Here is a 72,089-nt window from a genome sequence, read left to right as displayed (position 1 = left end):
TTCGGTTTTTTCTGATTTATTAATTAGCTCACAGCCTTCGCCTGCAGCCACGCTGGTGATCCTCTGTAGGCTTGTCCAGCACGCAGAGCTGAAGCCAAGCCTCTGCACACCTGTCCGACTCACATTCCTGCACTCACAGTTGACAAACTGCTGCGGATTCCCACCCACCCACACACACACACAGCAACACACACACACACACACACACACACAAACAGTGTTGTAGATCACAGAGTAAATTTCACTGGTGCTGATCTGACTTTAAGAGGCTTTAAGATAAATATACGTTTCTGAATGGGTCCATCAACAGCAGTCCATATCTGAGCTGATGTTCTATAATCTGGGCCTCCTGGTCCAGTACTGCCAGTAGAGGCTGTAGTACTACAGAGTCTCACACTTTCTGTTAAGAGTACTTTAAACAAGGAATGAGGAGGTTTTCCTATTTGTTTTATACTGAAAGAATCAAACTGAAATATTTGCCATTTCATTTGGTTTAAATGTGACTTCAAAAAAAAAAAATATATATATATGCTATAAATATGCTGAAGGAAGGAAACAGAAGTTGATAGGAACTGTGGTGTTTGCACTTGTGTGTGTGTGTGTGTGTGTTAAAGTGTGTTCTTTGCCTTAAATGTTTGTACATGTGAAGTGTATCCAAAGAAATGTGTGGCGATGTGGGGAAAGAAAAAAGAAGTTGATTTACTAATGCACAGATATTTGCATCACATTCTGGTGACAGTGAATCGTTTCAAATAAGTAAGTTAAAGTAGCACGTTAACAAATTTTCATTGACTTTCTGTCTAACTTTGTCCAAGTTGACAATATACAGATATACTATTAACTACAGCACATGTGCATTCATTCATGATGCTTTTATTTTGTAGTTTGGGCCACTGTTAACCAGGCAGAGTGAACTTTCCCTCCATCTTTCACCTTAAAGACCTTCCTCAGCATCTCTCGGTTGTCGTGGCGCTCAGGGTCTACTCTCCTCACACACCGAGATGAACTGTGTGAAAGAGGTGCGCTGGGTCGCTCTGGGGACACCCTTGAGAGGTGTCGCCGTGTGGCTTGTGACGCTTTCTCCGGGAGCGGGGAACAATAGGTGGAACCAGCTGCTGTGGGAGTGGGTGTGACTCAGTGGAGGGGCTGTTTACAGGCGCTTGGCCGCTCGGCTCAGGCCGGACATCGGCCCACGTCAGCTCTCCCACAGTTTGTCGCAGCCCCTGCAGAGCTGCAGGCCTGTGTGTGTTCGCTGGCTCTTGGGGAAAAAGGTCAGCCTTCATCACAAGGTCCCTGCTGCTGAAGGTCTCCATATGAGGCTCTGAACACAATGAAGTTTATCTGCAGCTACTGTTTGATGGATCGCACAGAAACCAATCGGCTGCAGGTTTTGCATCTGCGACATTTTAGTCCAGAGACTCAAGGCTCAAAGAGCACTGAGTCAGGTTGTTATTGTTGAGTGTGGTCATTGTTCTGTTTTAGATTGAATCACCTCTTTTTAAAGCATAAAATCCCCTAAAGTCGCTCACTATTTAAAAAGGTAGTATTGTGTACAGAATAAGTGACTTTACAGTGAGGGAGGATGTAATGACCCAACTTTTCCTCTTCACTCATCTGATCCCAGCGCCGACGAAACCCGACAGTGGAAACGCTGACCTTTATGATGACATCCACACAGAAACTGTATTTATTGTGGACTGACGAGTAATTTTATCAGTCCAGTAGACTGGAACATCCTGAACTTTGCAAACTTGGTTGGTTGCCATGCATTTCATTCATTTTAATTCTAATTATTAATTCTTTTGTATATTGTTTTTTTGGCATGTGTATTGTAAATGAAATAGCATTAATGCACTTTTCTGTACTTTCCAGGATCTACATTGAGTGAGCGAACATCCATCAACTCACACCAACCAGCAATTTACAGTAAAAACCAAATTAAGCTGCATGTCTTTGCACTGTGGGTGGAAGCCAGAGAGAACCCACACCATGCTAAGTGTTGACTGCAGTGCAGGGCACATGACTGGTCTTCCTCTTTGGTAATTTACCCACCAGAGAAGTTACAGTAAACTCTTTTCTTACGCAATTTCGGTTGAACAAAATGAAACCCAGGATTGCAACAGCAGAAGCACCAAATCTCTGCTTTCCTCTGCAAATTCCAGGAAACCAGGCGCATCTCTTTATGGAACTGTCCGACCAGCCCCGGTAACTCCCATGATTCATAGCTGTCCTCCCGACCTCGGCCTGTATGAGCGTGTTTATAGTTTGTGGACGGGCAGCTGTCCCCGTTTTGTGACAGGTATGTGTTGTGTTTCACCTTCCTCTCAAACTGTTGATTCAAAAATAGGTTCTTCTAAACGCCGCTGTCTTGAGCTGCGGGTAAACAACGCGTGCCGCAGATACCCGGGGGTTGGGTTACTCCGGTCCGTCTTTCCCACCTCACCTATTAAAGGACTGATGCCCATTAACAATCTCAGATGGGAATAACGAAATATTTGCACCTCCTGTTGCACAGTTTTCCACGTCTGTAATAACTTTCGCGCTGATGTCGAGTCAGCAGGGATCAAGTTTTTTTCAAGCGCTCACTCTCACTGTCATCGGTGATTATTGGGCGAAGGTCAGATTTGTCAGTAGGTGGTAAATGTCATGTCAATCACACAGAAGTGATTATGACCACGAGATTAAGCTGTGCGCCATATCGAGGCTCAAAACGAGGCATGCGGAGTCATCTCTGTGCCAGCGACACCAGGAGGATCACGCACGAGTCCCACAAACTATAGATGTCCTGAGCTGATCCTCGGTGATGTATCGGGGCAGATCAGGGACCAGACTTTGCTCTGCTCAATACTGTGAAGCACTTCACTACATACAACTTAACATTAATTATGTGACTACGTCTGTCCAAAGATCATCTGTCCACTAACAGAGGCCTCACAGTGCAATTACAGGCTTTTTGTGATTCTCCTTTGTAAATGATTGCTCTTCTAGGATATTATGATTTTCACTGAGAGATGTTCTGCTTTTTAGCTTACTAACTTTGAAAGATCAATAGTTTTATTCATAAATCAGTAAATGAATCAGCTAATAATTTCAGCACTACATGGGAATAAAATAGGAGCCAGTGCTGTTTTCAACCCACAAGTAAGTAAGTCAGTCAAAGTGACAGCTTGGCAAAATGTGGAAGTCAATGATTTCATACGTCAGCATGCAGGGCAACAGAAAAGTGCTTGAAAGCACAATGTTCCACACCTCGTAATAACAGAAGGACCTTCTCATTTATCTAGTGACAATAATCTCTATAATCCTTACTTACATTATCCTACAGTTCACCACCGCGCAGAGACGTCGTGGTTAAACCGTCGGCCCATCAATCAAGATCAACCCTTCCCTCCTCACTGCTATTTGCAGGGACACAAATAAGGACAGCGGGACAGATGCACCCTCCCCAGCACTTGCAGACGGGTATAGTCTCCAGGTAGATATTCAGTCAATCTAAATTTACCCCCCCAATGCTTCTATTCTCTCTTTAACAAGGGGAAACAAGCTGCAATCAAGGAACATGATCGGCCCGAGTTCAGATGGAAAAAACCTGATGAGTCAACGTAGCAGAAGGGAAAAAAACAAAAACATGATCTCTAGTCTCTTTTTATCCATTCAGCAATTTCCCTTTGATGTTTCAATTTTACCCTGAGCCCCCGCCAGCTGTGTTGTGTGGTCTTGAGTTACACAGAGGAAGAGTGAGTGGAAAGAAAGGAGGGCCGGGGACACTCGGCACAATGAAATCACAAGAGGAGGAACAGCACGGAAGGCTGCCACCACCCCTTCTTCAACACTCCACACACTCCTGGTCTTAAACACTCTCCCAGTTAGTCTGAGGAGGTTGTGCTGCTGGGATCAGAATTTAAGTCCTCAGCGGCCCCCCCACACACCACTCTTTTCTTCTGAGAAGACAAAGACAAACCCCCTGGTGTTGACATGATCTTTATGTAGGATGGAAACCTATTTTAAAAGATGTTTCTTTTGGCCCCGGTCACCTGGATGCCTCCTAGAATATGACAGTCCTCTAACTGTGTAATGTCGAACATGTGGACCTGTTGTGAAGCTGATAAATGTCATCTTAAATCAATATGAGGTCAACATGCAGTAAGAGACTGATTTATTTCCCACTTTCAAACTTTTAAAATACTCATCTCAAATTTCCTGCTGACTTTGACCACTAAAAACAAGATTATACCATTTGTGATATTCTGTTGGTGAATACAGTACAATACATTCATACATACAAACCAATGCACCAAAAGCCATTAACACAGACCCTCAACCTGTTTTGGGTCACAACACTGAACGTTAACAGCAGAACCAAACTGTGAACACAACATCGTCATATTATCTCCTATCAGATGTTGGCAGGTGATGTTGGTCAACACCAGCTCCTTTCACTGGAGGCAGCACCATGAGAGCAGTGACAGTGAACCAGGACAGTGAAGCTGTGAGCTGGACAGATAAAAAATGAGCTTAAATTCACACTAAAGCACCACAGAGCCGAGAGGAGCTGCAGATTCAGGTGATAATTCTCAGGTTTATCACTTTTTTCAGTGCCACACAGTTTTTATTAAAATAGTAAATTATAGCTGCTTTAAGAAAAATGTCCTGCAATCCTGAAACAAATCATTATCAGCCAAAATATCATTATTCTCAAAAATCCTGTATCTCAAAGGTCACTTACGAACTTATGGAACTGTTTTTTTTACTTACATCTTTGACTTTGTGAAAACTTTTAAACTATTGAGGTCATAAAAAAAGTCGTTTTCCTCTCTGACGTTTGGTTTTGATTGTGCAAAACTCAAACCATAAAGACGGGCTGGTAGCCCCCCGTGTTGGTCTGGTGTCTCCTGGCGTCATGCTTCTATATCAAGACGCAGCCTGTGAAGGAAACCTGCACGAGACGACTCTTTAAGTTTGTCACTCCACGTGCTGTTTACATTTTAAAGCCTGAAGGAGCTTTATTGAGGCCGCTGACCCACTTCATGCAATGCCACTGTGCCGGGAGCCTCCAGCGGGCCAGTCAGTGTGACCTCCACATTGTTTCTTCAAGCAGGGAGATGCCACGTTGTTACCGGGTAGAGCTTCTTGTTCAAAACAAGGCACGGTGGCATTGCGATGAATAACTTTCCACTGAAGTTAATCCTCAGTTCCTACAGCAGCGGCCCTGAACCTTTAAAACCTCGGGGCAGCGGCTGGACGGCTTCCCTGCGTGTCAGTATCAGGTTGGTCACACTCGCTGGTCGGTAAATCGTCTGCGTGAAGGTCGACACTGATGGAGAATGTCTACAGCTATTCAGTATTAAAGGAGCATTAACATATCTGTGATACAGTTCAGATAGGAAACTTGTGTGGATAGAGAGTGTGTGTCGGCGTCAACGTTTCAGGTTACAAAACCCAACGAGCCGCATGTTGTAGCTAAACCTGAATGCAGCATGTTTTTATGCCTCCATTCATGTTCTCAAACGTGTCCTGATTTCCATGCACATCACCTCTGATCTGCTACTGAACACACACTTCCTGAGGAGCCAGGTGATGTGTGCGATCTTTAGACGATCAGTGACGTGGAATGCTGTCAAAGTTTTAGCATCTGAAAACAACAGCATTTACAGTAATCGAAGTGTGTATCCGTGATAAATAGCAAAATCTGTACGACAGCACACCTCTACTACCTGCAAGAACACACGAGTTCAGCCCCGAGGAGAACAGAGCCGACAGGTGGATGCTCAGGTGGAGGCTGGGACTGAAGCCACGTTCAGACAGAAATCCAGCCAATTCTTTCATTTCAGTGGGACCACCGGGGTAAAAACAACAAATACAAACTTAAACTGGCTCAACTTCCACTGCAACACAACATGATGTCACCTAACAAGGCACCACGTTAGCAATCAAGAGTGTGCAGTGTTCTACGTCATGTTTTTACTGTTTACCTGTCGATCCAAACACTTTCCACAATATTGTAAACCACTGCCCAGTATTGTGTTCCCTAATAAGCTTTTAAACTCATGGATCTGTCACTCAACTAGTCCTCCACAGCGGCCAACGCGGCCCCCTGCGGTTTGTTAATGCCGGATCGTACATACACACAGAAAGAGAAGCTGTTCGAGCAGCAGCATCGCAGCAGTGCAGCAAAGCAAGCAGGCAATTTATGTCAGAATCAATACATCAATCTTGTTCTTGGCCTCTTATCCACGAGCACAGCGAAGCACAAACTGAGGACTGACAGTAGAAAACATTTCCCCACAGAACTACAGACAGACCTCAGATCACACGGGAACGGATCAACGGAAACCCAGAGATCAATCTGCAGCCGTTCCAAACATCCCAGCTACCACAAACATTAACCAACTATTATAATTATGGAATAATTCTAAAACAAACTATCTCTTCTTCTAGTCAGTATCTGCAGGAAAGTCACAGAAAATTTTCCAGCAGAAATATTTCTCACTAGGAGCCGAACATTAAGTGTTAAAAGAGTAACACTGTAAAATAATCAGCCAATAATCAATAAAGGAGAGTGTCACATTAACAATAAACCAAAGCAGCTGATGCTAATTTACAGTGAACCAAATCAGCAAGAGGCCACAAACTGACGTCAGTGAACAGGTGACAGATAAATACTCAGATTTCAGCACAAGAAAAGCAAAAAGTGAGAATAAAAGCAGAAGCGAGCAGATGAGGATGAAGATGAAGATGAAGATGAAGACAGTTCAGTCACAACAGCGCAGTACGAGAGCAGCAAACCTCACCTGGTTGTCAGCAGCGTCAGGTGGACTTCCGGTCCGACCTGAAGGGGTCACAGGTGAGGAGGAAGAGGAAGAGGAGGAGGAGGAAGGAGGAAGGAGCTCCACACGTGATTATCTCCGCCATTAAGTGTCCGAGCTGACGTCAGGCTGCTTTGTGAAACAGAGAATCAACAGCTGGTTTAACTAGCAGGCGGCGCACGTGCAGTTTAATTAACCTGTGCGTTTGATTTACACAGCAGAGAGTCCAGCAGGGCGGTGACGGGAAGTATTCAGATCTCCTGCAAAAGTAGAAATACTGTTTCTGCATCCAGCATTTTCTTTTTGTCTGGATTATAATCAGTGTGTAGCTACATGACTCTGATGCTGCAGCCGCTAAATGTGGACTTTGACTTTATACTCTGCTGGATAAGACATCATATAGTTTGTGTTATTAACCTGGATCTTTAAAGTAGACCAGATGTAGTAGGAAAGAAACAAGTGCAGTAGTTTTCTTTGAGATGTGCTGCAGTAAAAGTCTAAAGCAGCAGAAAGTACAAAAGTAAAAGTCTCACAAACTTGATCATAAGTATATTATGTAAATAAATGAATAAATGTAAGAAAGTTGGCTAGATTTACTGCAGTACTGTACTTAAGTATAAATTAGAGGAACTAGTTTACTTTAAGCTATGAAATGTGGGGAAATAGTGGAAAAACAATATCTTTTATATCTTAGAATTACTTTTTACAGTCCTAAATGTAAAAATATGAAATATTATATACGATATAAGTTTATACTAGTATAGAAGAGACTCAACAGTGGCCTCACAGTTATGAGATACAAAATATATCAATGAAAATAGTCCACTGATGTGAGCAGGCATTGCATGACCAATGTTATGTAACTGTCATGTCCTGAATTTAGCAATAAATTCTTGTATATCTCCACTGCTTTAATCTGGTGTCTTTTTCACGAAGGAGGAACCATGTTGGTGTCCCGTCTGTAGTGATGATGGAGGAGCTGCTCTAACAGAATCTCAAGACTTCACCACCTCCCAGATGCTGCAGGCTCTGCGGCCGCTGCACATCCACCGCACAAAGAGATCTCTAATTATCTGTTCCAGAGCGGCCGGTGTAGTTTGTATGATCTCGGTGAAAGAGAGTTAGGTAAGTAAGTAAGTTTCCTTTTTAAAGAGATAGTTTGGATTTTTTTTAGTGTATTGTGGAGAAGCAGACAGCATTAGTGATGGAGGCTAAGTAGTGGACTACTGTGGATAGGGCACATTTAGCTGCTGCTAAAATAATATATATGTATGTTGTATTAAGAATATTTCATTTCATTCACAAATTTAATAATTGATTAATAATAATTTGCAACTTACTGGTGTAGTTGCAGTGACTGTGGTGTTTTAACACAAGCGATCGAGGCAGGTAAGGTAAAATTACTGAACTTGTCATTAGGTTTTGGTTGCTTCTGACGAGCGCATGGATGGACATAATAAATAAAACACTTAAACCGTGCCTGTAATTCTGACTGCTGCTGAAAGCCATTTACTGGTAAAACACTGATCCTCTTTGAAAAATTGGATGAATATTTATTTTATTTCTTTGTGAAGTGAGTGGATTTGAATCCTGAATTCATGTTGCCCCCTTTGCGACTTCAGACAGCTGCAGCATCCAGCTTCACACTGGATGCTATTTACCACGCGGGGACAAATGATTGATGACAGCGAGAGAGAGAGGGGGGGAATAGCAGAGGGTGAACCTGGTATGTGTTGTGTGCGCCCTCCTCTCGCTGTCGGGTGGGTTGTGCCAGAGGTGAAATTGCCACAAGATGGTTAATAACAGCTGAACCTGTCAATGCCAATTGACAAAACAAAAGCCAGAGGGGTGGTTTCAAGGGATGCGGCCTTGGGCAGAGGTGGGGCAAATGTTTGGCACTGGGGCACATCACGTAGGCACAACGGAGGCACCTCTGCCCACTTTGGAGCAGACAGACAGACAGAACTGCCTGAACACGTCTGAGCTGCACTCAGGAATAGACTCACTTAGAGAGGACGGCTTTAGGAACCAGACGGCCGTGGTACCACAGATCTGGGGCACTGTCTAATTAAAGCCCCCATGTTGTGCAAAATGCCCTTTTTAATGTCTTTTCCACACAAGTGTGTGTCGCCAGTCTGCCTGACGACCAAACTATGAACATAGACCATCCTCTCTATTTTTCAGTGCAGATCCCCTCATGACGTCATCAGGCCGACTGTCCTCGCCCACTGAAGACCTCCCCGGTCCACCACGGTGTCCCTGATTGTCTCCGCCTCACTGACACAAGCTCCTGGTAGCACGAAGATACTGAAGATTCTGAAAATAGTCTGGTATGAGAAAAGAACATTAAACCATGCAGACCTACTCTAGTAAGATCTCCAAGCACACGTAGAAGCTTGAGAAAGAACTTTAAACTTCTACCAGTGAAATTTGCACTTAAAGTGACTATAAAACAGTTTTAAAAAGTCTGCTGTGGCCCATCAGGAGCTGACGGGGTGCCAAATTATTTTTATGCCTTTATTAAGCAGCTGATAATATAGAGACAGGCAGGAAAGGAGGGGGGAGAGAGATGGTAGTAAAAGCTCCTCCGTCTCTGTCCTCAGACTCACTGAGGCTCTATGTAAGAAAGCAGTTATTTTGAAGGTTATTTCCTTGTTGAGCAGAAAAGGTAGTGCTGTACAGCTGCTGTCTGCTTGTGAAACTCTTCCTTCCTCTTCTAGATTAGTTTTGATTTTGTTTCCATTTCAGGGAATTTCCTGTAATTGAATCTCTATTTATATAGATTTCACACAAACAAAATAATGTCTCAAAGAATCTGGAGTTGTTTTGTCTTCTGCAGGATGAAACTCAATTTGAAAACATAAGAATTCTTAAAACAATGAGTAAAGGTTAAATCGTGTAGTGAGGACAGGAGCAAACACAGACAAGCTGAGGACCTTAAATGTTCTCCTGGACTTCTGATTGAATGGTTCATCTTTATTTTCTTTACTTGATTACTTGTATTTCATTCTTGTGCATTGAAATGAAGCACTATAAAGTACCTTGTGGCTGAAAGGTATAATTTATAAATAAGTTACCTTCCCTCGCCATTGGTCTGATTGGTTATTCCTCTGTAAGCGCATGTGAGGTTCTTCCAACGCTTTACTGTAAGTACAAAATAACTTTTCTTGCATTGCATTCTTAATCCGTAAAACCTTCACCCCAAAATCTGGGCCACCGGGCCAAAGCGACCGGTTTCACAGCAGCACGGAGGTGCGTCTGTCCAGATGGCAGGAGGGATGAAAACATGCTGCGCTTATTATTTCGATTTTGATGAGCCTCGTCGGATCACTGTCATGTTTGGCGTGGGGAAAGTGGAGGCTCAGGTACGGCAGGCGGAGAGCCAGGAACAGGCTTTGTCAAGCCTGCTGCCCTGTTGCATCACAGATTTTACTCAATAATTTCATAATGTGCAGTAATCTGATGTTCTTTTGAGTATAACAAGCTATTCGTGCCTCATGTCAGAAGGGGCCCCATCGTGTGTGTGTGCAGGAATGTGCCTGCTAAAATGAAAAACATGAATTTTCCATTGAGGAGTTGGAGGACCTCTATAGGAGCTCGCTGTATAGATAGAGGGGCAGCCTTCTGGGGAGTAGCTGTATTTTCCTGAGGGCACCATATAGTTTCCACCTGTGTTTAGTTGTGGGCAGGTTCACATGTCAGAAGGTTTAAGGTCTCAGTTTCCCTCCATGCCCCGCTCCACTCTCCCTGCCCTCCCTCTGTGCTTGTTTTGTGGCGCTGGACGCAGGAGCAGGAAGCATTTGTTGTGCACAGGATGCCCCCTAAATGCACCGCTCCCACTCGGCTAATAACTTTAACACTTCTTCTTCCCCTTGCCCGCGCACACAAACGGGACATGTTCACTTCCTCTTTGGCAGTCACTTCCTCCCCCGTCAGCAGACACGACGCTCACTCCGAGTGTCTGTGGTCAGACCAGTCGACTGTAGCAATGCCATCTTATGAAAGCTGCGTCTCCCCAGAGAAAAGCAACTGGATTCTGTTTCTACTGGGTTTGTTCCACTTGGTTTTATTCTCCAGACATTTAAACATTTAACTAAACGCTAGGCAGGGATTATTATACAACAGTCTGTCTCATACAACCGGGTGCATCCAAGGAAGAGTTTGGACAAACTGTATGTTGGCAGGTTTTATCAGAACTTCCACCACTGCTCTGCTCCGAATGGGCAAAATTAATGGTTGTATGAAAATAATGGGGGGAAAGGCGTGTTCAGCAGAGGGGGGGTGTTGTGTATACTTTCTTACTAAAAGGAAGGTGGTCTGAACATTTTTCAAGGCGGATCTTTAAGTTTCCTTTGCCCCACATATGTTTTATTTCCCTCTCTTGCAGTATTTTGTGCACAAAGTATGAAATAGATCGGTGAGTCTGTGCTGAAGCTGACGGCACGGTGTCCAGTTTTATGAGCTGTGTATTTCCACCTCTCTGTGCACACAATCACAATCACAATCACAGCGTTTATCTTTTCCTGTCTCGTCCATCTGCAAAACAGGGATACATGAAGGAAGGAAGAAGGGCAGATAACTGCACCAGGAAGCACGCGAGCTCCTCTACATCATCCAACTCTACAATATTGGGGGATTTTTTTTTTTTTATTAATTCAAGGGAATTTCCTCTCTTTCAAAACTTCCCGAAATGGAGCGGAATTTACAATAAGAGAGCTGATTTTAGTCACAGTCAGCAGTTACGTTTAAAGATTAAAGAAGAAAAGACGGATTACAGTTTTCATTCAGTAGAACAGGATCTGATGAGCTCTTGTTCCCAGAATGACTTTGAATAAAACAGATGAATGAATAGGAAATCTACTAGCGTACCGGTAGGAGATGAGCAGAAGGAAGTACCTCACACGCCTCACCCCCCCAGTCCCATCCTTACACACACCTCACTCTGACTGATTCATCCCTTTCCCATTTTCTACACAGAGGAGCAGGAAAAACAGCATAAACACTTCTGGGATGGGGGGAGGAGGGGGTTGGAAGGAGGTAGGGGGGTTTACAGGATGTTGTTTGAGTTTTAGATCCTGTTTTCTTCCCTTTTCCCAAGGAGCTGCTGTAACGCAGGTGCACAAGCAACCCCCCCCCCTTTGTCCCCTCCACCTCCACCTCCACCTCCACCTCCACCTCCACCTCCACCTCTGCCCTCCTGCTGCTAAGCCCCGCCCTCCTTTTGCCCAAACAAGTGCAGCTCTCCACCTTTTAGGTGGCGGCTCTGCTCCTCATAAAGCCTTTTTGGCCGCGCTGATCTATTAGCAGCCTGAGCAGATTGAGCAGGACAGCAGGATCAGAGATTTCCGTGAGGACTTTTTATCTTTTTTGTTCTCTTAACAGGATGAAAATATCCACTTGTCAGTTGTGTCATACAGTTGCAAAGCCTGAGGCCTGACTGGTTTGCTATTATGCTCCAGAGGCTTTTCTCCTGCTCTGCTTCCAAAACAGGTCAAGTAAGGCTTTTCTGCACAACGTTCAGAGTCAGGAGCTGTGGGGCTCCAGAGGTAAAATCTGCATTAAGGCCCCGCATGTCTGCAAGCATGACAACATAAAAGAAATTCTGTTGCTGGACATGACAGGATGTAATGGCTGCTTTTGGTTACTTAGAGACATAAATGTCAAAAGTTTTAATGGACATAAAAGCCACCCCACTCGAGTCCAGAGCCGAACCCAAACCTCTCATCTCCCCCTGAAAAAAAAAACTCAGGGGCTGCAATTCATTATAAATCATTCTCCAGTTTTTAAGGGCGCTGCTCAGAGGAGTTTCCATGAGATCATCAGCTGTCAGTTTGGGAAGCCAGTCACTTATATTCTGAAATTCAAACCAGGGCACGCAGCAGCAACATGGCAGGCATGCGGCAAGGAATCTCCCGCTGGGCCCGATGTATAAATGGTGGCACAAACCCGGCAACATGAATACTGTACAGGACCGTGACCTGCCAGACGGGCTCTGTGGAGAGTAAATATATAAAGTGTGTGTTGGGAGGTGGAGGTGGAGTCGGGAGGGTTTTTACCTTGAGGGGGAAAAAGGCTTAAGAAGGAAGTCCCAGCAGCAGGAAAGCAACACGTCCCACAGTAAATGTTTATTGAGTTAACAGGTGTGGCTGCTGTTTGTTCATAAAGGCTCAACCTGTCATCTAAACATGAAACGCTGAGTTCATTTTTACAGAAGGAGGGAAACAAAACGTGTTTCTTTTTTAGCCAAAAGACTCTTTAAAAGAATCTGCACTTTAACTTGGTGGCTTCACAGCGATAACGTCACCTTGACTAAATGGACGGATGATGGATTGAACAGCTCCGCCTGCAAAGGCACATTTGAAAATGGTCAGCAAACAGTGAGTGTTTATGATTTGTTGTTGTCACACATCAGAACATGTTTTCTGATGATTAAAATGAGCAAAAATTAAAGGAATAAATAAATAATGCATTCATTTTCTGCACTGATTTGAATATTTTATGAGATATTCCATTAAAACATATTGTAACTTATTTAAAGACACTTTTTCTCAATGGGACACTCAACACAAAGTTTTCTCGAGTTCTGACGTGTTGTGAAACAATGGAAGCTAATTATTTAGTGGATGGTCAGTTAATATATTGTCATTTTTTCATATGGAGTTTTTTCTTAGTAATTTTATGCTTGAGGAAGTTATTGATTTTTCCCAACAGCCTCACGTTTCTGCATTAATTGTTATGTTACCTGCTCACTAGCAAGCTAAGTGGCTTCCCTGTGTGGTGACCACACACCATGATGCATTCAAAACGGCAGTGATCATAAGCATTTTCTGCAGGAAATGTTCCTATTTTTTTTTCTAATTGTTGTTATTTAATTTTTGTTTGCAGTATTAATGTTTGTAAATGAGCTGAAGAAGTCCACAGATCAGTTTAGAAACACTAAATGCTAATTAAGTGATGTGAAGTGAGTTCTCCTGTGATTCATAAGGTCATGAAACACACTGACGGCCTTAAATCAAGGTGTTGTGTAACAGTGAGACAGTAAACAGAGCCGACCCCCCCCCACCCCCACCCCCCACCCGCAGTCAGGTGAAGGTGCTGTGAGAGGAAACTCAAATGACGACGGAGGATCAAGAAGAAAACACATTGTTGAGGTAAAAAAAACAGAGCAGCATTCCAGTGACAGCGGATAGTGTGGGGCCTGACCTCCGCCTGAAGAGGGGGCCTGATGTTCACAGAGCGGCCGGGGGGAGCAGACCTCCAGCCCCCGTAAATAATACCTATATAAAACATAAACGTGTCACATGTCATTTTAAGTTACTTTCTAAGAATCCAGGATGGGGGTTTTCAAAACTGTAGCACGACCTCTGTCCCCCACCCCCCCGGTCTGAGAGATGGTTGTGAAAGGAAGGAAGACGCTGTGCGGTGCAGCATAGAGCTAAAAATATCCACCTCCAGACTTAAAAGTCTGAGTCTAAGAATTGACTTCAGGGGAGGAGGGATGTGCGTCAAAACACAGAGTACATGAGAGCAGGTGGTGTGTGAGAAACCAGGCCGGACAGGTAGTTTGCTTTGCCGTGGGGCTCCTCACACACCCGCCCAGTCGTCTCTCAGCTCACTGTTTAGGTTTTCTGGGGTTTGTTTTGCTCCTCACTCTCTCATCTTGCTTTTGTTTGCCAGGGTGTGCAGGAGATTCTGTGTTTTTATTTTCTTTTTTTTTTTTGCACGCAATATCCTCGTACTGTACAGTGTGCAGAGGTTCAACGGGTGCAGTTCCCAGCCCTGAAGCATCACCGCTGTAGAGCCACTGCACTACGTGACATTTGTCTGGCCTCCAAAGGGGAGTTTACTAACCAAACACATCAGTCCCAGGCTGCGGCGGCCAGAGACAAAGAAACCAGTGACTGATTTGGTGATACGCACATCCAGACACATCCAGACATGTAGGTTAGAATTAGGAGAGATTTGTCTGTGCAGCAAAACTGTTGGTTTTAAAACCATTCAAATGATGTCTGAAAGCTATTTTACACTAGAATAAGGCGACTTTAATTCTGCTGAATCTAAAAATCCTCAAAATCCAAACTTCTTTTGACCAGCAAATCAGTGCTAAGAAAGAAAGAAAGAAAGTCACATGTAACAATGTTTGAAGGGAACTTAAATGTCATGTTTCTAAGACCTGCTTCACCTGAATGTAGCTTTCAAATACAAAAAGTTTTCTTCTTTATCGATTGATCACTTTGGTCAGCCGTCAGATGTCAAATGTTCACGGTCGCCACAGAATCCCACCAGCAGGTCAAAGTTTTCACTCTTCCTGTGACTTCCTGTGTCATCAGGTCAAATTTTCTTTATGGTTTACGACCAAATACCTGCAAAAGTACTGACATTTCCTTCAGACCTCGCTGTACTGTTTAGTTCTAATGTTAGCATGCTGATGAACATGCTGTAATAATAAACCTACTAAACATCAGCGTAGCTCGGTTAGCATACTGACGTTAACTTTTAGGTCAAAACTAACAGTGCGTCTGAAACCCCCCCCCACACCTCTTCAGAGTGGGAATACGGGGAGTCGTGTCTGATCATTTGTTAAACTTTCTGAAACAAAGTTTCTTCAAATCTTCATGTTAGAAAACATTTGAGAGGAATCATGTCAAGACTGCAGGGACATGCAAACTCCTTTTTTTTTTATCTTTAGATGTACGTCCTAGTTCGTTTGAAGCATAGCTTTAGTAATTTGACCATTTGGCCTCCCAAAATAAGAAAACAAGCTGAAACAACAGAGCAGACACTGAGCTTATTGTGTAAAAATACCTCTTTTTTATTGAATTTCCATCATAATTGCACATAATCAGTTTGAGCAATCTAAAATATTTTTAGAAATTCATTGAGCTCTAAATGAACAGTCATCAGTCTTTAGCAGAGGCTTTAGAGATGTGTAAATATACTGAGAACTTCACTTCCCATGGGGCAAGGAGCTGTAGCCACGGTAACCCTCCCCGAACCCACCCAACAGCAACGAAAGACCCTCTTCCACGTACAGTAGCATCTCTGGATACGTCTTACTCTGGAAAAAATAAAAACAGCCACGAACCCCCACCCCGAATAACAGAACACAACACCGCAACATCAGAAGTCACATACAGCCGTATGTACCAGCAGTTTACCACCTGCAACAGAGAAACACAAAGCTCCACGGGTCACAAGTCATCTTGTAGAAATTCAACCTCGAGAACGCTCGAAGCGAGAAGAGTTGTGCAATAGATGGGCGAAAACAAAGCGTTCAAGAAACCTCAGCAAGGTTCACACATGAACAGCAGGTTTACACTCCGTCTGGCAGGACACGGTTTGTAAAGGGCTGGAAGTGTCACACGTGAGCTCTTTGAGTCATCCCCTGGCACATTTTGAGGATGAGGAAGAAGGTGAGCTGAATTTCCTTTGATTCTTGAGTCTGTATCAGACCTTCAAACACTTTAAAGAACGAGAGGCGTCTCGTTCCAGTAAAAGCTGCTCGCCTACTGGATGCATTCAACGCATCATCCAGAAATACGTGCCTGTTGTTGGGTGCTCAGATAAACTCAGAGGTCAAGAGGGGAATCGTGATGGGATGTGACAATAATTGCCCACGAAGGACAGTTTCCAGTCGGACGTCCTGCCCCTGTTCACCCCAGTGACTGAGGTTTACTCAGCAGGTGAGTGGGAGCCACAAATAGACTTGCGGACGGGAGTTCCCACATGCAAGCAGACACATACATGACTGCTCACACAGGAAACACAAATGTAAGAGAAGCTGGGACAGAAGAGGAGCTTTCCTTGATGCAGGTTCTGAGGCAGGAGGAGGGCGATGGCTGTTGTATCTGTGTGAGCGACGTGACTCGCTTCGTTGTCTCCCCAGAGAGGAACAGCAGGGTAAAGATAGCACTGCCCTCTGGCCAGCACTCTGACTGGGACAGACAAATGCACACACACACACACACACGCACACGAAAATGCCATGTGATGGGTGATTAGACTCGACTCTTTTCTCATTACAACCTAATGAAAACGGACTATGAGTCAACTCTGACCAGAAGCAGAAGAAGTGAACAGTGAGAGTGGAGTTATAAGGTTTGGTACTGAGTGTTGAAGTACTTTAATAAACCATACAGGTATTTACTATCGCATTAGCAGGTGGAGACTGTAAATTCTCAAATAACAGCCAGAGCGTGGTCTGTCAGTTGCTCCTGAATAAAAGACCAGACTCACACTTTCACTGAGCTCTGTGAAATCAGCACAAAGCACATTTCTGCAGCATTAATCCCCCAAAGTTTCCTGGAGCTTCCTCAACTACTATTTTTGATTTCTCCCAGCTGGCATCTTTTTTTTTCCTAGATGACTTCTTTGAGAATTTAGTCAATTCTTCAGTATTGATTGCACAACAAAAAATACTACAAATGTATAAAGTTGACTCATTAGTTCACCATTTACTGTCGACAGATGTTTAATTAAACTGCACATTTGGAAAGCTGCTGCCAACTGAAGACAAAGGTTCAAATATTCTCTCTTGTTGTTTAGTGTTATGAAATCTTGATAGAAACAGATACTAGAATAGAAGCTTTCCATCTGTGAGGAACTCCTGCTTCTACTTTACACACTGCCTTGTGAGACAATAGTGTCCCTTCACAGAAATTTAATTCACAAATTAAGCCACTTTGGCATGCAAACCAGCGGCTTTGAAAATTCTGTCTGAATTAAATGCAACATAAATTACTGTGCACAAACAAACTGTAGGATCAAAGTGAGACACAGATTCTTTTTCTTTCATTGCTGATTGCTTCAGTTCTGTTGCACTTTTATGTTAAAGGATCCCTGTGGAGTTTTTGTCCACAAGAGGCAATACTTCATTTTTCTTTTGTATCTCGTGCACATGCATGAGTACTCATGCGCACCAACATGTGCCAACACGATGCACACTATTCCACTGATTGTTAGCTGGTGGTGGAAATGTGTCAAGACCCCCAGCGATGTGCAAGCAAAGGCAGTGAAGAAGAAGAAGAAGACTGCGAGCCACTAAACATGGATGTAAACAAAGCAGGATTCAAAACATTTTGAAAATCGACACACACGATGAGTTTTGGGGAAAGTCCTTCCTTTAAACGGCTGCTAGTGAAGCTGAACACTTCCAGCAAATGAGACTTTACATTATCAACAAACTATTGGGAGCAGATTTACTTCTTGTACTTCTCTTTATGGGAGGAAAACACAGCTGCTATTTGAGAATTTACAGTGTTGCTATTTCATTTAAAGTAGAGTAAAGTCAGAACCGTAGAACTCCATGCTCTCTCAAAAAAGCCAAAAATCCCTTGCTGAAACTGAATCAGTGTCCTCGCAGGCTGCAACCTTCCGTGGTTTTCTTACAGTAACACACCTACAATGTGACTATGTGATATGGCTCCTCGGTACAGTGCAAAACATCACAGCAACATGCAGTGTCAATGTGTCCCAAAGAGGAACTGAAGAACAAAAACAGTGTTCAAGCATCGTTCACTAAGACAGAGAAATGTTTAAATGTTAAAGTTCACCACAGAAATGCATCGTCAGGCACTTAAAAGACCAACAAACACTACATACACCGACATCACTGCTAATGAACATGCATGTGTAGATGGATGAAAGCTGAGCATCAGGTGGGATGTCTGAGCGTCTGGACTAGTTCTCTCCTGGACGCTCATCATGCACACACTGTTCCCCTCCTCGAAGACCCCCCCGCCCCCTGACCCTCACCCTGGCTGCTTGCGAGCCCTCACTTTTCCACTCCGGCTCTTTGGTCACGTTCCCTAAATTAGTGAAAATGATGGTGATTATCTGAGGAACAAAGATGAGTCTGGTACGCAGCTCATCATGGGATGTTCAGGGGCTCGCCAGGGTCTTTTCCAGAGGGAAAAAACAGCATGCAGGACTTAACACCATAGAACACAACAGACCTGTGACAGGCTAAACAACCTCACTCTGCTGAGGAAATGTGTGACTTGAATTTGGTTAATTTCATTATGCAATAAAACTCTAAGGGCAGTTAAAGTTTCCATCCTTGGCAGATAATGGACTAATGAAGGAGCCCTTGTCGTTGTGGTTACGGTGGCTGCCACCTCCCCTCGCCTTCGTTACAACGCAAAAGTTAGGAAAGATGCAAAATGAGATGCATGTAGGAGTACAAACGCAATCACATCCACTGCGTGTGTCATCTGCTTTCAGCAGAATCGGCCGTGGTGAAATGTTTGGTAACCGTGATGAGAGGAACTAATGAGCACAGCGAACAGAGAGAGGAGGAAGCGGCCAATCAGGAGCTACCTGGAGGACAGTGAGCTAAAGGCTGTGGGACCTGAGCCCAGCAGGGAGCAGATTATGGTGTGAGAGGTGAAAGTAACATCGGTCGTCTGCTACAAAACAGGAAACTCCCTGGTGAACACATCTAAATGACAGAACAGTCTGTACTGGACTACAGACATAAAGGAGCTGGCAACAAAACAGCAACAACAGATTATTATTATTTCAAGAAACGCAAATGTTGATGACCTGATCAACCTGCTGTAGTTTGTTAAAGGCCCAATCTGTATTCGATAGGTGTGTTAAAACTATATTTACTGTGTATTTGGCATTTTTACTTGCTTATAGCATCTTTTTAATTATTCTGACAGTTTTATCAGGATCCTTTTTTCAGGTACTCCTCTTGTGGTGTGTCGGCGTGTCAAAGTGCCTCAAATTCTACATGTGGTCACTTTAATAACGATGAAAAAAGATGATAACTTGAATTGTAAGCCTTTCTTCCTGTTTCTTCCTGTTTCGCTTACAAACGTGCTGAAGAAACCAAACATTTCATTTGAGAAATGATGAGTTGAAGCTACACTAATCAATAGTTTTACATTAACAAAGGATCAAATGACAATGTGCTGCTGAAGCCACAGATAATTATTATTAAACCTTGTAGTTCTCTGCTCTCCAGAACAACTTAGCTTCTCTCAGTTCTTTGTTTTGGTTTTTGCAGCCCTGCAACTTTTCTGTTTTGGTTTGCTTGTTCTGCTGCCCAAAAAAAAGTAGCTGTTGTCTAATGTTTCTCCTGTAACACTTCTCCTCATATAGACTTCAATATTTTTATCTTAAATGTTTGCATTGTTAACTTTTTCTTCGCGCTGACAGTTCGTCAAAGTCTTCTACAGTGGTAGCGTCCCGTGGACTTCAAAGATTAAAACGTCCTTAATTTGAGATCCGTAGCAGATTCCAGTCCAGTTTTTGTCTTCTTTTACATCACTAATTGAGCCTTTAAGCAACAAACTACTTCAGCTCAGCTAAAGCGGCTCAAACTCACCAAAAATGAACTCAAGAGCGACACAAATGCAGAAAACATCAAGTGTTAACCCAGCAACAAAATATTTATAGGCAAGAGGATGATGTAAATTCTCCAACTGTGACAATACCCTGCCGTCCTGCCACATACAGTATTTCAAGTTTCCCATTTTGTCATTAGAGTAGTACTTGCATAACAACTAAAGGCGTCAGCTGAGCTTTGTGGAGACGGCCCGTCGCTTTGTGCCGTCAAAAAACCGCCATGAGAAAAAAAAGCCAAGAACCAAGACAAGAGCAGAGCACAAAGAAAAAATACTGACAATCTGGAGCTCCATCTACGACGAGACACACAGAGCGATGACAACAAACAGGAAGTGGAATTACGATGCCATGCAGAGTGTGAAGAGGGAGGAAGCTGATGTGATGGGAGAGGCAGAGATCCCTGCATCATCCTTATTACAACATACTATTTTCCTTAGTTGTATTCTACAGAGAGGCACATAGAAGGCTTGCGAGATACAGTTTAAAAGCAATTATGTGTTTGAGCCAAGAAGAACACGACAAAAACATACACGGCCCACACAAACACACGAGAGAAGTCTCTAATGGATCGATGGTCAAGTCTTCAGAGGGAAAACAGCAGTTGTAATAAATAAGAAAAACTGCAGTAAATATGTCTGGGGAAAAAAACCTGGATCTAAATAATAACAACAATAATTAATATAATATTATCAATAATTATAGTAAGAATATCCAGTTCTTCTCATGTTGAACACGGAGTGGAGAGGGTTGTGATTGGCTCAGTACAGACAACAAGGAGAACGTGGGCAATCTTCTCCCACAACTGACCACAATGTCACACACCTCATGTAAAGACGTGCTCGTGTCGAGCAGGGCTGCATGATTGGTTGGATTTACAAGAGCAATTCCACCTCGTACCTTTTTGTGCAATCTCATTACACTGTTTAAATTAGCGGGGCGGTCCCAAATTAAGCGCTTAACTTTTTTCAAAAGCATCCACAAGTAACAGCTGATGGCCTTGTTAGGAAAATAAATCAAAAGTAAGGTTCGAACAAAGTGCTCGCCGGATTGTGGGACAGCGTCTGAATGATTGGGGGTCCTTCAGTTTAGCCCACCTCACCCTGTGACTGGCCAGGTGTGGGGAGCGAGAGGAGGGATCTAGATTCACAAAAGCCTCCATCACTGTCCACATGAACCCCATCGGTACGTCTCGTCTCTCTGTGGCAGCAGGGTTTCTGTCTGGTGTTCACGTGTGTTAGTTTGCGTCGACCACAGAGTGGCACAATTCATTTGTACATCCTCATGACACACGTTGAGCTGGAGACCTGGTGACATATCAAGCTGTGTGAAATGCTGCTGTGACGGAGTCCTTAAAGGGACAACATGTATTTATACCACCGTTGTTGCAGCAGGCTCTCCGCACACGTGGTCCCAACATTTCAGCTTTGTGTTGATTGCTCACGTGGGAAATTACCACTGCAGACAGTACATTTACACTTGATATCATCTTAATTACTGTTAGTATCAAGGAGATAAAGGTACCAGCCAAACTTAGCCACCTGAAACACCACCAGAAAGCCTCTGCCTGGAGGCCACAACCCGCTGGGATCCAGGCGTTGGTGGGATCCAACTGAAATCAGAATAAATCCCAGTTCAAAATGTTTGGCCTGAAGACGGTGACAAGAGCAGTCACGGGCAAACAAAAGTGAAAAACAAAGAGGAAGAATCATGACAAAAAAGTTGCAAACATTTGAAAAACACCTCAGGTTGTTTTGTGAGGAACGTTTTCTGATTTTAACACAGCGAGCACACGAGCTCTGCAGCAGCACACACTGCATCAGCGCTGCAACCGAGGGCAACATGAAATAACAGGAACTTCATTCAGAGAGACTCTAACCTACATGTACTCGTGTAGGCACCGGAAAAATGTCCTTATTGTTTGTTGTTTCAGTATTGTGACAGAAAGTCATTTCAACTTATCTTGAAAAAGTTCAGTTAATTTCTTTCAGTTTCATCCGAAAACCGTGCAGCCCTACAAACACACAGACACACATCAAGGACCAGCTCACACACACACACACACACACACACACACACACACTCACACACTCACAGGCAGCCAGAGCCCAAAATGTGTAGTAGACCTCTGCTGTAATCAGTTGAAGTGCAGTACCTATCTGCGACCACCAGGAGGGCCTTGAGGTGAGGCCTGTCAGACTCTACTGCTCCTCACTGACCGTCTGAGCCGCTCGCTCTCTCCCACATATATTCTGTACATGCAGTCAATTAATAAACCAATGCAACACTTGCTTTGAGTATACAAACATTTAGATTATACATAGATAGTATTATATCATTCATCTTTTTTATATAATCTGCACCTCTTTTCACTTCTGTTTTCAGCAAAAAGAAAAAAAAAAAAAACCTTGAGTTTGACCATTATGACAAGTTGAACTCCACACACAGTCAAACTGACTAACAACAACAATGTTGAATAGCAGGCGGAGCACACAGGCCGGACAAACCAAGGAGGGAGTTTTTGCATACAGACATCTTAAATTATTCCAGATTATGTGTGAGGCCCCCCATCTCCCGCACCCCTCCCATGTCAGGTAATGTGTAGAGGACATGGAGGCCAGGTGGGGGTGGGGACAAGCTTCTCCTCCTGCTCCATCAGCGTCTCCTCTGGGCTCTGCGTGGCGTCTGTCTGCTTCCGGAGGGAGGGATGAGAGAGCGGAGAGGCAGGGGGGGGGTCCTGCAGGTAACAGGGGCTGCGATTGGTGCTTGTTGTTGTTTTTTTTGTTGTTTTTCTTCTTTTTAATACATCCTCCCTCCTTCCTGTGCAAGTGTGGCAACTCAGTCCCCCAAGATGATTTTCACAAAGCTAGCCACGTCGGTTTCTTTGGCCTCGTGGGAGGTGAAGAAGGGATGTTGCTGAGGAGGACAGCGGCATTAATTTAGTCACCAGAAATAACATGTGTAATATGACATCTGATTTATGCACAGAAGCATCACAGCTCGCCCGGGAGGGAGAGGAGGAAGTGATGGTCGTAGTACGCCCCCCAGTGTCTGATTAACAGTATTACAAGGAGCATGCAGGTCATTCATCAACCTGCTGTGGTAAAGAAGCAGGAGAATAACAAGCAAACAAAAAGAATCATAAAAAGACAAACCCTCACCATGAGTTCTGTGTATGTCGGCCGCTCTTTGGAAACTTTCTTTAAGCTGCAGAAGCAAAAAGCGACATCAACATTAATCCACAACAAATGTGACCAAACACTGGCACCACAGTCACGTACTGAACGGAGCCTTTGGTCTGAGAACGCAGCTCTCAGTTCAGTATATCATTCCTCTGCTGACTTTGAGCTGAGATTCTGGCTGTTACCTTCTGATAAACCACCTTTTTCCTAAGAATCAGACCACAATACTGTGTTTTATGTTACAGAACAACGTCCTGGCGACACTGTAACAGTGCATTAGTAGTTAGGAATACTCATTCAACACATTCCTGCACTCATCTGACATTATTTTAGTTCAACACACTGGTTTCCTCATCATGCAAAGGTGTGTGTGTGTGTGTGTGTGTCAGACTCCCAATGGACACGTGTGCCCCAAACATGTGCTGCACTAGTTCTTTTGTTTTGTTTCTATGACTTTATTTTGGAATACAGAGTGCCTGCACATGCTGTCAGGTCAACAGCGACAACAAAAGGCCGTCCCAATAATTTCCATCTGATTAAAGAGGAAATAAAGCGAAGCCCGCACACTGTCTCGTTTATTTTGGCTTTGTTCAAGGGCACCGCGACTCCACCGGCTTCTTGACTAAAGAGTTCAGCCTTCAGTGGGTTATTTGTACAGAGAAGAAAAAGAATACAATAAAAACATTTTTTGGAAAAGTGTCTCTGGCTGGAGAGAAATGGGACAAAACCAGAGAAGAGAGACGCACCACTGAGAGCTGAAGTCCACAAACTCGGGGGAAAACTGGTCGGCAGGAAGTTGGGGTGAAGGCTCTTCCACCACCTGCTTCAGCTGCTGGAAGGGCGTGCCCCACGAGTCGTACGGGAAGCGCAGGATGGCGAGCTCGATCTGGGCCACAAAGAGAGGAAAAGAGGTCACCAGACTGGGCTACCTGCAGGGGAGGATGAGCCCCTCTGTCCCATCACTGGGACTGGACTCTGGATCTAGTTCTGGTTCATCTCATCTCCAGTAATGAGACACAATACAATCTGTCCTACAGCCGAGAAGCTTTAACTAACCACTAATATAACAGCGTTAGCAGTAAAACGATTAGTCGAGCAATCGATTGTATTATGAGAAAACTAATCATCAAAAATCGTCTGTTTTTCTCACTTTGGATTGATATCGTCTTTATACTTTAGAGCTTAGGGATGTCATGAGACACTTTATAGACTTAACAATTAATCAGAATGATGAAACAACAGATCAGTCAATCCTAACTGGTATGTTCAGATCTAAAACCTGAGTGAGCCAGTTTAGACTTTATTATTATTAATTATGTCTCAATGTTTATTTTAGTTTTTATTCTGATATGATTGGAGATATTTGATCATTTAATATTCTAAGTTCGGCTCGACTGATGTGAAGATGAATACAGAAGAAACGTCCCTCTGGAATGTGTGGCAGCTTGTGTTTTATGTATTCACATCACTTCACATCAACACTGGCACACTTGTGTGTGTTTACCTCACTTCAAATAATATCTTTCACTCGTTATTCACATTTTCCATCAACGTTACTGCACAACACAACACAACATGTTAATGATAACAGTTTTAGGGCTTCTTGTTTTCCTCCCTGCAGACCAAGTGATTCAAATCAAACTGCTTCACTTATTTTAGTATTTATTGTTCAAGTGGCTCTTAAGTACAGTTTTCAGCGAGCAACAGATTCTCCAAAAATCAGCCCCAAACCACCCAAAGTGTGTGTTTTTCTTCCACACACTGATTGCTGGTGCTGTATTGTCCAATTTTTGATGATATCTAAGAGTCAAGACACAAAAAAGCCTCCCTCCCACCACTCAGAATTCATAATGAAACCGTTTCTGAGAAATCTGAACTTTTCTTTTCACCTTCATCACTTAAAACCGCTCTCTTCTACCCACCAAACATTTAGCGTTCCTATTAGCATCCACATTAGACTTGTGCTGGAACATTTTCTGCTCCTATGTAAAAGCCGAAACCCAAGAACGAGCCAGGTTCAAATGATGGGCAATTGCCACAGATTGCTGAATCCTTGAAGCCAAAATATTCTCTGGTCTGAGTTGGAAATGTGCAAATGAGAAAGCTATGAATATTTAACAACTAATAATAAAAGGTCTAGACAGTACTTTGTATTGAGCCATGCCTCATAGAACACCAGATTTATTTTTTCATTATGAATCATTTTTACCCTTCAGTTACTTTTACTCTTTTGCAATAATGAGGGCGTTTGGAAAAACTGAGATGAACAAATTACGGAAATTAAATGTGTGCAGGAGAGTGAGAAAAAAGCCAATAGAAATTTCCACTGAAATGAAAAATAAAAGGTCATTAAGGCCGGTTTACCATCGTGATTCCTAAACTCCAGATGTCCGATTTGACATTGTAGCCCTTCTGGTTTGTCTCGGGGTTGATCCTCTCCGGCTGCGGGACAGAAGGTCACATGATGTCACTTATGGCGGCGGTTGTCAAGGACAACCTGCACACTGCACCGTCATCCTAAACTTCTTGTACACACACAGGCCGCTGTGTTCCCCGAGCGCTAACCTGGCCCTAAAACCCACTCAGCCAATCAGCAGCAGCGCAAACACGGTTCATTAAATGTGCGGATGATAATGAGAGGCAGAGACGTGAACCTGTTCACCCGTCGATTAACGAGCGGAGGCCTCGCTCATAAAAAGGCTTTTCATGCTCACAGCTTGTACGTGTCATCAAATCTGACCAAAGCTGTGATATGCAAATTGGATCTTCAGATTTTCACTCCAACTTTAACCTGCTGTAGAAAAGATCCCATCATGTGAAATAAAATGAACGATTACCAAGTGGCTAACAACTTGTGAACGTAACACGCTCAATACATGTTATCACCTCACAGAATGCACTTGGATGGATGGCCGATGGAGTTTTTCACTGCTCGTATTACTACAGACCCATGATTTTACTAGTAGGTTCCTCTTTTGTTTGCATTGTCGCATGCACAATGATGGGCACGTAGGTGCAAGCATGCAGACAACACAATACAAATTCCTGCTGCCCTAATTCACAGTTAACAGCCATAAGGCACAAAGAAACGTACTAATGTGCCAAAAAGGGCAAGGTGGGAAAAGACTGTGAGCAAAGGACAATTTAAAATGAACCAAAAGGAATTAAGGACACACACCATGTTTTGGGGAACGCAAACATTTGTTTTTTGACAAGAAAGCTATTTGTTTCTGTTCTGAAGTAGTGACCAAACCTACTGACTGTGTGAGAAAGCTGCTCTTTCTCAAGACAGAAACTTTCTTTGAATATAGAAACCCACGCTAGCTGTCTAGTTAATGGTAACCGAGTTAACACCCACTGCATGCTAGATAGTTAACTAGCTAGTTAGCTGCAGCACATTGAGCAGCTTTAAAACGTACCCATTTATCTAAAACAACAGAAACAACAGATGTACAGCAGCAGGATAAAATTCAAGCACTTTCAAGGTTCCAAAACCAAAAAGCTTGCTATCAATGCAGCTGTCAAACAGTATTATTCTGTGCTTAGTGCTACAGTAACGTACTTAAAGTTCAGTAACTTGGTATATTTAGACGTTTATTTACCCTTAAATTAGAAAATATCTACATATTTATGTTAGAAAAGTGTAGAATTCATTCCAACTCATTCAGTTCTTCTTTCTCCTTTATCTGATCGAGGTGCAGGAGACAACACACTTTTCATTTCAAATATTAAAAGACATGAGTGACTGTTTAGAAGAAAGGTTATGTTGTTCATGTCAAGTGTTTTTCCAGGAGTAAACCTTGAAAACAGCATTTCAAATGAAGCACTTTCCAAACATTCAACACTTTGAACGAACCCTCTAGATGGCGTTGTCCTCAATCTTTATTCCACTGCTAATTATCTGTCTTAACTTCGAGGTTTGGAGGCTGAAGACCTTGTAATGTTCCTCACTAATGTAAGAATATTCAACAGTTGTCAGACAGTTAAGTTGCAGCACACTGAGTGCTTCAAGTCTTTTCTTACCGCCATGTAGGGTTTACAGCCGGCGTCCATGGTTTTAGCCACAGAGTCGACCAGGTAGCCGCTGATGCCAAAGTCACACATCTTCACCTGGCCCTGAGTGTTGATCAGCACGTTTGAGGGCTTCACATCTATAAGGAGAGAGAAAGGCAGCATGTTTTAGTCTGAAACGACCACTTCATGGCCACCGTCTCTCACAGCGCTGTGGTCACTTATAATCTTTCAAAATGTTTCCATGGAGCCTTGATGCAACACGAGCCTCAGGTATACATACACACAGCTCCTTATACTTTCCATTTTTGCTGGCTGTTCTCAAACTATTCTGTGGTTTTTGGATTGATGGATAGATTTTTACATTTGCATCCATTTATTTCTACATGTTCCTGAAACTATCAAATGTCAGTGTTACTGTTATGACTGTTGCATGAATACAAATCAATCAAAATCAATAACACCTGAGGTCCTGCAGTTTTTTTTTCCATCATTTCATCATCAGTTATGATGAAATTGTTCAAAAACTGATCAGGCTGATCATCTGATTTAGTCCTGGTGATAATTCCTTACTGCACAGAACAACAGTGCAGGACAGGAGATCTGGAAATGTCCTGCTTACTTAATAATCTTTCCTGGATTCTGGACATCACTGTATAAGTCAGTTGTTTTGGTTAAATGTTATCCTTTACTTACATTATTATAAGGCTGAAGCAGCAGAACAAGCTGTAAACTCGTCACTGACTTATTATCACCTTGTAAAGTTGACATGGCCAAACACAACATCTATTTACACATTCAACACAAACAGAGCAACATGATTGTTCATTTGGAGTCATGTTTCTGCCCATGAGTGATCACAGCAGCTTTAAACTGAGACTCATCTTAAAAGTCTGCTCTCTCCGACGTCAAGAAGTGAATGTAACTCAACTGATGTTCACTGTAATGGATTAAATGACTTGTGCTAGTTTCAAGAATCTGCTGATAGATTTTAATGTCTTACAGAAGGTCAGGAAAAAAAAAAAGAAGACATCTAGCATACGTGACTTTTAGTTAATGGGCTAAAACATGCAAAACACTGGCATGGTCCTTTAATGAGAGGTGGATGGAGCAGGATGAAAGAAAGGAAGAAAGAAAGGAAGAAGCAGCTCTGTGCAGATGAGTGATGATGCATCACAGAAGTGGATATTGACACTGTCTCTGAGAGGTTTAATGGCTTTCCACTGCGGCTCTTACCTCTGTGGATGACTTGCAGATTGCTGTGCAGATGCTCCAAAGCTTTTACTATCTGTAATAACAAAGTCCATTAATAAGCAAATGAGAGTTACATAACAAATATCCGTCATTAAGCCGCCATGAGCTGAGTATTCACAGGAAGTAAGTCATTTGGAATGAATTTTTAATCGTTCACATTAAGCAGCTAAAAGTGTTTGGAGCGAACGCACCGAGACGGCGATCTTTCCCAGGATGTCCTCGGGGATGGTCATGCCCTTCTCGATCACTTGCTTGTAGAACTTGTCGAGGGAGGTGTCCATCAGCTCCATGCAGATCCAGACGTCGCCCTGGCAACAGACAGGCAAATTTTGGAAAGAGACCAGGAAAGACCAGGACGTATTCCAGACGGGACGGGAAGCGACGGAATTTTCCAGTGTTTTAGTTATGGCGAGGAAATCCTGAACATCCACTCGCTGCTGCAGGAAGTTGTCTGCATCCGAAATTCTTCAGAGGTGTTTTGTCATGACGGGCCTGTTTGTGTCATTCGTGCACGCCGGGGATTCAAGTCAACAATGGGCTCAGATTTGGGCGACGGACCAACTGATACAATATGATATCAACTGATGTCGTCTTATCACAGACGTTTAGCAACCCAAGCGTTGAGTTTAGGAGACAAGAGCAAAGACAATCCAGTGCAGGCAAAGTAAAAACACAAACTAAAATTAAACTTGAAGGAAGGAAAATTAAAACAAACACACTCCCCATGTTCTAAAGGCTGCTTTTTCTTTCTTCATTAAAGTCTAACATGTTTACGTGACCTTACTGCTCATCTCAACTCAAACAACCCACATAAGCCTGTTTGTCACATGCTGCATTTGATCCAAATCAACACAAACAATCATAATGTCAGACGAATCTGATATATAATAAAGGTTATTTGTGTTACACTGTGTGTTGATGGTGGCTGATGATGTATTGATATCAGATTATTATCATATTCAAATATCAGTACTAGTGAAGCTGGGGATCCTTTGAGTTTTATATAATCAATGCAACGACAAAACAAGAGTTTTAGAACTGAAGAAAACACTTTTTTAATACTGAACTTTTGATACTTTATATGTTTTTTTCTACAAAACTCAATTGTTCAGTTGAACAAACGAAATTTCTTGTGATCCAATCAAATGCAGCCATCCAAGCGCTCTGTATGAATAGACCTTCTTAAATTTGAGTGGTGATCAAATCAAAACTTGTCTGTGCAAGTAAAAAAGATTGTAGATGAGTCAGACATTCAAGGCCAACTTATGGTACTTGACAGTAAGCTCGGGCTCTAATTAACTAGTCTGCCCGTACATGTGGAGGAGCTCTGCAGCACGTTACCTCTCTGAACAGCGCCCCGTAGAAGGTGACCGTGTAGAAACAGTCCACCGTCCTCATGGAGATGTCCAGGTCCATGAGCAGCCTCTTCTGCTCCTGAGTGTTCACTGTGGCCCGAATCCGCTGCAGGAGGTGAGACGACACACAGACCTCATTCCTTCATTCCTCTTGGTCTTCACGACGTCAAGAATAACACATGTGGTTTTATCCGCTGACTCAGTGAGTCGTCTGGCCAGCGGTGCTTCGGTGTCTCTGTTCTGTTACCTTCACTGCCATGATCAGGCCACTGGGCACGTGCCTCATCTTATCCACCACGCCGTACGCTCCTCGGCCGAGCTCGCATATCTGCTCCAGGTCATCCGCCTTCACCTCGAAGTTCTGCTCCGGACGCAATGAGAGAACAAGGCCAGACTGGTGAGACTCCACATACGGGGAGAGGGTTGAAGAGTAAAGAACACTGGACACTGAGTCCTTCACGGTGCAGCAAGATGCAAAACCTATTATTTAACTATTACTTATTATCTAAGCAAAAAAGAAATCATTCACATTGACTTGGGGCCAACTCGAGCAGAGAAAAAGCATGCACCTCTGCCAATGGAAAGTTCCACTTATTTGAGGAGTTTAAAATAAATATTTTTACTGCCTGATGGGCAATAAAAGGCATTCCAGGCTCCCCACAATCAGAAGTGTTCAGTTAGACTGTAATGTTCACCGGGGCGTTCTTTACTGCTCACAGAGCCTTTATTAATCCAACCTGTGGACTGGCAGAGCAGGAAACCTTATTCAACCACAAACACACTTGGTGAAGGGAAAAAAGTCAACAGTGAAGAGTTACGTAAGAGTCCAATGTAGGAGAAAAAAAGATATAAACCTTGAATGGGAGAGAGAGAGAAAGGTACAGAGATGAAAGTAAACACGTCTCAATCTGAAAATGAGTGAAAGAAACTAAATTACCTTCTCTCCGATGGTTACACAAGCTTTTGAATCCAAATCTCTGGGGGGTCTGAAATGCACAGGTGGACATTTTATTGTGTAAAAACGGATTAAATAACAACAATACAGTAAAATAAATGTCAGGAAAAACCTCAGGAGGAACAAACATGATGTTAAAGATCAATGAAGATGTAAAACGTCTCCATTCTTCATCCAGAGCAACAATAAAAGAACAATAATGATAATAAGAAGAATAGTAGAACACAAAAAACGGATGTGCTGTAAATCGTGAATAAGAGCTGAACCATACAGAAAGGTGGTCTCTCGGCCATAAAGAGGTTTGCAGAGGTGAACCTGTTCAGCCAGCCTACTTCTAACGCCTCCATCTGGCAGCGCCGCATGTGTTTAGTTACATAAATGCCGCGATACCCTGTGGAACCTCGGAGCTGTGAAGACGGGACACGGCGCTGAGCACAAACTCCAACCATTCACTGACATACTCATACTGGGCGGAGGGAGAACATGAAATGTGGTTAAAAGGTCCCAAAACAGCTGGTAAGTCCTTCAGCTGAGCTGATTAATAAAAAGAAATAAAAGCAAAGAAATTATTTGAAAAGATACAACTGATGAACGAATCAGAAGATGACCAGACATCAAAATAAAATAAGTTAATTGAAAAACACATAAATCACTGAAAAATAAATACAATTATAAAATGATAAAATTAAAAAAAATAATGTATATATAAAATTATATATGTATTATTATTAGAAAGTTATAAAATTAAAATAATTTAAAAATAAGAACCTAATAAATAAAAGTCTGACAGATGATTCTCTTGAAGACGCCCTGAACGATGCTGGACTCAGTCTGAGCTTCATGCTAACGGGAACAAAATGAACCAATAAAGTGTTGAAACTGTGCAGACGTCAGGATCGGCGGTGAAGAAATGAACACTTCTACATCCACATTCGTGTTGACGTCAGCATCGTTTAACTTCCCTCCCTGCTTACATCGCTCTGTTTTATGTAACATATTCAGCATTCTGGTCTGGTAAGTGTGCGCCATGGGGCGTGATGATCGATCAAGAAGCCGCTGAAGGGATGAAGTGTTGGCTGTGAGTGTGAACTTACACTGCGGCGGGAGGAGGCTGCTCAAACACCTCCCTGGGGAGCTTGAGCACCGGCTTCCTCTTACCTGCAAACACACCAAACACAGAGCATTAGAAAGGTGAGGCTGGAGATCAAACCTGCGATGTGAACCATGAGATGATTTACTTTATCTGTCAACTGTCAAAGTAAAAGTCCTTTTACTCTCTCTGGTTGTGTCGGACCGTTGTGTGTGTAATTCACAGGATTCTCCAAAACAGTTCCTTTACTTTATAACTTTCTACATCAATAAAGTATTTAGAGCTGCTACTGATTTGTCATCTATCCATCGTTTAGTCTATAAAATGTGACAAAATAGTGAAAAGAGCCTTTAACAACTTTCCTTCAAACCTTTAAACCAAACTTTGTTCTGTTTCCAGAGAAGATATAAACAAATATTAACATGATTATTATTCACATCTAACATTTGATTTGCTGTTCTGGCTTCAGCTCTAAAAACAATTAGCTTCAGGGATCAACGACATTTTACTACATCTGGATCCTCTAAACAACAATCAGCACATTCTGCATCAACAGTTTCCAACACTTCAACCATGTTAAGTGACAAAAGCTAGAAAAGGCTTTTTAAGACATTTAAAGAATCAGACTATTGATTGTTTTCTTTATTGACTGATCAGCTGATTTTCTCAATTTGTTCTTTTATTGTTTTGTTTGTAGAAAAGTTCTCAGAGCCCAAAGAGACGTCTTCAGATGACACTGAAAAGCAGAAAATCTTCATATATTTGGCCTTTTTCTTAAGAACTGACCCAAATGATTGATTCCAATTTATTGTTATTGCTGAACAAATCAGTTAATCAGCTTGTAATCGCTGACGTTCTTCAGACTTTTTGTTTAGTCACACATAATTTCATGTGTTCTAGCCAACTCAAAGACAAACGGACTTATTTTGATAATGGACCCATTTTAGATACACGTGAACACTTCCTGGTTTCAGCTTCATAAACGTCACAGTTTGCTGCTTTTCTTGGTCTTAAATTGTTACGTGAACAAACGGCTGCAACTGATTTAGTTTCTTCTTTTCTGTAGAACCTCAGAAACACAAAGTGAAGAAAACACAAAGACGTTCAGTTTGTCAACTTACACAACAAATAAAAACAGCAGATAATCACATTTGAGAAGCTGGAACCAGATAATAACTTTTCTTTTTTTGATATGACGCTCAGTTCGCTCAATTACTCAGCAAATCGTTTCAGCTCTAATTTAACACCTTCAGGTTTTGGACAAAGTCTCAGAGGCTTGAAATGTTTGGTGGATTAATATTCTCAGGACTAGTTTAATCGGTCTAATCTGTGTGTAACGACACCTCAGCGTTTGACTGCAACAGTTGAGTGTGAGTGAAGCCGAAGCCGAAGGAGCAGGAGGCCTGATGAGACTCCAGAGAGGACGGCCTCACTGGCAGCCCAGCATACCGCAAGATGAAAGCATACTTGACTTCTTAACATAGCTCAGGATGAGAGATCAGTTGATCAGACTTCATCCTGGTCAACCTTTTACTCCGTCTCCCCCGGCAACAGCAGTGCGTGCAGTCCGCACCCCCGACCAGATCATTTCACTTTCCACTCGCTCACAACAGGACTAAAGTGAATCCGTCTCCAGACTGAAGAAAAGGGACACTTCAGATGAACCCTTCCGACAGGTGGAAGGAGTCGGAGCTGGACAGGATTCTCTAAACGGCACATTTGTGTTAAATAATTGACGACTCAAACCTGCACTTGAGTCAGATTCAATGTCAAAACGCTGTTCTCTATAATTCGCTGCTTCTGTCCAGAGCTTACAGCCAGCAGGCACTTCAAAACTCCCACTGATGCAAAATGACTCAAACTTCTTGCAGGCATCAGTCTCAACAAAGACCTGTTGATATAGCAACTGCAGCAGCGGCCAAAGCTCCATCTCACCGTTGACACTTACGGTTGGATGCAGTAAGTGACTCCAGATCCTAAGTGAATGTAACAGGCGCTGAGAGCAAGAAGAAGAAGAAGAAGGAGCAGCGGAGGAGGAGGAGGAGGAGGAGGAGGTGGTCCAGCAGCCCAGGTGTGCTCGCTCCATCTGGAGGTGCTGCACTGAGGGTTTAACGGTTGGGCACCTTGTTTACGGGGCGTCACGGTTCCCTAAAGTGTGTGAGCGGCTGCCTTGTCTCCGGACAGCATCTGGCTCAAACCACCTCAGACTGGCTTGTAGCAGTTGAACCCAGACAGAGTCTGATCTAATAAGGTACATGCAGACCTGGGCAGCCATGTTGGATCTGCCTCTGATGCAAAAAAGACTTTTTCATTCCTCGGGAATGCTTGAAAACATGTGTGACGCACAAAGCTTTAAGGTAATATTTAATGGCACGGCGCTGTGCACCGCCCTCTGATGTCATAACGTACTACTGAAAGTAAAACCGAAGGTGTGTCTCTTCAAAAGCTGAGGAACGGCGCCAGAGGAATAACTGGAATTTCTCACACTGCTGTCTTGTGAGAAAATGCAAACACATGTGGCTGTGGAGGACAAAAACTGTCCTGAAGGCATATCAGTCAAACACACACACACACACACACACACACACACACACACACGGCGTGTCCAATGTGTCCCAGTTTGTTCAAACAGTGCAGGGTGTGACACTGCTGTGCTATGCGGCCCTCCACCGGCGGCCTCTTGCTGCCTGCCTCCTGGTCTCCGCTTTCCAAAGCAGCTTTGTTGCAGTAAAATGTCAGTCTGAGCCCCTCCTACGTGCATTTACACAGACAACAATAGTAACTGGAAACCAGCGCTCTGCAAACAGGTCCATAACCAACACAGTGAAAAGTAGAAAACACTCGGACAGACAACACCTGCACCGTCTGCACAAGCCTCAGGGTGCTCCTCTGGCACCAGAAAGAGTTTAGATACTCTTCATCTGCACACACACACACACTGGACACACTGTGATGGTCAATCCTGCTGATCGGCTGACGGCAGGATTAACTGTGCAAAACTGAGAGACACATTGATGAAATGCAATTAAAATTTAAAGGATCTTGCACTGCTAGTGAAATATTCATCATACGTCGTATAGTCATACTTTTCAGTGCAGCTGTATGAGCTGCTGGACCAATCACACACTGAAGGAAAACCTTACAAAGAGTGGGGAGATGTGGGTCCAAATGCAGGTATAGTTCGACTGGAGAAGTCTAATTACTACTTGGTCCTGAATCATTTCAGGTGATACCGTAAACATATCAAGTACCAACACGCAGCACTACTCAGGCCACACGAGCAAGACTTGTACAAGTTATAGGAAGAAAATTATCTGTATATCATTTTATTTTCAGACTAAGTGCTGAAATAAGTCGTTGATTCATCGACCAACAGAAGATTCTGCAGCTCCTGGATCTCAAATGTGAAGATGTTCTTGCTTCTGTTTCACTACAGAGCAGCAAAGCAAAAACTGAAGCAGATTTTCTGACATTTCACTGATGAATCACTTAATCATCACAGAACTGATGATAGAAATGATCATTAGGTGTTTCCCAATGTTGTGCACCAGGTTTGGTGGAGAATGGACGGACGGAGTTTGTATCTAGGGTGGAAAAATATTTAGCCAAAACCCAAATTAAGAGCTTTTGTGTTTCAGAAAAGGACCACATGGTGGTGCTACAGAGCCCGGCACATATCAGGGGGAAACAATGTATAAGTTAATAAATAAATTGTGCTCACAAATTAATAGAACATACGTTTGTACAAACCTTTCCACACCAGCATGTTTGTGGGAGGTCAAACAAAACACTGCAAGAAAAGCTCCATGTTGTAGTTTGACCAGTGCTGCACTTTTGAAGCTGACACCAATAAAAATTCCACTCTAAATTCACTCGAATACCAAAACACAGCCGCTAGCCTGCTGCTAACAGTGACTGACCGGGGGGCTCACAACACAAGAGCCAAAGGAGGAGTGAAACATGAACGAGCCGATGTAAAGGGTTACGGTTAGTCCTTTGGAGCAGAGAGATGTGGAAACAGATTCCCCTTAACATCTTAAAATGTGAAAAATACTGAGTCATGTTATGTTCTGTTAATCCATGTGCACAAATTATGAATTCAAAAGAATTATATTCGACTCTCTCCAGGCTCTGCACTAATGGATCCACATCCAGAAATAATCAGTTCCTCTTGGCCTGCGGTTTAACTTTTCCTCTAATTTTCACTGAAATCTGATTTATGAGATAAAATACTTGCTAACAAACAGGATCGAAAACACAGAAGTGACTACAGGTTCCACATGAAGAGAACGAATCAATAAGTGCTTTCATATGCATTAACAGGACCTGGAACTTTGTCAGATGATTGACCTCAAACAATGTCAGAACAAAAGATTCACTGTGTGATCACAATGAAGCGACAGCATCCTTTTTCTTTCTCCACGAGTGACTGAAAAATCTGCCTCACAGTCTTCAGCGCACTGAGATCATAAGACAAGAGGCAGCATGCTCCTCACAGGAAGGAGACAGATTTATTGTCCAAACCTCAGCACACACATCAGCAGGCACGATGCAGCATTTAAGACCACTGTAACACACAAACACACACACACACACACACAGAGGCAAGACAAAGCTGTCCAGCACAAAGGCCGAAGGGCTGCAGGCACAGATTCACATGTGAAGTGCAGTAAGTTGGATGAGGAGGGTGTTGGTGTGCAGGCTGCCCAAATCTAACGTGCAGCTCGGCGTTTGCAGGGCTGAACTGTTCAAAAACCTGCTGCTTCTGACCGAGAAGAAAAGGAAGAGAAGAGCGAAGGGGGGTGTAAGGAAGAGAGGAGGTGGGGGGCGTCGGAGGGGCGGCAGATTATGTAATCTATGTGGCTGGCAGGAATAAGCATGTGCTCTGCTTTGTATCATAATACAAAGGATGGATGGAGGGAGGGAAAGAAGACAGGAAGGAAGGGAAGAAGGAAGAGAATTCAGATCCAAGATTTGTCTTGTAAAACAGAAATATTTGCTGCTTGTCTTATTTATCTTTGACTGTAAAGGGAACTGATTTGGGATTTGGCGTTCAAAGGCGTCACCATGGGTTCGAGGAAATTGTGACGTGCATTTCTCACTATTTTCTGACACTTATAGGCCAAGTGATTTATCAGGTAATAAGGAAAAACACTGGGAAATGACCAGCACTCAGTTTTACACATAACTAAACGTACATACGTGTAAATGCACTTACGTATGAGAAGTGCTTGTCATGCAGAGTGGATCACTTCAGTGTGTTATCTTATTACTGTACATAATACAGGGCTGCAACTGAGGATTATTTTCATCATTCATCAGTGTATTAATTCTTTTTGATTAATGGATGAACACTGGAGCCCATGTCCCAGAGCCCTGATGTCTTCAGTGTCTTGTTGACTCAGTTTCAAATGATGCACAAGACAACAAAGACAAACAAAGACAAAGACAAGCAGCACATTTGAGAAGCTGCAGCACAGAGCTGTGTGTGTCTGTTCACCTCTTTAGTCCGGGCTGAAATATCACAACAACTTTGAAAACGTTTGGCCCTCAGAGGATGAATGAACCCTCGGCCAAGGCTGGAAACGATGCCATGTCATTTTCTGTAAATCCCAACTGATCCACTGAATAATTGTAAACTGTGCAAACTATTATATTATCACTGATACACTAACACGTGAGGATGTGGTGTTAGCGTGGCTGGGTGGAGCACATTTGACATTTTTGGCTCACTCCAAGTGGAAGTATTAAATGGCATAAAATAGACAAACTGAGGAGAAGCACAAGAACCTCAGGCTGCACTTAAGTACAGTAAATGTACTTAGTTACGAGCTGACTAAGAAACATGGAAACAATCTAAAAATATCCTTTTTCAGACATTCTCCAGATGATGTTGCACAACTCAAATACACAATTCCTTCCTTTATTCTTGCTGAGCTCAGCATCAAACTTGCATACTGTGGTAGGCAGTGTGGGTTAATTAAAAGCAGCAGTACATATCATTCCCGGTGATTTGCAGCACATGAGCCCAAGTATGCAGTGAAATGCCAGAGTGAGGCCACAGGAGATGGGTGTCTGTGCTCCCAGTTTCTGCCACACCCGATATAAGCATGCAATCAACCTCGTCATGCATGCGTGTCAGTTCGTAAGCAGTGAAAGGAAAAATAATGCTGACAGGAGGGTTTGCAGGGCAGGAAGAGAGGCAGGACGCATGCAGAAAGCCTCAGTGTGTGAGGGCAGGTGATGGCTGGCCTGCCATAATGAGCCATGCATCGCTGCTGCTAACCCACACACGCACTCCGGCTGGAATTCCAACAATCCCAAGAGTTCCTCAATGGAATTCCACAGAGCCGGAGGAAGACAGATCAATCCCAGACGGTGGGAGGCAGCGAACCACAACCAGTGACACAAGGAAGGACAGGAAAAGACAGCAACACAGAGAGAGGGGAGGGAGTGAGGGAGGGGGGGGGGTGCTGGTAGCAATAAGAGATTTGAAAATAACTCCAGCCGGAGCCCTTGGCCCCCCTCCGACCGCTCTGGCAGTTTGTGAGATACTCTACACTTCCAAAGATGGCAGCTCCTTTAGGTTACAGCTGTTGGAAGCTCCTTTGGGAATCATGTCGTCACCAGCTCACGCTCCGCTTCCTGCACGCTCGGCTCAACCTGGACGGGCCGTCCGCTTCAGGTGGCCTCGGAGCACGAACGCTGCTTCCGCTGACTGAATCCAGGACAATAACTGAGCCCCAAATAAACTGAGAGGGAACTGTGATCCTGCAGGATCATCTTGCATTGGTCTGTGCTGCCTGCTCCATTTCATGCTGCTCTCCAATTGGTTTACAGATGTGGACTGTAGCCGCAGTTACACCATCTGTACAACAACCCTGCACACACACCAAAGATCTGACCGTAGATAATCTGCCTACATGTACATGTATATAAAAGATGAAGGAGATCCTGCACACAGTGTAAAGGAGCCTTAAGAGCCTTATGCTCGTCTATATGCACGTACGGGGCATGTTATCCCGCCGCCCTGATTTATTACCGGGCAATAAGAACAAGTGGAAATCAAGTTCAGGACACCAAACTTCACCAAAACAACAACTAATAATCAGGCATTATTCAGTTTTGGCCCCTTTCAGACATCTTTTCGTACATGTGACATCATTTTAACACGTCAGTTTGTATCTGAATAAGTTCCTATTAAGTAAAAGTCCCAACAGCTAACTGCCAGGGTCATGGCTGGAGCCTGACAGGAATACTGTGGCATCAACAGGCTACGAAACGTTCATGGTTTATTCATTAGAGGATCCACTGGTGAGAAACGGTGTTGAGTCAACAAATAGGCAGTGTCCACTTTGTCACGAGTATCCACTGACTTTTATTTCACGACTAAATTCATGACAACTTAAACATTGTGGTGAAATGTGCTCATTACACCCTGACGAGTCCAGACAAGATAAAGCAGTTGTCTCCGCTCAGGTGGGCAACAGAAGATCGAACACAGGCCATGTCAAACATTGGTTTTGTCCTTTATAACCAATCATTTATTCATATTTATTGAACACACCTGAGGACACATTATCCTGCAGTGTCTGCCAAGGTAGATATCAATTATGTAAGCCGATCGATTTGATAACAGAAGTTAACATATAGAAAATCTTACCGACACAGTTTACATATTTTCATAACTAGGTCCAGTGATTTGTTGATCTTTGATTGATCTAGCAGCACCTCAGTAATGTATAAAAAGTCAGTTTTGTCAGGAAATAAATCTCTGTTGTCTTCTTCCTTTAATATTTGGTGTGACAATCCTGTCAGACACAATAACCAGTTGGTTAGGGAAGGATCATGGTTTGGGCTAAAAGTGTGAAAGTGTCACTTATATGTGGGCGAATGACAACCTGAAAATATTTTTTATCCCTCTGACTCCAGACACTATTTCTTTACGGCAGAAAACAGGCAGAGAAAAGGAGAACCAACAGAATACTAAAGAATGACGGGCTAAAGAGAGCTCCTGCCTCGTGGATCGATGTGCCCAGAGAGTGGAGGACAAGGACTTTATTAAAATGATGGAGGTGGTTGACAGGAGGCCATATCCAAGAAAAGCAACAGCAGCACCTCATTTCAGCCATTTATCAGTATGAAAGGAAAAAGAACTGAAGAATAGCTTGGAGAAAAATCCATCATGAAACTATCGAAGAAAGGTATGACTAAAATATTAACTAAAATATTAACTAAAATTAACTTTTAAAATTAATTCTTGACTGAACCAAAATAAAAAAAAGACTAAAATGTGACTTTAAACCAGCTACAACTTTCAGTAAGCAACACAGTCCAACTGGAACCAGGTGTGTGTCTGCAGCGATAGTCTTTATCTTAATACCAAATGTTTTGGTACAACATTTTCTGAATTTCTATGAATTAAACAATTCATGCAGTTATGCAAATAATCTTTAGTTACAGTCCTACTGGCCAGGAACACGTCTCATATATTGAGTTTTCTGTCTTCACACACGTTCAAAGACCCGTGATGAAGCACAAGTCGCCAGTTTACTAAAAGTTTTATTCCACACGAGCAGAAAACAAGAAAAAAAAAAAGCAAACAGGTGTAAAAACTGCTGACTGTTGTGTAATGTCAGTATGAAGAGTAGTTTTAAAACCCAAACCCAAAGAAAATAACTGCTGGTGCAACCACTTTCCTAAATCACCATCTCCACCAATGTGAGGAGTGAAATGTTTGGCAATAGCTGAATTCTTGTCGGGCTGACGAACAGTGTGTCCTCAATTCCAGATAGTCATCAAATGCAGAGCGTGTATATATTTCTCTCTTGAGCAACAGGAATTACTCTGGAGGGAATTCAAAATTGTAATAGAAAGAGAAGTTGTAGTTGCAGCTTGGAGTTCAGAAAAGGAAAGAAGAACACATGCAACAAGCAGATCAATGTCTCAGTCCACCTGCACTAAATTACATTATTTGTATCCACTACCTACAGAGCAACAGCCTCCCTAATCTTCAACTGTTTCAGCAGTGAAATCTGGAAACGAACACGAGGGTTACTCCAGGTTATGTGTGTCTCGCTTTCAGCACAGCAAAAAACACAGTAATATGATGCAGTTGCATCACACTGTACACCTCTGCTTGCATGCACGTCTGCAAAGCTGTAGTGAACAGAGATTGTTTAAAATATCCTAAATAATGTTGCTAGTTCTTGCTGTCAGAGGAGTTGCTGCAGAAGTATGCATGCATGCTTACTCAGTCAACACCCAACCCCCCCGAAAACAGAAGTACAGTTAGTGGATCATCTGAACAATGCTCTGAACAATTCTACTGTTATTGCAGCAAAAAACGCCACTATAGGCCTGGAACCGGACCAACAATTGGCCCGTCGAAACAGCAAATTTAGTATCTGTGCAGCTGAAAACGCAGCCTCCATTTGCATGACAAACGGGACATTTGTGCAGGGGCGCGAGGGCCGGCTGAGGCTGCAGGGGGACACGAGCTGGGAGGGCCGCTGTCACACTGCCATGGGCCAGCCGAGCACGCCACAGCACTCAGCACAGCACAGCACACAATGGTGAGGGCAAAAACTGTCCGGGCCACACAGGCCAGCGCTCCAGAAGGACATGCACGGCTTCATATGCATCTGTGCCAAATGACATGAGAATAGAAGGAAACCTGCAGCAGCGTGAAGTCTGGCGTGATTTTAACAAAACACAAGGACACGATGCTTATTTTAGCTTTGAGGATTTGTGCTAATTTCCTCCAGTAGTCAAGTTCCACACCACGTTTAACAGTTAATGCAGTTTGGTTTTCTATCAATCAAAATGCATTCATTACACAACCAAAAACTGTCAAGTGAGGTAACTTAGTACCAAACGTCCACAAGTCTGCTTACTGATTTTGCCAATTTTATTTTATTTATCTTATCTGGTCAATGTTCTTGTATTGCTGCTTGTGTTCTGAACACAACATGAGCAAAAAAAGGTTTCGCAGAAATGTATTCCAGCACGTTTTAAGCACAACACCAACATATTATCATCATCGTCTATCAAATAAACCAGCAGACACAAAGCAACATTAGAGACGTGTTTCTGTTGAGATAAAAGTCCAACATTTTAGCTCCGTTTTTGGTCTCCACCAACTCCTGAGAAAAAACATCTGGCTCTTTAGTTACCAAATGTTCCACTTTCCAGCTATTTTCCTCTTTTTCACTCAAAACAAGCTGTGGGCTATGAAACCAAAGACTGAGGAGTAATGTGTGGGAGCACTTTGAATTCAACACTCTTAGTGGACAAATGGTGGATACAAGTCACCTCGTCACTCCCTGAAGCAGCAGAAACTCACCAAGTTGTAATAGTAGTCGTGTAGTTGACCATTAGACTACATGGGCTGAGTTCAGATTTAGGAAAAAAGTGAAACATGGGCTCACCTTGCTGATGGCTTGCCAGCTCAGTGTCAATACTGCTGCGTCGTGTTGGATTAAGCTACATGGGTTTCATCAATAATTCCAATTATATACAGTATGTGTCAGTTCTCATGTGTTCAGACTCCTTGAAGAAGTGACAAATGTACCAATGGCATGATGATGGTCACTTTAACTTTGCAGAGCTGCATTAACGTCCCTCAGCAGTTCATTTCCTTCCTTTATGAGCGACACAATACTTTTACCTTGTAAAATCTGTTCAGACCGTCAGACAACAATCTCCCAGAACCTGAGCCGAGCTTCTTTTGTCTGCACAACAGTCCAAACCCCAAACCTATTCAACTGCCAATGAAATGAAGCAGGAAAGGCAGCATGTCTTCACACTGGTTGACAGCAAATGTTTGGAGTTATTGCTTTATAAATGACAACCAATACTTTAGATGCATCGATTAATTATGTCAGTGTCACCTTCCTAAAGCACAAGCTGATGTCATCAGATTGCCTGTTTTTGTTCAAACGATCCGAAATGCAAGAAAATATAGAATTTATTTCACATAAGCAGCAGAAAAGAAGCAACGTCAAACTGGAGCTGAGGAACGTTTGTCATTTCTACCATAAAACTGTCGTCTTACTTTTACGATTTATCAATTTAGATAGATGATGATGAAGTAAATCATGAAAATACCTGCTGATTAGTTTTATCGACTAACGGTTTCAGACCTAAATACTAATCTGTTCCAACACTACTAAGGATTCAGGCTCTCACACAGCTGCAGCTGAACCATTTCTTTGGCCTAGAGGTGGATGACAGGAGTCATTTCGTTGCCAGAGCCATTTTGTTCTTGGTTGTCGTACCACAAGAAGTCAAGACAAAAGCTTCCTCGAGTGAATAATCGACCAGCAATTAAATCGACGATACATTTCAGCACTCGATCTGTGCCGGAGCGGTTTTCTGCACAGTACAACATCAATGAATGACAACCGAAACCTACTTCTGCTCTCAGGAAAGTCCCCAACGGACTCATTCATCTACTAACAATAAAAAACTGTCTGTGCGTTATTCATCACAATCTGCACTGGCAGAGACAAGACAGTTCCTGTGTGTAGGTGGGCGGACGATTGACTGAACCATATAGACACTGTGAGGCTCTGACCATCAGGGGCTCTCTCCTACCTGTTCACGTCCTCCACAGCCTCTGACTGTGTGTGTGTGTGTGTGTGTGTGTGTGTGTTCTGCATGTTGTGCAATGAACCAGCCTCACTTTGGACTTCTTGGAAAACACAGTTCGGGGAGGAAAAACGCCTGAGCTGCTCTCACTGCAGCTGTTTTCTCTCTGCGAGCTGCGTTCACTGATGAACTTACAGAGCTGTCAGGCTGCAGGGACGCCGCTCCGCAGCTCGTGTTGCTGCTGCTGCTGCTGCTGCTGCATGGCGATAAAAGTTGGGGTTCAAAGTGTGACATGCAAGCTTTTGTATGCACGCTGGGTAAAAAGCTGAACATCAGTGGCCACGCACCCAGGGGTTTGACACATATCCAGTTGCCTGTGCAGGAGCAGCAGCTGACAGGATGGGACTTTTGCTTGGAGACTTGTATTTTAATAGCCCAAACAAGCCCCTGTTCTCCAGCTCAGCACCACTTAAATGCTCACAACCAATTCTATTATTAGATTTCCATTTTCTATCCCATAAGCAGAAACAAATCAGCACCCAATAAACACTCAAACTTGACCACTAACAGCTGCAGGTTGTCACGTCATGTTGCCCTCCTGCACCAAACCACGCATATTTGTAGCCCCGCACGCGACATGGCTTTCATTATTTACCTTGACCAATGTGCACGAGCCATGCATCGACTCGTGGAGTTTATTCTAAAGAGTTGCAGTGTCCTTGTCTATCTCGTGACTATTAAAGGCGCCCTGTGCTCAACATCCGTGCCTGTGCGCTGCTAATAGCGTCAATAGGAGTGAGTACATTCAGCATCGTCTTACCAGGAACTGTGCAAAGGGGAAGATCTGAAACAGGAAATGCAACTGACCCTTCTAAACCATCTAACTTTAAAATGCACCGGCCGTGCTCGAGCTGCAGCGGTGCATGTTGCAAACCGTGCAGCAGTGATTGCATATCGGTAGTTTTGCACACATCGGTTTGATATTCTTACCTCCCTTTGGCTGAGACATTTCCCCTTTGCTTTGATGAGGGGGAGGGGAAGCACAAAAGACTTTGCCTTCTTTCTCACTCCCTCCCTCCATCGCCCTCGCACTGGAGCTTCAGCGGCTTGCTTTGCAACAAAGATGCAAAATACGAGCCTCGATCTTCATGCACTTGGAGCCTTTTTGCGTCCGAGGCGTGCGTGTCCGTGCAGAGAGCGCTGATGGGATTGCACAACCCCCCCAGGCGTCGGGAAAAGAGGTAATTTTGCAATTGCACTGCAAAGAATTCTCCGCAGCACTTACATGATGGGCCAAGGCTGGCAGCTGAAAGCTCCTAACTTGGATCAGTGTGAGCCCCTGCGAGAGAACGTTCTTCCTGCTTGGCTGCGCAAAGACTGCTGGGAGATGTAGTCCTGGCAGCACTACATGTTTCAGATAGAGAACTTATTTGCATGTCAGTGCTGGTTTTTTGTTTTTGCAGGCACTTGTTTGACATGTGGAGAGTGTGCAGGTGTTCAGGTGATACACTGCAGGGTCATTTTTAGGAACTTGTTCTTCTGTTCTTTGCTCCACTGTATTTATCTGGCAGCTGTAGTTCTTTACAAATAATAATAATAATAATAATAGTACATTTATTTTATTTAGGGCGCCTCAAGGTCGCCATACAAAACACATGATCAGCTATTTAAAATGTTTAAATTATCTAAAAATAGCAATAATACTCCATTACAAGTAATAATCCTGTTTTCAATTGTGCCAAATCTAAAAGTAATCAATATATTATATCATATTATTGGTATATTATGACTGATGCCTTGATGTTGTAGCTGGTTTTGGAACTAATTTTAATAATTTTATGCACTGCTGGGTGTTTTAATCTTATTGCATCTCAGATATAAATCTGTAAATGAAATTATAATAATAATAATTATTATATATATCAGTATTATTAGTATTATATCGTATAACGCCTTACTCTGAATGTACATGTTATATATTATTGTTATTGGTGATATTATTATTATTATTATACATCATTTTTTATATATACTTTATATATTTATATTTTTACTTTGTGTTTGATGTTTATTCTTGTTCTTTTGGAGCTGTGTGTAACAAAAAGCAATTTCCCCCCTGGGGATTATTAAAGGAATTCTGATTCTGATTATAACAGCAGCAGTCAGATAAATGTAGGGAGAGTCCATGAATACGGCATTTGTCACAAACAACTACATTTTTCTCTGAGATTAAATGGAGTAAAAGTACAAAGTTCATGAAGCAGTATATCAAAATTATACTTAAATGCAATACCTGAGAAAATGTACACAATTGAATAGCATATAAATCAATATTTTGTTAATATTAGCTTCATCTCAGTCACATAAAACATTATAATTCTGCTTACATGTTTAGGCAACTGTAACAATAATCCAATTATATTTAGTATATTATAATTTACAATACAGAAGAGAATATAATTTTTGTATCTGATGGTGAGATGATGTAAACAGGAAATCATAAAACAATCACGACTTTACTATAAACCTTTATTATGAGGTAACATTGATAACATAACAGTAACAGTGAATCAAGGTAGAAACTCTGATCAACTAATGACAACATCTACTGTGGTGTGAAGGCTTATAAGAGTGGTCTTGTAAATATATTATGACTAAAGTAAAAAGTAAAAACGTGTCTGTTGGAGCACCTGAAGTTCAGTAGGATGAACATTTGGTGCCCTGAATGCACCAATTTAGTGCTTTGCAGGTCAAAAATGTTCTATCAACATTAAAACTGGGCTATATTTGTTTGGAAAGTTTGGGCTTTTGTCACATCGACAACATTTAATGACTATAATTCACGTAGAAACCAGTTTTAACAACAAGCTGGCAGATATCAAAATGTTTTGAGTTTTAACTTAAACTTTAAGCTGTAGTTTGACCTGCAAATCACTAAATCAGAGCTTAAAGGGTGATGAATGACAACTGTGACCCCTTAATTGTAAATGGAGTATAATAGCACCAATATTTAAAAACAATACAAAGAAAATGTGGCAGGAGCAGAACCTCCAGCATAAAGAGGTGAGGCTGGCATTATTCTGTACTGTTCTTATTGTCAACGAATCCCATGAGAGGACCAAAATCTGCAATCATCTGATCTACTTTCCGACTTCCTGTCTTTGGCTCCCAACTCCAAGCCCATTATTTCTTACTGAAGACGTAAATAAGCTCACAACTATTTTGTTTAGTCACTACAAAAGGCTCAGTAATTTCCTAAAACAGCTGGTCACTGTAGGTTTTACAATACGTAACTCAAACGGGTGTAAATAGTGCATTTGTTGGGGACTATTTCCAGCTGCGGATGAATACACATTTGATTCCCTGGGACTAAATCAAAGTAAACTACAGTATGTGTGATAGGAGTGATTTTAATTGGACAATAAAGGAGTTCTATTGCACACAGGGATGAGATATATCAGGCTTTGGATACACAGATTACACACGTTAGTCAGATTAATTCATCGTTGGTTTTGGTCCTTTCATGAGAGTTGCGGACACTAAGAGAAATATAGAATAGCACCAGACTTCACCTTTCATGACAGTCATGAGTCAAGCTCTCATGTTTTAGTTGCCCAATGAAAACAGCAGTTTTATGAGACAAGACAAATGATCCAAACATCACACACGAGGAGGATTCGGATCCATGTCCCCATGAAGTGATATGAGTGAGATGTCGCTTCAGAGGGTTGGATTGTGTGCAGTAAGGTGGCTCAGACAGGAGGGTCAGTTCTTGGTGGTTATGAGGGTTTGGTACAGCGGCTTCACCACAATATGGAGGTAGAGAGAGCTGTCGATGAGGTATTCAGACGTCCGGCGGTACAAGTCGGCTTCAGACAAGAAATCCCCATTTTCCTCCGTGCTCTGGTGGAAGTTGTAGACGTGTTTCACCACCACCTTCCCCTGCTGCTGAGCCATCACAAGCACCGTCTTCTGGAAGTTCACCCCGGCGAAGTCTGCACTGGACGTGGCCGGTGTGATGATGATGCGAGGGCGGCCTCCTTCCACGCGTGTTGGCTGCATGGCGCCCGTCTCCGTGTACATCGACCTCATGCTGAGGGGTAACCAGCGTGGCGAGAACAGGGCGTTCCAAGTCACCCGCTTGCTGGCATCATGGCCACTGGGCCCCAGCTGGGTCTGGAAGCTGGTGCTGCGGTCATCTCTTGTGGGGTTGCTGATGATCCAGGGTGACCCCCACACTGGTGAAAGGTAGTTCCTGGGCATGAAGAGGCTGCAGTTCACATCAAAGTATTTGGCCATGTGAAGCGGCGACGCAGAGTGAAACTGGTAGGACATGTACAGCAGGTCGCGCACTGACTCCTGATAGTGAGCCAGGACTGATGACTGGGTCTGCAGGCGGAAGAGCTCCCGTGGGGGCATCATGGCGTAACGCACAGCCCTCAAAGCGTTCTCCGCTGTCAGACCGTCCGGCTCGTTCTGAATAATCCAAGCCTCCAGCGCCGCGAAGAGCTCCATCTCACTCTGCAGGATGAGGTCTGAGCGCTGCAGCAGGGTCATGAGCAGCTGGCTGCTGATGGTCGCCCACTCTCCGCTCTGCAGCACCGACGACAGGTTCCAAGCCATGAACTGAAGACAGCTGTCCCTCAGGGTCACGTCCCCGACCTGCAGGGCGTACTCGTACCAGCCCGCCACGTGGCCTGAGGGGGTGTCCTGGGCCAGGTTCTGGGTCATGTACTGAGTGATGCCCTGTTGTAGACCCGTCACTTGGTACTTGGTGGCCAACTTGTGCAAAGGGGTGGCCTGGTCCAGACGCAGAGAAATCTCTCCACAATACAGATATCTGCTCAGAGAGAGGATGTAGAGGTTGAGTACATACATACATACAGAATCCACATCCAGAGCCTCTGTTTTAAAGCCGCATTAATAGATTTTTGGCCACTTGGGGGCAAAAGAACAAGCTGAAAACAGAAGCCACAGACATTTTTGTCTGATTTCATGTTTTTAAATTTGGCCCATGCAATCAATTCTCAGTTAAAACCCCAACAACTGTATTTGAGTTGTAATCCTGCGCCACCACAAGAGCCCCTGCCCCTCCCTCTCTAACTTCCTGTCACAGCCACCACAGTTATCACACTCAGACTGAGCGCCCTGCAGAGCAGCATCCAAACCACCCTGACCTGCCCTCACTGGTGACGGCCGAGCAGTGAGGCCTCATCAATTGTTTGTTTGTCGCTGTTGTGAGTTCAAGCCACTATTAAAACATCTCAACACAGCCAGCCTGATTTAGGTAGTCTAACAACAAGCAAGAAGAGGAGAGGAGAGAAGAGCAGAACACACTTTATCTCAACTAGATACAGGCCTTCTTTGTAGATTAGTTAGGTTTTTATTCACTCATTCAGAGAACTTTGAATTTTGGAAGATTTGTTGAGTTTGAATTTTATTTTTTTTAAATAAATAATTATGAGGGGTGCCCTTTCAGCTGTTTTCGTCTCAACCAACTCCTGACAAAAAATTTAACTACGTTCATCAGCTAGTTTACTTAGTAAACAGTAAAACCAAAACAACGAGCTAAACAAGGCTCAAAAACAGTGTTGATCCATTGTTGGTATGAAATCATTGATGAGTTCAGCTTCTTTAGCTCATCACAACACAGCACAGGTGAAAAACTTTTATTTTGACATTATGAACAGGCAGGTGCACTACAGTTCAGCTTTTGATCAACCTCATTAGTATTTGTGACAAAAATAGATTTTGGTATTGATTGCCATTGCAGCACAGGCTGCTCAGTGTCTTACTGCTGCACTACAGGAGCCCCAGCAGTCCACTGATTAATCAGTTTGTTTTATGTTGAACTCCTCATTGATTGTAGGGTTGCAGTCACAGAGCGTGTCCTCCTAGAGGGCGCAGTAAACTGTTTCACACAGCCTGGAGTGATCGCTAAAACCAGACTGGGTGAAGATGTGGCTTCAGACTACATGTTGTGTGACGTCTCACTCAGACTGTCTCACCTGATGAACTTGTCAAACACAGCAGCGCAGTCGGAGCTCTCCTTCAGGACAAGCGTGCTGCCGTTGCGGCTCAGCAGCATCTCCTCAAACACGGCGCTCTGCAGGGAGAGCACCAGCGAGTGAGCCTGGATCACCTTTACCTCGTCTGCGTTGGGCGTCTCCACCCTGAGCGACACGTCACTGCCGTTGCCCTGAACCAGCAGGGCCTCCAGACGCTGCACCACGGTCAGGGAGTGGCTGATGGTGTCCCCGCCACCTCCACCCTGGGCCCCGTCAACTTTCAGCATGCCTGGTGGAAGGAGAAGAGGAGGAATATGTAAAACATGTAGATGCAGTTAGCAAAAATGTAAAAACCAAATAGACGACTTAACAGTAAGATTAAAAGTTGACTGTCAGTACAGAAGTTGTGTGTGATTTACTGGGGCAGATAGTGGGTCAGTATCATTTAAATCCATGCCATTGATCAGTCCAGCTGCACTGGCTGTCTGGATAATGAGGGATTGTGGGTCACGTTTAATTAAATCTTTGTCTCAGCTGAGGCTGCTGAAGCACACCACCCCTCCCACCCCCCACTCTGCTCTGAACACGACGCTGTTACTGTAACTGCTGGGATCTGAGCCCGGATTCATGTTAGCCGACTGTGGTTCTTCTTTCTGATTCATGATAAATACTCGGTTCTTCCTTCTGCCGATGAAAACAGAACATGACACACCTCAGTTGTGAGGTTCTCTTTAAATCACAGTCCGGCCTAAAGACAGTTTCTGGTGCACCCTGCACATACAGCAGCAGGCAGTCAGTGGTGGAAAAGTCATTCTAGATCATTTAAGCGTTGGTTCAGCCAATGAATGCAGAGAATAAAGTTGAAATCAAAGCTTTAATTTGTGAAATAAGGGACCTGAAGTTAAAGGTTTCATCAGTAAGCACCTTATTAGAGACTACAAAATGAGAGGAGGGTGAGTGGTTTGTTTTTAAAGCCCCTTTCCTGCTGTATTAATATTTTATTTTGAAATAATACACCCCCCTCCCCCATCTTGTCATAATAATCCAACAGAAAAATGTAAATTGGTACAAGTCTTCTACAGGTGTACCCTCATTTAAACTGAAATGTTATAATAAAAAAGCCCTAATAATTTCCATACAGTCAATTCTAATGTGAACCGACCCTTGAAGTGCAACACCAGAAATGCCACATGTATCTTCATGAGGAGAAATCCACCCATGATTGCTATTATTAGTTTGAAAGCCACATCAAACGCTCATTTAGAGCACTGAGTCTGGCTCACACACCCACAGTCATCAAAAACAAACTGGAGTTCTTTGTGGTGCGGCGCACTGAAGTGAAGCATATCAAATCATAACACAGCAGCATCCTGCCTAATGATGTTTGAGGCATTACAAGCAGCACTGAGCACTAACTCACCTGAAGCAGCTGCCCCCAAGTGCAGACACAGAGCCAAAAACAGCATCCCAGCATGGATTTGATCAACTTGTTTCACCATCTTGTCTCCTCCTCCGTCCGTCCTCACCGTGTCTGGATCTCTGCCTGCCCTGCTGTGGAGGACGAGGAGGTCTGTGTCTGAATGTGGGACAGGGGGTTCTCCTCGCCACATCCGGCCCACCACACACACACACACACACACACAGAACCCCATCGATTGGTGGGTGGAAACAGGCCTGGGTTGTTTCCATGACTACCACTTTGATTCTGACTTTCCTATCCTTAGGTATTAACGCTCGCTGCATGGCATTGATTCGGAGAGGAGGCCGCAGGGACTCTCAGACAGCTGTGGACTGAGGAGAAACAGCTGGGATGTTCAGGGTCTGACTGATTAAAAACATGGTTATCTGATCTAACTGCAGGTGAAATCGAATCAAAAATAGTCTTTATGACAGGTTTTCTTTGAATCCTTTCAGCTGCTATGATGGGTGATAACTGCCAGCACTGAGGCTCGATAATGAGCCAAAAGTATTAAGAATTTAGGCAGCAGTTAGTGACTACACATGCAGTTATGTGTGTCAGTGTGTTCACCCAGTTCAGCCCCTGTGCGTGACAGTGCAACACAAGCAATTTATTCAGGCTTCAGGCAACAGCACGCTTCAGTAGGAGGGGGGGGGGTAAGTTATGCGATCAATATTTCTCTCGTAATGATCAGGGCTAGAAATCCTCTCACTTTTTTGGAAAGTATGTACAATCACAAGCCGAAACTCGTCTGGAGAATAAAGTCAAACGTGAGAGCGACTGTGCAGCAGATATCTGTGCTGTTCAGGAGGAGCCGTGTCAGAGGGGTCGACCCCGGAGTGTGAGAAGGGATCACGTGTGTGTCAGAGTCGATGGTGATCCCACTGGATGAGTTCCTCTCTCCTGATCTGACTCTGGATCCAAAGGATCTCTAGGTGTGTGGCGGCCGTTCATACAGTGGGCCTCATCCAGGTCATAGACAAGCCCAAATGATTACTTATCCAAAGCCCTTTCTGGGCGGTAACAGTCGTTTTATGGATGAGTGTGTTGGTGGTTTGATCTTGTGACCTTTACTTCCTTTAGGTGTTGACTCACCCACGTTCCAACGGCACATATTTGTTCCTTTACCTCTAGTGATAATCAGAGATGAATGAATTCAGAGATGAGTGTAAAACTACATTTTAATCATGACGCTCATGCACGATTTATCATTTTGTCTTTACTTATTTCTGAACTTGTGCTTCTGCAACACCTGAATTTCCCCTTTGCACATCGGTACGGACTTATCTTATCTTCTGTCTTATCTTATTCTCAGTGGAACTTATTTCTAGTCCCCATATAAACTGTTCATGGTGTGTTCTGGGAGAATTATGGGCTCACAAAACCAAAACTATCTGCCTGACAGGATATCACAAGAGGACAGTTAGAAAATGTGTTTTTGTACTTTGGATGAACCTGCTGCCTTTGGTTGTGCTGGATAACATCCACGCACGTGTGTGTTTGACCATCTCCAGTCTTTGCAAACGCACCCGGCCACGATCAGCAGACAGGAAGGCTGCAGACAAAGTGTTCTACATCTACATCAGGAGGTTCCACCGGTGGTATTTGCATGTCATCGCCACTGGAGAGCAGACTTGCTGCATTACTGATGAGCCACATTTAAAACGAGGTGCAGCTCTCCACCCTGAGCTATGGCCTCCTCACATGGACACATAGCATATGTCAGTCTTTCTCTCTCTTTTAAAAACTTTAGCAAACCAACATGAGATAGAAACTGATATAAAGTAAGAATCAGAATCAGCTTTACCAATGAAATGAGCTTATACAAGGACTCTCATGCTTACGATGTAAAGCAAAACAAGGAGCTTTTCATCTATTATGTAAAGGTTACTTTATATACATGAGCTAGGTGGATGTGACACGATGTGAAAGTGTACAGTAGGGGCAGTATGTACAGCATGCTTAGATTTGTGGTCCGAACCACAGCAGCAACAACAACAAACAGGAAGTTCATCTTTACTGCCATCATCGATTTATTAAATCAATTATTAAATCTACCAGCTGAGGTATGTAAATGAGAAGGAAAACTGTCAGCCAGGGCTGGTTTGAATGGAGGTGCATCATCTGTCTGTCTGTAGATGAGATAAGACACATCCAAAGGCAGACAAAGAGCAGTCGTCATAAAGTCAGACAGTTACTTGAGGTCTGTTGTTTCTTCTTTACAGATAAGATAAATTCAGCTGCTTTTAAAAAGTAAACATCAGTGGACACTCTTTCAGGTTTTGCATGTTTATCTCTTCTGTGCTTACGCCTCCATCTTCCTTTAATTCTGTTGTCCTTTTCAGTGAGGTTGAACCTAAGTGATGCTCTACAGTATAATGATCACGTGGACGGAGTACCCAGGACTGATTCCTTCACACGGCTGCAGCAGAGCTGACCGACTGATGTCATTACGTAGCCGTTTGTGCCTGTTTGTTTAACTAAAAAAGTCAAATACACATCTTAATTGAGTGAATAATGCAGCATCTGTGCCAGATAGAGTCACTGCTTTGGTATGGCATGAGCAAATAACACAGATATGTGATATCAGTCAACGAGATAACCAGAAGATATGTCATGGCAGCACACAGAGTTACTGGTTACTGCTGCAGTTATCATGACGGCTAATTGAAACCACTCTGACTGACGGTTTACTGTTTACTCTCATGCATTAGAGGCAGAACATCCAGTGCAATAGAAAGCTTGATCTATGGCTAAAGGACACATATAAATGTACAACGCAAACATTAATACAACTAAAAACACAATCACAAAGGAACACAATCCCTCTGTTCATAGTTTTAATAAAAAACATGGGTAAAGAATAAAGATTGAGCAGGATTAGCCCTCCACAGAGAGAGCATGAAGTCCTGATGAGTGCGTCTGAGCGCGGATACGATGACAGTGTTTGCCTGTAGAGCCGCTCATGTTACAGCTGCTGAGACTCTTATTGCCTGAAAGCTGCAGAGAGCGACAGTTTGGAGAGCTGAGGTTATGGCAGGCATCCAGACTGAGGTGACCTCCCTCAGCATCAGTTCATCTCACTGCAGCACCTCCATTAGCTCTCTCTCTTCTCCCCATCTGACTGCTGGAGAGAAAGACTTGTTTTGATTTTTTGCTGCTAGTTTGTGAGTCTGTGTGAGGGACGAATAGAGAAAGTGACAACAAATCTGAGACCTCTACAGAGATGGTAAATATATATGTGAATACAACCTCCTTGTGTAAATCCAACTAGCATAAAAGGACATTTACTTGAATGTTGGACCAATTTGAAGTAATGTTGTTTTGATTTTGGGAGACTTTCTACCACTAATATTTATCTGATCTGAGTATTCTACTCTTGTCCCTAGTTTGGCTTTTATATATAAAGTTTAAATACAATTAATAATTAGTACAATTAGCTAAACATTGGTACAGCTCTGTTTTCCTTTTAAACAGGATTTCGGGGGTTCTCTTATCTCTTATTCTTCTATACAGTGTGTAGTTCTTGTAACACACTAGTGAGAAATATGTCCTGTAGATCTCAAGAGCTCAACACTCAACACTGCCCTCCTCAGCAGCACACTGGCTCAGTGTGAAGAGGATCGGATGTTGTTGAGAAACTTAAGGGACATAAACACATAGAAACATACAGAGGCTTCTTCCATCTTAGTTAGATGTGCTGTGCTTCATGCTCTCAGGCTCATGCATCTGACATTTCATTTTCAGAAAATCTAATTCACTTAAAATGCATTTCAAACACATTTGAGGTTATTAAAAGCAGCACTCTCCCACCACTGCAAAAACCCATTTACTCCTCACAGGTGATGTTTCCAGCGTGGAAGAAGCTCCGTTCAACTTAAGTGGTGGAAAGCAGGTGAGAGATCATCATTTAGTGGCTGCACTGGTGACTCCTGCAGGTTTGTTGGGGCGTGTGTGTGAGAGTCAGTGTGTAGCTCTGTGCTGATACACTGTGCTAACGGAGACACTGATGAGTCCAGGTGAGGAGGGAGCTGTCGGTCTGCACCCTCCACGAGACAAAGGTGAGGAACAACGAGTCACAGCAGGCTCAAGAGAAGAAAAAAGTCAAATTTAAAAGGACATTCGAAAAATAAACAGAATCTGATGTGTTGGAAAAGTGTTTTTAAAACTGGACTGAAAGCTTCAAGCCTGCTTCGCCTCTGATGACATCACTGATGGTTGTGATGTCATGCAGTGCACCTGAACACCACTGCAGCCAGGTGAGAACCTAAACCAGCAAGATTTTCAGGGTGGTAAGTTCCTCTTTAATCACATCATAACCCTTCAGCTTGACTCCAATTATCAATAGAATCATATTCAGTCCTCGACACTTCCCCAGAATAACAATTGTTTCTAGCAGAATTCATGAGCTGAAGCTAACTAACCTCAATGTGCATTCAATGGCTCCAGTGCAGGATATCAGTGCACAAGCTACCAGATTTACAGTCATCCTCTGGGCCATTCAGACATAAAGCACCGTTCCTGTACTGCAGGGCAGAGCTGGCTCTTCTGGAGGTACAAATAAAACAAAAACTGAGCTGTAAGTACAGGGCCTACATTGTAACTGTAGCGGGTCCTGCCTCAGTGGCACGCTCTCGGCTTTCAAAGGTGATTCCTGCCCATAAAAGGAAGATTTGACTGCTGATGAATATCAGAGAACACTGAGTTTAACCCCTCATATTGGACCTGATGTTTGTTTGTTCCCTCTGCATCATCCGCCTCCAATCTAACAGGTCTGATTGATAACGAGTCATGCCTGTGCCTGACCGTTGGCTGCCGAGGTTCATTATTTGCCTGACTGACCCCTGCTGCAGTGTAAAGTCAGAGGTATGACTCTGTATATCAAATAAGCACATCAAATGATATACAGCTGCAGGGTGTCGGACGCCAAATTGGGCCTAAGCGAGATCACGTAGGCCTCAGGATTGCAAATGACGGACCGAGCTGATGGATGAATTAGTTCTTCAAATCTGTTCCGTTAATGCACGTTAGCGTAATGTTTGCTTTGGAGCTTTTCTATCGTCAACAATTTGCAGTCGTGAGACGTGCTTTCTCAAAGGGTTCAGCTAAATTAAGGACACATTTGTCTTGTACAAAACTGATCTCATTTCCTTGCATGTAATTGCGTTAGTTTCAAATGCTGTTACGAATACATGTATGAAATTCAAAAGCTGCTGCTGCTGCTGCTGCTGCTGCTGGGGGTCGTTATTCTTTGGCCCCTGCCTGTTGTCAGTGTGTGTGTGTGTGTGTGTGTGCTTGACTTAATGACATTATAGGGACATAAATCAGTTCACAGTCACATTGTGGGAACACGTGGACAGAAAGTTGGTCCCCACAAGGTAAGGCATTAGGATTAGCAAGTGTCACAACATTTGTTTTTGTGATAGTTGAGGTTATGATTAAGGTGTTCAGCCTCACAGAACTGCTGCTTGGTTATAGACTCTTCTCTCACATCCCTGAACTCTGCATAATTAGAATGTGATGTGCACTTGGCACACGGAAAAAAGCTTTCTCTCTGTAAAGTTTACTTGGCCGTGATAGTTTCAGGTAACACTTAACACGTATCAAACTGAGGCTTTGACAGGTTGTATCATCACCTGTTACCACAGTGAGCACATGCAGTCTAGTGTTACACTGTGACAATGATCACTAAGTACTTCTTGTATGTTTATAGTTTACTGGATGGACTCTGGACACGTCCTCAGACACATGATCACTTTGTACTACTGAATGTACTTTTCTATCAGTTTTTCTTTATCTCTATTTTAATTTATGTTTCCTCCCTCATTCACCTCTTTCTATCCACAGATCAACCCCTCCCTCCCTCCCTCCCTCCCTCTCTCTCTCTCTCTCTCTCTCTCTCGCCTCCCTCACCCTCCACACATTTTCACTCCCCTCTGCCTCATTTCTCCCCTCTCTCTCTGCTCACTCGTTGCAGTGATGTACCGGCTGCCTGGACTCCACTTCTCCTCCTCCTCCTCCTCCTCCTCCTCCTCCTCCTCTCTGTCCTCCTCCGCATGTCCTCAGCGAGTGTCCAGCAGGCAGAGATGTCGAGGACTCTGTAGGAGCCTCTGGGGGAACGACAGCGCAGAGGACCGGCTGTAACGCAGGTGGAGAGTCGCAGTGAAAACTGGATGTGAAGGTAAGACTGCAGACGGTGAGGCTGACCATACAAGGACAGACAAAGCCCAAGAAAACTCTCTCCGTTCACTGTTTATGCAGAATTATCTGAACTGCTCTGCTGTAAAAGGAGGTTTCTTGTGCAATCAGCGCTGTTATACATCATTGACTTCAGTTGGTGCAAGGTACAGTCTTATGAAAGTTATTCAGGGAAGCAGAAGTTAATCTGCATGATCTCACTTCCAATTGTTTCATAATTGACTTTGTCTTGAACTCAGCTGTGTGTGTTTTCATGCTACTTTACCCTGTAAATCGTCTAAGAAAGAGACATTTGTCATCGTATTAGTCTGTAATTTTTGCTGCCAAAATCTACTTCTGGATTCTGTCTTCCTAACAACATTGACCACAGGTCAGGAGTACGGCCTCACGAATGAACTTTGGTCGGTGGCGCAGCTGATGACCTGCATGATGAGGAAATTTATATGAGGCCAGATTCTCGTGTTGCCTTTCAGCCATCGATTTTCCATCTGGGCCAAACGAACCAACATCATTAACGAACATCAGAAACCTTTTCTGCTGCTTCCAAGATAAAACCTGAAGCAGCTCTCACTTTCCTCATAAAATGCCGCCTCCTCGCTCTCATGTGAAACAACGATATGTTTGCTGTACTGTTAGAGTGACAGCACCTTTTATCTTCCAGAGCTGTTGTTTCAGGTGCACCGCTCTCTTGATGAATAATTAAGAGGACTCAGTGGAGCAGAGATAAAGTTCAGCTTCCTGGGCACTGAACCCCCTACAGAGCTGCGTCCTATAGTCTCCAGCTGCATCTGAACCCTGGGAAGACCATCCAATATAGGGACTTAATCAGAAACATGCCTCTGGTCTTCACTCAGCTGCCCCTTTTAAATTGGATGTTTTTTCAGGGGGGATCCTGTCTGTTGACATGTCAATACGCCAAAATTCCCTTGTGTAACCAGAGTCTGTGAAAGGGTTTAATAAAACACATCTGAAGTGAGAACAGCTCCGTTTTCTCCTAGAATCTGTAACACCCGAGTGACTGAACACGTCGATTAGACTGAACAGGACGTTTCCCAGAACATTAAGTGTGATGAAGAGTGAGTAGAGGAGATGAAGAACTCCCCGAGCTTCAAGATTTCATTTGCTGCGTTCGGGATTAAAGAAGCAGCTGCAGGGATATTGATTGGTCAGTGTAATTACTGTTCCCTGGTGCCGTGTTTTGCTGGCATCCTCACAACCTCCTCATTCATAACGATCATCCTTCTTGCTGCTGGTCCTGAGACGAGGCTCATGAGGAAACAGATCAGGTGTCTGAAAGAAGCACAAATGTCACCTTTGCAAGTGTGCAGGAGCCACTTTATCCTGTTTTTAGTGTAACTTCAGTCTATTTTATTGACTTTGAAGTTCACTTCCCATTTTATCCTCGCTGCACTACTTATTTACCTTTACTCTACAGCAAATGATGTAGATAGAACACAATGGGAGCGATTTTAATAAGAAATCAAATGTTGAAGTTATGTTTAAGACAAAAATGTCCAAAATTCATTAATTCCAGCTTCTTAAATGTAAATATTTGCTGGTTTTCTGCAGTCTTCTGACAAAACAAGCACTTTTTCACTATTTTCTGGCACTTTTGTAGAACAAACAATCACTTTTACTACTTTTTAGGGAAAGAGGTCAAACACTCTGGGAATGAATGTATATCCGCACTACTGTACACCCATGGGAGTTGAAGGCTTGCTAATGCTGAATAGGATATCCTTCTCTGCACGTGGGATGATGTTACATGACAAAGAGTGAAACATGAGAATGTTTTATTGATAATCAAATCAACCAAAATACATTTGTGTAAAAAAAAAAAAAAAAACAACAAAGGTGAATAACATCATATTGCAAACTCTGAGCTAACATTTATTTCAGTCTTTCAAAGCGTAATTTAATTTATAGCCTGGATTTACGTCTTTGTGCCAAAACGCTGGGAGCATAGTGTGATTAAGACTTCTTATCACAACACATATTACAGCTGAGACTTCAGAAGTGAAAAATACATCAGCTCAGTCAGAGACAGGAAAGATTTAAAAGCTGTCTGTATCCTTTTATTTAATACAGATGCTACAGAGTCATCAGAGTTATTTTTTTATTTATTATCTGTCCTTTTTAGAGTCAAACATAATTAATTAATTAATTGTTTGCCTACAATTTGAAATTAATTATATAATTTTATCTTATTTATTTATATATATATTTATTTTTTGTCTATTGCTGTTTCTTTCTAAATAAACTTTTAAGCTGACATGGAGAAAAAGTCCTTAATGTGCTCAGAAAAATAGAAATCTGAGCATCGTCACTGTAGATCAGCATTTAAAATGTCAAGTCCTGTTTTTCTACAATTTCTACAATGTAGGTTTTCGTTTTTTGGTTGTTTTTTTTTACATTTTTTTACTTTTATTTAGAAAAAAATTACATATGCGGTCATACAATCACATAATTATCAAGTAAAACAATTCAAATCATTCTCTCAGATCGGCTTGATCTCAGAGTGGGGAACCATTAAAGATTTTTTAGCAGGTAACAGAGCAGATTGCCTTAAGACCTTCACATGTCTTTGATGTCGTCAATTCCAGGAGCCAATTTTAGAAGCTGTGGAAGATGTGGTCGTCTCCTGTGACAAATCTTCCCCTCCTGTCTCCCAACACCAGCAGGAGACGACTATAATGCATCATCCCTCCTGATTTCACTTAACTTCCCCTTTAATCACAGAATACAAAGTACGTCATGCACGTTTTCAGGCAGTGGTCTGCCAATTAAAGGCCAGAATAAGAAAATCTTATTCCAGCTATGTTTTGAGAAACTTAAAAGGCAGTTTCTGTCCTGACCTCACCCCTTTCGACACAACTACAGTCTGAATCACACTATTGATCTTCATGATTGCTTTTCGATCCGTGCTTTATAGTGCTGAGGTAAATTAAAGCAGCCAAGCACTGAGATTTCTCAATTTTATGATCACATTCCTGCTACAGACCATAAAATGTGCCTGTCATATGATGCACATGCAGGGTTTTGGCAAATAAATAGCCTTTAAAATGGCAGTAAATAAAATATGACCTGTCGAGAGCAACGATTGTCTCGCTCACATTATGTGGCCCGTTTCACCGATTGGGTGCTGGTGGTTCCATGATGATGTTTACGTTGGTTAAGCATCCACAAATGGTTTGTCACTGAAAGCTTGAGAGATAACAGAGTCCAAATACGGCTTCATGGATGAGTGAAGTAAATTAGGAGAGCAGGCAGAAGAGAGACAGACGGAGAACAAACAGGATGGATGGATCCAAGGTGAAAAGGTTAGATGGGGAGACAGGATGATAATGACTCAGGGGAGGGTGGAGGGTGACGGGGTCATCGCTGTCGGCCCATCTGTTGTTGTGAACCTGCAGTTTAGTTGACTGAGTCCAAACTCAGTGGATTTACCGACTTGTTGTTTCCACTCTGAGCTCAGTAAAGCAAATACGATTGACCTCATTCATAGTAAAACACATGATGCAGCAAGATAAAACAGCTCATCGTCTGCATAACAATGACGTTTTGATATTTGCTGTTATCGTATCAAACAGACGTCGGACAGCATCAGGCAGTACAGACGGTACGCATCTTTATAAACTGATAGATATTAAATTAGTCTATCGTATATCTGTCACTGATATATCGGGGACTTCCCTTCTGATCTCAACATAAACCAAATCACTAATAAAAAGAGAAAATAATCAGCAGATAATAAAGATAAATGTTAGTTGCAGCTCTACTGCATTATTATTATTTCTATTTCTTTTGCAGGTAAATTCAAAGATTTTATTTGAACGCGAAATATTTCATTTTCATGTATAGTTTAATAGAGTTTTTAATAAACAAATAAACATATATGTTGTTTACATTCATGGAAACGATACTGAGTCCAATAGTGTGGCTAATTGTTATGTTTTTGGACAACAACGGAGCTCCATGGTCAGAAGTTAGGAGGAGGATAGTTCAGGTTTTGGATGCATATAAAATATGTGTGAGGATATGCCAGGACACTGGTTTTCTTTCTGACTCTGAGTCCAAGAAACCTTTTTCTGTCTCTTTTTTCTCTGTTTTCCAGGGGAAGTGCCAAGGTCATGATTGACTGGTCCAATGTGACAGCGTCCGGCCACTGGGAGCTGGGCCTGAAACCTCAGGAGCTGCAGAAGTCCAAATGTGTCCTGGGCTTCATCCCTGTCATCTACTATAGTATTCTACTCTGTGTGGGAGTACCAGGTACACTGTCAGGATGTCACTGTGGCCATGAAAAAGCAGAATCTCTCATACCGAATGATTTCCACTCTTTTAGACTTTTGTTTAATATGTCAAGGTTTTGAGATTTCCAAGACTTGTGCCACCATCCCTGTACAGTTGAGGTGAACTGAATTTGATGAGAAAAACTCAACAGGAAAAACTCAGGAAAAGTGTTTTGTATGTGAGTAAAACATATTATTTTGTAATTTAGGTGCGCTGGCATTTTAAGGGCAGAATATTAACTGATGCACTGCATGATTTTATTTGTTGCCCTTGCACTGAACCACAGTCAGAATGTAAACTGATCTTTATGTTATATGCATTGATGTCTATTTAGAACAAAAGTGGGGACTGCACAAGAAGAAATCAATACACAAGTGAGTTAGAGGTACATTATGGTGTTCTAATGGACTGGTGAGACAGAGCATCGTTGTGCCTTTTGCACATGACCAAGCACTGATGGCTCTTTTCACAGATTACAATAATCTGATCATCTGGTCAGTTTGATTTAATGAGTATTATCCATCCATCGATTCCAGCCAGCTGTGTTTGTCAATCTGTCTGCATCAAAATGTCACTTTGATGGACAGTGTTCACATCAGCATTGTTCTCATTACTGTGCTTCGTCTTCAAGTCAATGGCGGTGATTTGATATTGATCCACCGGGGATTTACACCGAGTTGTGTTCAAAATAAGCAGACATGTGACCAGAGCATCCAGATGCATCACGTAATTGTTCCCGAAGGAAAATAAATATAAAGGCCAGAGGGCCAGGGGACTTAATTCTGGTAATGTTCTCCAAATAGCTACAGTGAACATATCCTGCTGTTGCTGAGAACAAAAAGATTGCAGATACTGTATAAAGGAGAGACAGTATTAGATGTTCTGCAAGGAGTCTTATAAAATCAATGGCTTGTAATTTATACTGTTATGAAGGCATTTTTCCCCACTGATGCACCACAGCTTTAGAAAGGTAGGAATAAGCTGAGAATATGCTGAACGATTCAAGACTGTTTCTGACCTGATTTTGAGCAGCACAGCTCATTTTAGACTCTCGACTAGACGTCAGATGTGCAGATGAATTTCTAACATGTCAGAATTTTTTATTTTTTTCCTCACTGTGCCTGCATGAGGTGGCAAACATAGGCATCTGAAAGAGTCATCTCACGTACACAACACGTCATGTGGACAGAATATATATATATATATATATATATATATATATATATATATACAGCAAACTGTAACTAGCTTACCTCCAATTCTCTCTGCAAAATGAACAAGCAGCACTGTTCATGTCCTCCCCCCCCCGTGCAGGATGGCACAGATGATCAAGAGAGCATGCTTCTGCATTGTTAGCATTATTTCCTGCAAACAAATTTCTACCCTCAAGCAAACCTTTATTGACAATCGTCAGTCGTCAGAATGGCCTGCAGGGACCAACGGGCTGTTTGATTTTTTATTTCACATCTGCAATATAAGCAGTCAGGTTATGGCCTGACGTCTGGGCCGTACAGTGTGACCACACACATCGTAAACTGAGGCCTTACACTAAACATGATTTACTCATACAGTTGGAATTCATCGTTCTTAACAGCAGATGCTCAGCCGGTTAAGTCATTTTGCCAATCGCACTTTTTATGATTTGCTTTGCCCCACAAAACATGTATTCTGTAGAAATGTATCAATTCCTGGAAATAATCTCATAAAATATTTAGTTTCTTCCACACAGAGCTAAAAACATATGTTAATCCCTGAGCTAAAGCTGCCACTGCTTTTAATTTAGTTAGCTAGTAAAATGCTAAACAGCTGCCCCCTACTGTAGCTGTTACCTGTCACTGAAAACATCGACTTTGATGAACTGATGTAGTTCGTTAATACAAACGGCAGAAGCTGAATCTAATTATTATGGGGAATAAGTAACACCTGCTAAATGAACAAGTCTAGTGTAGCAGAGTAGCGGCTATTTCATCCTCTGCCGATTAACATGATTCACCGTCACCTTTAAATTGTTTATTTCAATGCATTCATTTGTGATAATGCATTGATTTTCTGCATGAAATTAACAAATAAAATGTTCTTTTGGTTTTCTTGGCTTGCTTTTATGCCATACAGTATGTACCACTATTGGTGTCAAACCTTCTCATAGATAGCAGACAGCAGACATGTCATTTTCTAATTTAGTTTTTCTCTCTCTGTTGGTTTCCGTCAGTGAACATCCTCACAGCAGTGGCTTTATCCAGACTGGCGTGCCGCACCAAGAAAACTCTATACTACTACCTGTTGGCGGTGACCGGCTCAGATATTCTCTCCCAGCTCTTCATCATCTTTGTCGGCTTCCTGCTGGAGACGGCAGTTTTTCACCGCGATGTCCCTACACTCCTGCTGCACTCGGTCAGTGCTGCAGAGTTTGCCGCCAACCATGCCTCCATCTGGTCCACTGTACCCCTCACCGTGGACCGCTATGTGGCCCTGTGCCACCCACTTCTCCACCGCCAGATCAGCTACCCAGCTCGGGCCAGGAAGATCATCGCGGCTGTTCTGGCGTTATCGCTTGCATCAGGCGTGCCCTTCTTCTGGTGGTCGGACATGTGGAGGAACAGCCACCAGCCCACATCTCTGGACACTGTCCTCATATGGACACACGTAACTATCATCTACTTTCTTCCCTGCAGCATCTTCTTGGTGCTGAACTCTTTGATAATCCACACGCTGAGGGTGAGGCAGAGGGAGCACCGTTGCCAGGAGGAACACGGGCCGAAGTCTGCTCCTCCTCGGCGACTTGGGAAAACCACAGCTATGCTGCTGGCCATCACCTCTGTGTTCTCGGTGCTGTGGGCCCCCAGGACTGTCGTGGTCATTTACCACCTGTATGTGTCCTCAGTTCACAGAGACTGGCGCGTCCACCTGGCCTACGACCTCTCCAACATGCTGGCCATGCTCAACACGGCCGTCAACTTCTTTCTTTACTGCTTCGTCAGCAAGCCTTTCCGCAGTGCCGTGCGGGACGTCGTGCTGCTCAGGGGGGGCCCACTGTATCCTAGACGTGCACTGCCACAACAGCATGCCCCCACCAACGCCTCCATCTCCTCTCTGTACAGTGGGAACAACAAGCGCTCACAGAGGGACTCCACCCCCTTGTCACCTCACAGGGCCAGAAAGCCCTCGTGACCCCGTGCCCCCTCCCCTTAATCCAAAACACCCATCATCCCACGGTCCCTGAGCTCCTCTGACCCCGGGGACGTGCACTGCATTCCAGCTACGACCGTGGACAGCTGCCAGTCTGCCCCGGAGCTTTCTCAAAGGGCCCAAAATGAACTCAGAAGAAATATGTTTTTTGTGTTGCAACAAGTCACCGGGTGTTGTTTGTCCATGTTAATCAAATAAGATGACAGAATATTTATTTTTGTTCAGAAGAATTTGAGTGAATAAAAGTAGGTTCTTTTGTATTTTTTCTTTTCCATACAAGGTAGTGATGTGGAGAAATGTTTTTTATATTGTTACAGGAAAGAAAAACAGTTTAATTTCTCCGTGATTCACGTGGTAGTCAGATCCATGGTTAGTGCACAGAAGGAAAAGAATCAAGGAAAATCATTTTTTGTATGCTGCCACAGTGATTGTAATCTATTCATCTACGAGTCCCACTTTTATCATGTCAAGTGGCATTTAGTCTGCTGCAATCTATTTTAATTACCCTGCTATGATATCCACCCTGGTGGCTGCAAAGAGGGAGAAACAACAGTTTTAATCTGAGCTCGGTGTTGTGTAAAGATGCTGAATGCCCAAAAGACAATCCGCCCTGCTGAGCACAGCCAATCGAGCAAAGAAATCGTACTCTGTCTCTACAGCGCTCCCAGGCACAAAAACCACAGCTGCTAAGGCAAGTGTTTATTTTTCATGAAATGCAACTCGATGGAGCCTTAAATGAAAGCTTGCTGTTTAAGCGGCAGGAGTGAAGACCCTGCTCTTCAAACAGCAACATGGTCTCAGCTCTGGCTAAACAAACCACAGATTTGCCTGATGGTCTGCACACACACACACACACACACACACACACACAGAAGGTACACACTCTCATGCATGTACGAACACACACAGATGTCAGCAAGTACATTTCCATTTGCTCCAAAAGGAGTTTTTATGTAACATTATGACAATTTGATGAAAAGATGAGATTCATGCATCAGTAATGTGAAAAAGAACAGACGTGCACTTAAAGTTCTGAATGAGCCGTCTGTTGTTGGCATGTTTTTAACCAGTGCCCTCGGGAAAAGTGAGTTATGCTGTGAATGAGATTTTTTCATGCGGCCTTGATTTATTCTGTTGACGTCTAATGATTCTGTAGTCTGATGAAAGCCTCGACATTAACCCCTGATTCAAAGCACAGTTTAAGACAATATATATATATATATATTCTGTTTGTGTCCTGCTATGAAGCCTTCATGGATGGGAATAAGAGATGTTGCTCTGCTTTGATTTGATGCTCTAAAACATGTGAACATATCATTTGATTTTGCAAAAACAAGTTCAGTAAATATGTAGCTGGAGGCAGCAGGCAGTGAAAACTCACCAGAACCTCTAAACTATAATAGTTAATACTAAACACTTTCTATCTTATTTGTTTCATACAAAAACTGAAGCTAAAACACACCAGTGCTGCACTGGTACCAAGTACTGCACTGCAAATTGTTGTGTTTTCACTTATTTGTAGGGATATACAACAATGGATCAAATGACCATTAGCCTAATTTAGCTGATTTTCTGGGTTTATGTCATTGCACGGTTCAGTTTCAGAGCTCTCATTAACTCTGTTTCCAGCCGCAGCAGGCAGCTGTTTTTAGCCAACAAGCTGTGATAAACCCAGTGCAGGCCACACGATCAGCCCCTCAGCCCCGAACAGCAAACAGACACAGCTAGAGATGAGCTGGAGAACACAGTGAAGCATTTAACAGATGAGCAGCAACAAAATGTGTCTCAGGAGGTGGTGGAGTCCAATACTGAGTTAAAAGTGGGCTCTGTGTCTGCTACAAGCACAGACTGTGTGTAAGAAGAAGGCTGTGACATCACTCTTTGGTTTGTGGAGCGCCATTTTGAAGCCTCGAGTTTGGCGTTTTCAAAATTGCCGTTATGGTTTATGACCATTTCTATGTTGCTGTAAAAGCACGTCCTACTTTAGTGTCTGTTTTCCTCTAAATAAGACCGTAATTCACCAAATGAACATTGTGCTGCGTTGAAGACTTGAAACAAGCAACTGAGACCATAAAGTCTTTAGGAGAATGTTTACTGAGGTAATAAATCAAGTGAGAAGTCGGACTTATTTAGGAGCTGGTTGTTGAGTTGTCCTCTGCTGGACACTAGAAAGAATGCAGGTTTAAGATATTCCAGCGTCGGCTTCACTTTTCAGAGGTGATGTCCACTTCTTGTGTACAGTCCATGGCTACAGGATACATGTCAGCTCTGACGGTGTTACGGTTTGTCCATGAACATGTTTTGTAGTTAAAAACAGCTAATGGACATTCAACAACAAAAACAACATAGATGCAGATTTCATATTTGCACTGAAAGACTGAAAGACTCTAAGTCAGTCAGTGAAACCTTTCTGTATCATCACAATCATTTTTGGACGCTTCACTTCACAATGCAGCCTCAAGTACATTAAATGTATACATCCCCCTCCCAGAGTTTAGATTGGTCTTCTGTTTACTCCTCTGACCACCCATTTAGGTTGAAAGTTCTCAATGCAAGCCACCTGCCTGCTCTGGTCCCTCTACAGTCCTCACTGTGTTTACTGTAACAGTCAGAGACACAGTGTCGGCTCCCCCGTGTCCCCCTGTCAGGCCGCTCGTCCCACACTGGGTTCTGAGAGATGTGGATACAAGCCGTGTCTTTGAAGATGTCTCCTGCTGCCTGACAATAACAGAGGGGGGGGTGAGAGAGCGTGTAGTGGCGGCGACCTTACACTAGTTAAGACAGCTGGGGCTGCAGAGATGACTGAATAAACAGTTAAGACCGTAATGCGATGCTAAGATGTCCGAGCAGGTTTTGATTAAAGTTTAATGGAGCTTTCACATGTCTGCAGAGCGGTTAGGGAGGGGAGGGGAGGGGAGGGGAGGGGTAGAGCCAACAGGGATGTGAGGACACATGTCCCCAGTCTGCCTGCCACCTGTCCTTTGTGCCTGTTCAAACACCCGCTTATGTCCCCGACTTCTATTCGGCCCTGCTGCTGCTCTGCAGGTGTCACAAGTGTATCCTATCAGATGCAACTGTTTAAACACACATTCTTTATGGAGAATTGAAGGCAGCACTCAGAGCTGTAGGAGGATTATGAGATACAGACCTGTAAAAGCTATTCCTTCTTTTTCAGTACGACTTTTGGGGCTCTATTATTGGCTTGAACCTCTGAGCCCTTTGACTATGCGATAAAGAAAAGTTAATAACAGTGACTGTATGCAGAGCCCCTGTGACTGGGCCCTGCAGGCCTGTTCAGTCATCAACCCACTCTTAAAACATCCTGGAAATTGTCCTTTCCATCAAAGCAAAAGCATCTTTGGCTTAAATATTTATTATATTTCATGTGAATAATCTTAATTGTCTGAATTCTCCAAAAAATATGAGAGATTTGTTGTTTTGTGCTCATAAACAAACCATTTTGTTTTCCAAATAGGAGGACCTGTCGGCTTTTGGGGATTTTCCACAGAGATTTCTGATCAGGAGGTTTTATTTGTGTTGCTCAAAGAGTGGAAAATTACATTTGAAAAACTCTACACGGGATGTTACACGGGATAAATCCACAATGGACAGACTTAGAACCACATCCTAAGTCTGATGAATATTCTGAGCATTATTTCTTTGAAAAGCTGTTAGAGCAGAATTATTTCTGAATGCTGTATTTTCCAAGATGTTGGTTCATCTTGGCGACCTTGTGAGCCTTGAAAGGCGCCCTAAAAATAAAATGTATTATCATTATTATTATCTTTGAACACATCTGTGCTCTGCTCACAGGAGAATATCACACAATAACATGATTTCCACCAAAATAAAGGAAACAAAATGTTCCATTTGATGGATTAGACCTCACATGGGTTATAATTTTACTGAATGTTTTTATTCTGAAATGAGGTAAGTGGAAAAGCCCGACCGGCCACTGGAAGGAACAGACTGAATGCACATTTGTCATTTGTCATTATTTGTGGTTTAAAAACAAAAAAAAAGTTGAAAGTAGTTTCTTTACCAACTTGTTTGACTTTAACATGGAACAACGTGGCATGAATGCTTTGCTCTTATTTTGGATGTACAGTCAGATTGCATTTGGTTTCTCTGCTGGATGTGAAGATGTTTTGTCAGAGGCCTGTTCTCCTGCATGTTGGCCTGTTGTTCTTAAAGCTGCTTGATGATTATCATCCTGTCTGTACGCACTGGGAAGAGTTTTATAAGGAGAGGAAATAAATGTTTAACAGAGGATTGGTGCAGTCTGTTTTAAAATGTGCACATACTGTGCAGGAGGTGAGTCTGTTAAAGGGCTGCCTGGCTCAGAGAGTGATGAATGAAGGGTGTGAAGGGCTTCTCTCGTGGCTCTCTGGGGTTCAAGGAGAAGTGAATTGGACAATAAAGACCTCCACAGATGACTTCATGTGGGATGAGCTCAGGAATGAGACGTGGTGGAGGTGGAGGTCAGACTCGGGCACAGAAGTTATGGCGGACAGTGTGAGGACGGAGCTGTTCTATATCTGGAAACAGACAATTAATCGAGAGCCACAAGAGGCCGGAAGGATGAAACCGAAGAGAGGAACTCAGCCACAGTAGAGACCTGGACTTCATTATGAAGACTGGAGGAAAGAAAGGCTGACTTCCTCTCAGTGGGAGCCATATGGAGGAGCCGAACAATGAAAGTCCAAACGAGAGATCAGCCGGGGGGGTGAGCTGAGGGAGATGAAGCAGGAAGAATCAGAGTGAGAGAGAGTGAGATGGAGGGGCCACATTCTCTGGGTGGACTCGTCCTTTAATCGTTCACCACTGACCATAACTTTATGATACTGCACTGCCCGGTGACGTCTCCTGCAGAGAGGAGCTACAGATGTTCTGTATGCGGCCACACGGAGGGGCTGCTGGATCTGAACCTGAAGGCACTTGTTCCTCTGGTCACCATGGACTAAATCATAGTGGGGATAATAGAAGAAGCTGTAATGATGGAACAAGTTATAACACTGTGAATATGCCTAATAGAAAATAAAAAGATAGAGTGCTGCAGGGTAACAGAAGAATTACACCTCTAATTTATGTGCTCTAGTTCGTTCGTACAGTGATAATAATCTGAAATAACAATTAATAAACATTTTTCACAATGGATTTATTGTAATTTAGATTCTTTTAGAATCTAGAAGAGCCTGTTTTCAGTCTGTTTCCCTCCAGCTGTCCCTTTAAGCTGAGGAGTTTATCTAAAACAGTTTATTTAGCTCAAAGGGAGAAATAAAGGAACTCTTCATCCTTCGGTTCATCACAAACAGTCACGATCACCACATGTGGAGACACGTGGCTCTCAGTGGACAGGAAGAGGAAGAGGAAGAGGAAGAGGAAGAGGAGGAGGTGAACAACATGAGGATACTCAAACAAAGTATTTCTACTAGAAGTAGAGTAATAAAACAGAGGACTGAACCTGGACTGAACACTTCCACCACCAGATGTCTCCACACACCATCTAACAGTGAGGGACGCTGAGATCAAGTGTGTTTATCAGACAGCAGGTAGAGACATTAAAAAGTAATCCTCCACATCCTCCAGGTGATCAGGTGGGAAGAAGTGTTGTTTAGAGGAAGTTTGATGAGAAAACGGTATAATCATGCGTTAACGTAAGTGTGTGTGTGTGTGTGTGTGTGTGTGTGTGAGGAGGAGAGAGAGAGAGCGAGAGAGAAAGAGAGAGAGAGAGAGAGAGGGAGGGAGAGAGAGAGAGAGAGAGAGAGGGCACTACAGTACTCACACCGTTGGAAAGCGCCCTTAAAGGATTGCTAAACTTTTATTTTCCCACTTAATTAGAAGAGAGCTGAGCTGAGATCAGTTTTCCATCGGATCCGGACGCGGAGCAGAAACTTTTTCGGGACTCCTGTCTGATAAACTCGAGGATTTTGGGTCCAGTGGAGCAGGTGAGGAGAGCGGAGAGCGGAGAGGACATCCAGGTACCTGAACGCACCATGTTCATCCCAGTGTTTCAGATTCTGTAGATTTTTCTGATAAACATTTCTATTCTTTATTTTCTAAGTGTTTGTCTGTATATTTAAAGTGTGGATGGTCTCTTTTAGAACAAAGGCTACTTTAAGTACAAGACTTCTTTATTTCCTAACTGTTATTTGTGTCGTGTTCCCTGTGGGTAGTCAGCACTCTGATGGTTCAGATACATAAACTCCTTAAATCGCCTCATTTGCTGATTAAATGTCTTTTCATCTTTAGCTGCGTGGAAATGAGAAGATTATAGATTAAATAGATTAAATGATAATGGCAGCACACACAGTGACAGTCCATTCAGGGCAGAATTGACTTTCGGGGGGTAAATAAAATGAGCTGTGACCCCACATTCCTTCTAATCTCCATCCATTGTACCTTAATCATGCTGCGTTTAAGTACCAATCAGGACCAGGCAAACAGCACATGGAGGCTTCTGTATATTTTACCTGTGATGGATTAAACATGTTTTAATGTAGAGATACTGATACTAATTAGTTAAAGCTCATGATTCCTCTTTACATTGTGTTTCAGTGGCTGTCTGAGGACTCATTATGGGTTCACATTTATTTTGTTGTTTAATACATTAACACTGTTGGGGAAAAAATCCCACCACAAGGTCCCTTTAGTGGCTGCTCTGGAGCTTTCGCTCAAAGAGCTCGAACGCTTTGACAACCCTTTTTCACAAGCTATGACAATTAGACATACTCCTCCATGATATGACTGAAAGTGACAAAGGTCACACCCCAAATTTAAAGTAAACATACGAGTAGTTTTTTATAGTTTACGAGAGGGATGTCAGCGCTCAAAGTCTCTGTCAGCAGCCAAAAGGATCATGAAACCAAGACCAACCACATCTGGAGACAGTGGAGAACCAGAAAGGGGCTGATTTGTTTGTTCCAGAAAGATCCTTGTAAAGATTAAATCACTGAAGTCAGAGGGATAGAGCGTCCGCCACCACACTTCTATTGATTAGCCTCAGAGTCTGTCCTCAGCTCAGTGTAATTGGATCTGACGGGGACAAAATGAACCAGCCAGACGAAGCAGAAAGACCAAGACTGGGACTGTGGAGATGTTTATTCACAAAGCAGACACATTTTATGACACTTTTTGATTTGGACACAGGAAATGTTCCCCTCCTTCCACTCCCAGCGCTTTAGGTTCAGTGCACTTTCACCCAATTGATTCAGGTGCGATCTAAATATGCAGAAACAATATTTGTCGACCGACCGTATTAATGATTAACGTCAGAGTTGGGGAAAAGAACGTTTTGAGAGTTGGACTTTCCACTGATTTTCTCAGTAAACACAATCACAAAGGTTTTCTTTT

At 43.0% G+C, this 72,089-nt stretch overlaps 3 protein-coding genes across 3 annotated transcripts; 1 reads left to right on the top strand and 2 right to left on the bottom strand.

The window, feature by feature from the left end:
* Nucleotides 1-22,540: 22,540 nt before the first annotated feature.
* Nucleotides 22,541-44,880, bottom strand: map2k6 (mitogen-activated protein kinase kinase 6). The gene is made up of 12 exons (XM_070851373.1): nucleotides 44,586-44,880; nucleotides 32,008-32,071; nucleotides 30,896-30,944; nucleotides 30,206-30,319; nucleotides 29,945-30,064; nucleotides 28,795-28,911; nucleotides 28,586-28,637; nucleotides 27,362-27,489; nucleotides 25,703-25,780; nucleotides 24,085-24,224; nucleotides 23,318-23,363; nucleotides 22,541-23,072 (listed from the first exon to the last, which is right to left on the bottom strand). Exons 1-12 carry the CDS (start codon nucleotides 44,674-44,676, stop codon nucleotides 22,995-22,997), a joined length of 1,077 nt encoding a protein of 358 aa, XP_070707474.1. The 5' UTR covers nucleotides 44,677-44,880; the 3' UTR covers nucleotides 22,541-22,994.
* Nucleotides 44,881-47,360: 2,480 nt separating this feature from the next.
* btbd17a (BTB (POZ) domain containing 17a) lies at nucleotides 47,361-51,102 on the bottom strand. The gene is made up of 3 exons (XM_070851372.1): nucleotides 51,024-51,102; nucleotides 49,604-49,892; nucleotides 47,361-48,435 (listed from the first exon to the last, which is right to left on the bottom strand). Exons 1-3 carry the CDS (start codon nucleotides 51,100-51,102, stop codon nucleotides 47,361-47,363), a joined length of 1,443 nt encoding a protein of 480 aa, XP_070707473.1.
* Nucleotides 51,103-61,372: 10,270 nt separating this feature from the next.
* On the top strand, nucleotides 61,373-64,932 carry gpr142 (G protein-coupled receptor 142). Its single transcript, XM_070851374.1, has 2 exons — nucleotides 61,373-61,529; nucleotides 63,760-64,932. Exons 1-2 carry the CDS (start codon nucleotides 61,391-61,393, stop codon nucleotides 64,716-64,718), a joined length of 1,098 nt encoding a protein of 365 aa, XP_070707475.1. The 5' UTR covers nucleotides 61,373-61,390; the 3' UTR covers nucleotides 64,719-64,932.
* Nucleotides 64,933-72,089: the final 7,157 nt, after the last annotated feature.

The sequence above is a fragment of the Pempheris klunzingeri genome, chromosome 20, assembly GCF_042242105.1.
Source record: "Pempheris klunzingeri isolate RE-2024b chromosome 20, fPemKlu1.hap1, whole genome shotgun sequence".
In the NCBI taxonomy this organism is placed as follows: Eukaryota; Metazoa; Chordata; class Actinopteri; order Acropomatiformes; family Pempheridae; genus Pempheris; species Pempheris klunzingeri.
This window is presented reverse-complemented; position numbering and strand designations above follow the sequence as displayed.

What these genes read in the sequence shown, in the direction of transcription:
- map2k6 (XM_070851373.1), bottom strand. Translation starts at nt 44,676, where the DNA reads ATGGAGGGAGGGAGTGAGAAAGAAGGCAAAGTCTTTTGTGCTTCCCCT. An exon ending in GTGTAACCATCGGAGAGAAG is followed by an intron (nt 30,320 to 30,895) that starts GTAATTTAGTTT and finishes CGTCCGGAGCAG; the next exon opens with AACTTCGAGGTGAAGGCGGA. An exon ending in TGGGAAAGATCGCCGTCTCG is followed by an intron (nt 28,638 to 28,794) that starts GTGCGTTCGCTC and finishes TTGTTATTACAG; the next exon opens with ATAGTAAAAGCTTTGGAGCA.
- gpr142 (XM_070851374.1), top strand. Translation starts at nt 61,391, where the DNA reads ATGATTGACTGGTCCAATGTGACAGCGTCCGGCCACTGGGAGCTGGGC. An exon ending in ACTCTGTGTGGGAGTACCAG is followed by an intron (nt 61,530 to 63,759) that starts GTACACTGTCAG and finishes GGTTTCCGTCAG; the next exon opens with TGAACATCCTCACAGCAGTG.
- btbd17a (XM_070851372.1), bottom strand. Translation starts at nt 51,102, where the DNA reads ATGGTGAAACAAGTTGATCAAATCCATGCTGGGATGCTGTTTTTGGCT. An exon ending in CTTGGGGGCAGCTGCTTCAG is followed by an intron (nt 49,893 to 51,023) that starts GTGAGTTAGTGC and finishes TCCTTCCACCAG; the next exon opens with GCATGCTGAAAGTTGACGGG. An exon ending in GTGTTTGACAAGTTCATCAG is followed by an intron (nt 48,436 to 49,603) that starts GTGAGACAGTCT and finishes CTCTCTGAGCAG; the next exon opens with ATATCTGTATTGTGGAGAGA.